The sequence below is a fragment of the Humulus lupulus genome, chromosome 5 (genome assembly GCF_963169125.1).
Source record: "Humulus lupulus chromosome 5, drHumLupu1.1, whole genome shotgun sequence".
Taxonomy (NCBI): domain Eukaryota; kingdom Viridiplantae; phylum Streptophyta; class Magnoliopsida; order Rosales; family Cannabaceae; genus Humulus; species Humulus lupulus.
In genome coordinates this window covers 225,777,475-225,849,563 of record NC_084797.1, presented here as the reverse complement: position 1 = coordinate 225,849,563, position 72,089 = coordinate 225,777,475, and the positions used below count along the sequence as shown (strand labels likewise).

At 34.6% G+C, this 72,089-nt stretch overlaps 1 protein-coding gene, 2 non-coding genes and 1 pseudogene across 5 annotated transcripts; 3 read left to right on the top strand and 1 right to left on the bottom strand.

Moving 5' to 3' along the window:
- The first annotated feature begins 19,369 nt into the window (after nt 1-19,369).
- LOC133778267 (methylsterol monooxygenase 1-1-like) lies at nt 19,370-28,437 on the top strand (annotated as a pseudogene).
- A 9,623-nt stretch (nt 28,438-38,060) lies between these two features.
- LOC133778268 (methylsterol monooxygenase 1-1-like) lies at nt 38,061-48,552 on the top strand. Of its 3 annotated transcripts, none has more exons than XM_062218144.1 (5): nt 38,061-38,490; nt 46,307-46,629; nt 47,102-47,249; nt 48,074-48,106; nt 48,223-48,552. In XM_062218144.1, exons 1-5 carry the CDS (start codon nt 38,155-38,157, stop codon nt 48,289-48,291), a joined length of 909 nt encoding a protein of 302 aa, XP_062074128.1. In that variant the 5' UTR covers nt 38,061-38,154; the 3' UTR covers nt 48,292-48,552. The 3 variants fall into 3 exon arrangements, with proteins under 3 accessions (XP_062074128.1, XP_062074129.1, XP_062074130.1); XM_062218145.1 differs by lacking the exon at nt 38,061-38,490 and adding an exon at nt 45,445-46,030; XM_062218146.1 differs by lacking the exon at nt 38,061-38,490 and adding an exon at nt 45,451-45,788.
- Nucleotides 48,553-48,790: 238 nt separating this feature from the next.
- On the top strand, nt 48,791-48,863 carry TRNAK-CUU (transfer RNA lysine (anticodon CUU)). The gene has a single exon. It is a non-coding gene; the product is annotated as a tRNA-Lys (tRNA).
- A 3,075-nt stretch (nt 48,864-51,938) lies between these two features.
- On the bottom strand, nt 51,939-52,011 carry TRNAK-CUU (transfer RNA lysine (anticodon CUU)). The gene has a single exon. It is a non-coding gene; the product is annotated as a tRNA-Lys (tRNA).
- Between the last annotated feature and the right edge of the window lie 20,078 nt (nt 52,012-72,089).

The window sequence follows — 72,089 nt, the reverse complement described above, 5'->3', positions numbered from 1 at the left end:
AGCTCGGTTTAAGCGGGCCGGAGTCAGTGGGGTAAACAGAGGGTGCAGTCTAAGTTGTCGGCCCTGATAGTCATGTAACTTGATTGTTATTAATGCTTGGTTGCATCTTTGATTTTGAATACATGCTATGTGGTTAATATGAGTGCTAAATGTTCGATCATGCTTATAAGACTATTCATCTGTTATTGTTGTTTGTGATGCATATTATGTTTTCTTGATGGGCCTTGGCTCACGGGTGCTACGTGGTGCAGGTAAAGGCAAGGGCAAACTTGATCAGCCCTGACTTGGAGGGCTCTATGAGCTGAATGTACATGACTAGCTGCTCAGCCACCACGGTTGTGAGGACGACAGGAACATGAGAGCTATAAACATCTGTTTTGCCTTAGAATGGCTGATGGTTGTCTGTATTTTGGAGATTCTGTAAACCGGCTTTTAAACATTATTCCTTATTGGGATCCTATGTGTAAAACTGTTTAATTATATAAAATATATTTGTTGAGACCAAAACCTTTTTAAACCCTAGCACATTTATGGTTAGGGACACGTTTTTAACTAAATGACTTGATTAGCAAGTCCTGCACCTTTATAAGTACACAGTGTAGCGGTCTTGGCTATCCAGGGCGTTACATAACCTTTGCCAAAATCCCCATTGAATTCTCAACTTTCCAACTCAAGAACCAAACTGAAAATCAAATGGAAACAGAGCAAGAACAAGAGATTCTATGGTTAAAAACTTACCGCAAGCTCAGAATTATACCATCTTCAATGGGGAAACACAACCCTAGCTTATCAAGACTTGACTCCCTAGCTTGGTTCCTCAAAAGGAGCTTCAAAATTCAAAGGAAAATTGAAGAGAAATGGTGATCGGTTGAGGAGAAGAAGATGCTCTGTTTTGGTTAACTTCCACAGCCTTCTAATGGCTAAATATAACTTTAGGGTGAAAATACCTAAATGCCCTCACGCCTAATTAAAACCCTTAACAACCACCAAGAGCAAAATCATCATTTCCCGCCTATTTCGTTAATCATAATTAACACCCTCCAATTCTCGTTATTATCAATCTTCTCAAATGATAATAAATCATATCCCATTATCCTTTAATTCTCGGCAATGTTCTAATCACCAAATTACCCCGAGACTCACCCCGAGCCCCGAAACTAATCCTGTTATGACCAGACCGATAACGTGCATTCACAGATCGTCTCATGCCGAATGGCTCGAAAAAATCCACATTATAATGTGGTCTTATTCAAAATTCACCAATATGCATAAAAATACACAATTATGCCCTCAACGAGAAAAATTACCAAAATGCCCTTATAATAAAATGTGGACCCATATACATGCATTTATCAGCATATAATAATATAATTCACATAAACATGCATATAATCATTTAATGGCATAATTAATCAATTATGGCCATCCCGGCCTCCTAATCAAGGTCCTAAACCTTATTAGGGATTTTGGGGCACTACAGTCTTGGACTTGATCAACATGTCGTCTATGTAGACCTCCACGTTCCTTCCCAACTGGGCCTGGAACATTTTATTGACTAGCCTCTGATAAGTGACTCCGGCGTTCTTGAGCCCAAAGGGCATGGCAATGTAACAGTACAAACCCTTGTTTGTCTAGAAGCTGGTGTATTCCTGGTTTGCTATGTGCATTGAGATTTGATTATATCCGGCGTAGGCATCCATGAAACTCAACATCTCATACCCGGATGTTGCATCTACGATCTGATCGATCCAGGGCAGAGGGAAACAGTCTTTGGGGCAAGCCTTGTTACGATCAGTAAAATCGATGCAAGTTCTCCACGTCCCGTTCGGCTTTGGCACCAACACCGAATTGGCCAGCCAAATGGGATACACGGCCTCCCAGATGAAGTTGATCGAGGATAACTTTTCAACTTCTAATTTGAGGGCTTCGGCCCTCTCTGCCCCTAAAGCTCTTTGCTTCTGCCGAACTAGAGTTGCATTCTCGTCAATATTCAGGGCGTGACATATGACGTTGCGGTCAATCCCGGTCATATCCGCATGAGACCAGGCCAGGACGTCCTGGTTTTCTTTGACTCGGGCGATAATGGCAGACCTGATTTCTGAGTTCAGGTTCTTCCCGACCTGGATTACTTTGGTCAGGTCGCTGTCACTGATGCACGCCTCCTCTATCTCTTCCACGAGTTCTAGTGCCCTATCCGCTCCTAGTTGTGGATCCAATCCATCTACGTCTCTGGCCACCCTTTGCATCGGGGGGGGGGGGGGGTAATGTTGGGAATTGTGCCCTGAAAGCATATGTAGTAGACATTGTTTTAAATAAATAAATTGAATTTGTTATGCATATATTTTATGGACTATATTATTCTGTGATAATATTAAGTAAATATCAGAAAAATTCCTAAGTTCATATATGTGATCTTAACCACGTATTGGTACGAGAGGATTGTGTTTAAGATAAATGAACTCGAATAGTTCGCAGTAAAATAAAGTTATGGAATCTTTAGATTAATTACTGCAAGTACGGTCCACTAGTATTATGAATACATGTGATCTAGATCCGGATTACTAGTGTAGTAGGACACTTTAGTGGAGGTACTTTATATGTTAGAGAATATATAGAACTGGACCAGATTTGTTTATTAATTCTTAGTTAAATACTGTTTCGAAGTATTAATTAAATATATCAACTGATGATCATATACAAATAGATCTTAATCCTGAAGTTACTATGAACTCTTGTTTATGTTATATGAGTTCTCTGATTCACTCGTTAGGGTTTGTCAGAATGATCAGGCCAGAAACTTTTGTTTTGGGAACTCATTAATGTAAATGGCTGGGGACATAGTACAAATATGGAATCTATACCTTCTCGTAAGAGATTGAATAATGGTTCTCTTAAGGGTTGAATTTTGGGACTGAAATGTTATTGAGCTCAAATTCATAATTTAGTTATGAATTAACCTTCACTAGTGAAATCAATGGTACTTAAGGAAACAAGATATAATTAAAAGGGTAAAACTGTAATTTTATTCCCGATTAATTATGAACTATTATTAGAGGGTTAATTTGTATGTAATGATTATATCAATGGATGCTTTATTTTATAAAGTACTCAGTAAATGAAATGTCTATAATCACAAGAGTGCAGTCTCATATTTATAGTGGAGTAATCATGAGATTAATAAATTAAGATTATTTAATTAAAGAGTTTAATTAATAATCTCAAATATATTGGAGCTTGGAATTATAGGTCCATAGGTCCCCACAACGACTTTATCAACACTATTCAAGGCAAGAGTTGATATAAATGGAAAAATTGTTGAAAGACATATTTAAGAAGAAATTTGTTATTCGGGTCAAATATGTAATTATGTGATAATAGTGATTAATTAATTAATTACAAATTAGTTGTAATTAACACAATTAATTAATATTCAATTATTATGTAATTTTTGAAATTATATTAAATAATTAAATTTATTTTTGAAATTATATTAAATAATTAATTAATTATAAATTTGAAATTATAATAAATTAAATATTTAATTTCAAAATTATTATTTAATTAAAATTGGTTTTAATTAATTGGTAGAATTAATTAAATATCTTCATTTGAGTGGGAGATAATAATCTGATAAGTTCAAGTTAGATTTGAATTTAAAAGATTGTTATTTATTCAAATAATTAATTATATTTGAAAATTAGTTAAAAAGATAATTAATTTAAATTTGAATTAATTATTAAGTTGTTGGATTTTATCTGATAAGGTAGTTTGAATGAATAATTAAATAATTATGGAAAAATTAAATATACCTAAAATATAGGGTGGAACATGACACACACAATCCATGGACTGTGTGTGGCATGTACTGCACATTTTTCATAGATAGAATTTTCACTTTTATTTATTTAATTAATTAATTAATAGAAAATTCAAAAGTTAGTTTTTTGATATTTTCATTAATGAGATAATTAATTAATTAAAATATAAATTGTAAATTGGTTACAGATTTATTTTTAAAATTAAAAAAATTTCTATTTAAGTTAGACTTATCGGAAAATAAGAATAGACATTATTATTCGCTCTAAAGAAAAGAACGATGCTTTTCTATCTCTCCCTGAAAAAGATAAATAACCAATCTCAGACCTATTCTCTTGATCTCATGTGTTGAGTACATCAAGTAGAATCATAAATTAACTATCATTTATTCTCTAAATGTCCACTCATTTCTTGAGGTGTAGAGAACATTGTGGAAGATCTTGGTGTGAGTACCTGGGAGCAGCTTGGATAGGAAGTTCGTTCAAATTACGAAAAGATAAACAATGACACTTGATAGGCATCAAGAGGTATGTTTTCTATTCTTTTCTTGCTTATGATCAATGTATGTATATTAATGGATCTGCATATTTAAAGGTAGTTTAAATATGTTACAAAAAAATTTGTTGTACACTGGACCAACCCACCACCATTTCGCTGTGTATTAGAAAACTTGTTCCTAACATGTGCGGGATTGGATCAACAATCTCCGCCTCAAGAGGCTCTTCGCAGACTCTATAAATTGGTCAGGCAGAGACGTGATAACACTTCCGGGCACTCTTCTGGTCTCCCCGGACAGTTCCCACCCCTCCTTTGTCGCAAGGGAATTTCATGCAGAGGTGGCAGATGGAGGTGATGGCCCCGAAATCGACCAGTGCGGGATGACCAAAAATAATGTTGTAAGAGGTGGGACAGTCCACTACTACGAACATACAAAATTTGAACAGGCTCTGGATCTCGTTCCCCAACATTACGGGCAAATGGATTTTCCCTATCGAGAGTAATGAATCCCCATTGAAACCGTAGATCTGCGTTGGGCATGAGGTCAGATCTTCCTCGGTTAAGCCAATGGCAGTGAAGGTCGGCTTTAACAGCACATTGATGGAGCTTCCGTCATCTACCAACACCCTGGACACCATTTTGTTGGAAATTTAGGCATCGATTACCAAAGGATCATGATTCGGAAAGTGGACGTTCCGGGCATCCTCTACCGTAAATGTGATGGGTAAGTTCATCAACTTTGGGCGTTGTGTCAGAGTCTGAACCAAGGCGCATACCTCGTGGTCGTGGTCGAGTTCACCGAGGTAGCGTTTCTGATCATTCCGGGACGGTCCTCCCAGATGAGACCCTCCCGATATGGTGGCCACGTGGTCATCTATCCGTGGGGGCGCACTTTCGAAAGGATAGGGGATTCTGGGCCTGGGTGTTTGCACAATTGCGGCCCCCTGAGGGGCTTGTGCTCCCAAACTTGTAGCGTATCCTCCATGGGGAGGTCGGTATGATCCAGGTGCACCCGGGGCCGTAGGTTGTCCGGGAGCTGCTGGCAGTCCCAGAACTCTCATTATCATTCTGACCCATTGGTGGAGATGCGCCAACTTGATCAGATTTTCAATTTCTTTCTTCAGTTGACAACATTCCTAGGTCGTATGACCCACGTCCTTATGATAGGCACACCGTTTATTGGTGTCCCTTGAGTTCTTTCTCCCTTTGAACATGGGGGTAGGATTCCGGTAATAGACCGTACTCCCCGTTGCCAGATATATGTTCTCCCTGGTGTCCACCAGGTTGGTATATTCTGTGTATTGAGGTTCGTAACCCTTTTTGCTCTTTTTGGAGGGTTCGGGCCAGTTCTGTCCTTTGCCTGATCTCTTCCCACGTGAGGGGTTCACGCTTGCCTCCATTCCCCTAGTAAGAGACGACTAGGCTCCACCGGGAGCGGCACTGTATCCGACCTGTGCCATACCGTATCCGGAGAATGGAGCGGATTGTGCTGGTGCATAGGTCGATGAAGTGGGACCATAGACTGTCGGGGTTGCGAAGGTCATTCCATGAGTGCCAGTTGATCCTGGAACCACCGGGGGTGTCAGTTAATGGTTTGTGGGATATTGCATCCCATATTCGTTAAAGTTCTGTGCACCCGAATGGGGGGCCGGCTGGCACCTGAAAGCTTGGATCCGAGTCTCCTCCCAGTTCATAAAGCCTTGTGCCCTCCTTATGAATTCTTCGAGTGTGGCTGCCTTGCTGCGCTGCATATCGTCCCAGAGAAGGAACCCGACTCAGATCCCAGACTGGATAGCCACCGGTACTGTCCATCGTCCACCTTGGTTTTTGAGGCCTCCTCCGTGAAGCACTGAATATAGGCCCTGAGGGCCTCCGTGGGGAGCTGCTTGATATTGGCGAGGGCACTGATCTGCATATCCATCCTCATGGAGGCCACAAACTGTTTGCAGTATGCCCAATGCAATTCGGACCAAGACTGGATTGATCCTGGCTTGAGTCTTTCCACCACTCCTCCGCGGGTCCGTCCAGAGTGATTGAGAAGCACAGGCACTTGTTGTAATCACAAACGTGACTACAGTCATCAGGCGATTGTAGCGAGACAAGTGGTCCCTGGGATCTGTGTTCCCAGTGTAAGCAGGTAGGTTCGACATTTTGAACCCTTTTGGTAGCACCACATCCAGGATGCAGCCAACTGTTCCATGACCTCCTCATTCTTGCTTCCGGACCAAGCGGTCCATGACCTTCTTTAATGCGGCCAACTGTTCCACGAACTATTTGGCCATTTTGTCGTCCAGAGGGAATATTTCGTTCCTCCTGTCTTTGAGGTCATTCATCAGATCCCCCTCTCAAGGACATATCTTTTCCTTGCGAGCCCGTTCATTTCGAGCATTGAGGTCGTTGCGCAAATCTATCTAGGAAGTATTGTCTCCCGAAATGATGGTTTCTGGATCTTCTGCATGTTGGTGTCCTCTGTGATCCTTGTTCATGGAGGCACTAGGATGTACTGGTTTTCCCATCCGGACAGTCCGGGGCTTGACACCTTGCAGGCACTTCCCTTGTGGATCGATCGGATGATCTCGTCCTGGGACGGGACACATCCGTTCTTTCCTAGGGAGTTGCCCTGGGTTAGCCTCGACTTTTGGGACGGGATGAGTTTTCCTTTGGGGGATTGCTTTTCCCACTGGGTCAGCCATCTTGTCTTTTCCTTTTTCATGAGCCGGCTTCGACGGGCCCTCTTCGGGATGTGGTCCCAGATGAGGGATTGGGCTCATGTTTTTTGGTGCACCGGTCCTAATCGGCGGGGATGGCGGTTGTGTTCCCGGAGGTGAAACGGTCAGAGGATTGGCTGCCAATCCTTGGGCAGCAATGAAGGCCTGAAGGGCCATAAGGGATTCTTGCATCCGGCGGTGGCCTCTTTCTGTTCAACTATCCTGGCCTCTTGGTCCAAAACTTGTTGTCTCAGACGGACCACTTCCGGGTCCTCCAGATCAGGATTTATCTCTTCTTCAGGGTTAGTAGGATCTTCAGCCTATTGATCCTGGTATTCCCCTTCGTTTCTTCGTCTCCCTCAAAGTAACCCTCCTCGTAGTCAGCCCCGTCCTTGAAATTCTGGGAATCGTCAGGCAAAGGCATTTGGTAGGGTGTATCCTCAAGTTGGCCCTGAGGGAGAGGTTGGTTGGGCAATGGTTCCTTATTGCTTTGCTGTTGTTGTTGGGAAGGATCAAATATGGTGTGTCTGGTGTTCACCATTATTGCAGATGTTCAAGATCCTTTCAAGCTTTCTTCTGCTCTCAATGAAAGCACCAAAATGTTTAGCGAGTTTTTCGGAAACTAGAATTACGAAAGATAAGAGAGCCAAGATAAAGGATTTAAAGATAATAACACAAGGGTTTTTATGTGGTTGGGGCATTAAAGAGTCTTAGTCCACGAGTCTATTGTATTAGAGCTTGGAGAGCTTTAGCAATGGATTTTTCTACTAATTCGAGCACAATAATTGTTTACAAGAGAAAATTATGGGATCCCTTCTACAGTGCATAACTAGTCCTATTTATTGATAGTTGGGTGAAGTGGGCTTGGGCCGGATTAACCTGGGCCTAATAGGGATCTAATCATGGTTCACTTGCTAATGGAGGCTTAATACAAAGAACTTTGCTAAATATTACACACTAATTAGGGCCCATTGGGATGGCTTGGGCATAACCACGCTTTACAACTGACATCAGTACGTAGCTTCAGACTGGTCCGCGTGAGCTTCTAAGGAGTTCCTGGGGACAGGATCCGTCAGAGTATGGCAGTACTGTTCCCCAATATCAACGTACATTATGTATGTAACCTCTTCTGCAAGTTAGTTGGATAGACCAAACTCCGTGTTTCTCAAGAATGTGTCAGTGTCAAGGAAGTTCAATCTTGCCAACTCGGATGTCAGGTCCGGTTTCATTTACTATTGTCCCAGTTCGTTTACTAGGACCCCAGTTCGTTTTTCCAGATCTCGGGTTTATTTACTGCTATTTCAGTCCATTCAGATGGCTGAGCTTCACCCTTATTCGCATCCCGCTTGATGCCATTAAATCAAATCGAGAAGATGAGCTGGGCCGAAACCTTGGTCCTGATTCCCTCGTTATGGTGGCGCCCATTGAACAGTGTTGGGAAAATAGATTAAAAAGTACTCAGTAAATGAAATGTCTATAATTACAAGAGTTCAATCTCATATTTATAGTAGAATAATCACAAGATTAATAAATTAAGATTATTTAATTAAAGAGTTTAATTAATAATCTCAAATTTATTGGAGCTTGGAATTATAGGTCCATAGGTCCCCATAGCGGTTCTATCAACACTGTTCAAGGTAAGAGTTGATATGAAGGGAAAATAGTTTAAAGACATATTTAAGAAGAAACTTGTTCTTCAGGCCAAATATGCAATTATATGATAATAGCGATTAATTAATTAATTACAAATTAGTTGTAGTTAAAAAATTAATTAATATTTAATTATTGTATAATTTTTGAAATTATACTAAATAATTAAATTAAATTTCGAAATTTAATTAAATAATTAATTAATTGTAATTCTCGAAATTATGATTAATTAAATATTTAATTTCGAAAATTTGGGTTTAATTAATTAGTAGAATTAATTAAATATCTTTATTTGAGTGGGAGAAAATAATCTGATAAGTTCAAATTGGATTTGAATTTAAAAGATTAATATTTATTCAAATTATTAATTATATTTGATAATTAATTAAATAGATAGTTAATTTGAATTCAAATTTGAATTAGCTATCAGGTTGTTAGATCTTATCTGACAAAGAAATTTGAATAAATAATTAAATAAAATTTGAAAAACCAATATCCCTAGAAATTAGGAAGCTACACGTTCACACACAGTCCAGGACTGTGTGTGGCGTGTAAGGGCTGACATTTTCAGGGATGAGATTTTCAATTTTATTTGTTTAATTAATTAATTAATGGATAATTCAAAAATTGGTTTTTGGATTTTTTCATTAATGGAATAATTAATTAATTAAAAAGTAAATTGTAAAATGGTTACAGATTTATTTTTTAAATTTTGAATATTTTCTGTTAAGTAAGACTGATCAGATTATTATTAAAAATAAGAGAAGTGAGTGTGAGACATTTCAGAATCGCTCTGTGAAAAAAAAAATAGAACGATAGTTTTTTCTCTCCCTGAAAATAAAGAACCAATTCTCAGGCCTATTCTCTTGATCTCATGAGTTGAGTACATCAAGAAGAATCACAAATAAACTATCCTTCATTCTCTAAGTGCCCACACATTTCTTGAGGTGTAGAGAACGCTTTGGAAGATCTTGGTGTGAGTACGTGGGAGCGGCTTGGATAGGAAGATCGTTCTAAATACGAAAAGATAGCAAGGACACTTGATAGGCTTCAAGAGGTATGATTTCTATTAGTATCTTGTTTATGATTAATGTATGTATATTAATGGATCCGCATATTTAAAGGTAGTTTAAATATGTTACAAAATTTTTGTTGTACACTGGGCCAACCACACCACCTTTCCGCTGCGTATTAGGAAACTCGTTCCTAACAGAAACTTCTAGAAGAATAGATTCGCCAATGATGGAAACCCAACTCTTGACTTGTACAAATCAAGGGAAAGAGTTCAACGAGTAAGAACAAGTCATTGATAAGTGAATAGTTTCAACACTAAAACTTATGATGAGTTCCATCCGAATTGGTTAGTGTTGGTTGCTACCGAGTTAGGGTTAAGCCAGGGCTTTTAATGAAGTTCAGTTTAGTGTAACAAGCATCTATAAAGGTAGCAAAGATGCTGTAAGAACTTCACCTATGTGGACTTAAAAGTGGTGCCCCCTCTCATGGGAGTTTGAGTTTCTCCCCAGAAAGTCCATGAAGAGATGAGCACATGGCCATGATAGTGCTAAGCGAGAAAGTGGGAAAACAAAAGATATGGTGGAGGTGTGTGAGGTATCAACGGTATCATCATATGGAATACTTGGTTCAAGCTTTAAGCTACTAATGGTTTCGATAATGCTTTGTGGTATTTTCACTAAGATAAAGTTCAAACCGAAAGACACTTTATTTCATGCACAAAATTGTTTAAGACTAGAGAATGTGGCTTGTATTTAACCAAGTAGGAGATTGTTATGATTGTTGACGCGGTTTTTCGCCAATAGTGAATTAAGAGAATAACTGGGATGGATTAATGCTTAATGATAAACCCTAATAAGAAAAGGACTCTCAAGAATTCTTGAAAGGAAATTCCCAAGAACACTCGTCTTTTTTACGGGTTCAGTGATTAAATCCACCTAGTCCACGAGTATATGTTATTACTGTCTTTCTCTCTGAATTTTGACAGAGTTTTAGTATTACAGAATAATTCCCCCTTCCCTCTATCCAAGATCTCAGTTTTTATAGAGAAACTCCTTGGACAGGTCTTCGGGTCATCACGTGACTTAACATCTATTTTTATCTGTATTACACTTGTTATAGATATTCCAATTTATCTTAAGGTATGGTTTGATCAGGAAACAAAACTGATCATGGATCCTCAGGGACATGCGGACATGCCCTGCCTGACCATGCACGATTATATTAAGTGTCTGGGTTTTTAGGGATTCGCGGACATGCCATATCTGGCCATGCACAATTATATAACGTGTCCGGGTTTTCAAGGATCCAGGGACACGCCAGATCTTTAGCGTGCCCCGAACTGAATATACCATGAGCTCGTGCCATTGGTGCTATGCTTGATACATATTATAAGTTCGTGCTTATCACTTTATACACCCTAGCTCGTGCCATCACCTTGGGGACCGTGCTGTCTTCGTGGAGAATACACGAATTCATTGGCCATTTTTTTGTGTGCCTTTACTTGCCAGTTGTACACGAGCTGAATAAAGGACTCGTGCTGAAATTTGGATGCACATTTGCCCCCCAAGTCCCTGCTCATGTTTTATGATGTCATATTCTGATCTACACAGTAGGGACTTTTAGACTGCCATTGCAATTACCCATGTTTGCCCACTACTCGAGTACTGGACACGTGGAACATTACAATTGGCGTCTGTTCGAGTTCCGAGGACTGCATTAATTGTCTTGTTAACTCTTTGTCACTGTTTCTACTTTCGAACCGCAACCCTCAGATTTTTCATTGGCCAAATCAGGTGGCCCACGTTGATTTATGCCATTTACGTATAAAATGGATAGACCACTCCTACATTTCATCACCTTTTATTCAAAAAAAATTCTCTGTCTTCCATCTTCTGCATCTTCAAACCTCCTTCTTTCTCAAAGAAACAAAATCCCCCAAAACTCTTTGTTGCGAGATCTTCTCAACACCAAGTCATACAACTACTCAGGAGTGAGCACTCCCATCCTTGCGGAATACACTTCCCTCACCGACGTCCACACTGTAAGTTTTATTGTTTCACCTAAACTCTTTTTTATCGACTTCTAAGTTCTTTTTACCATGTCCACTTATGCTTCTCCGTAGTCACTATTAGGGTGTTTTCGATCTCCGCACCGCTTTCCAGAGCGGGAAGTCCAGCTCGGGTCCTGTTGTAAAGAGGCCTCGATATACAAAGAAAACGCCCATGCGGCAGGAACCACATCCAAGTCCCCTGCTAAGGGGAAAGGTACGAGCTCAGGAGCTCCGACCTCCACCAAGATGGAGAAAAGGATTCCCCCTCCTCCTCCTCCTCCTCCTCAGTTTACACCTGCTCGAGATCAAGTCATACAAGCCGATCCCCCAGCTCCTGCTACCCTTGCCGCCACCATTCGTATTCCCGTGGATCCCCACGACTTGGAGAAAATCCACACTCCTTCAAGGGGACCCTTTATGAGACTGCGAACCACATGGTGGAGCATGTCTACAAAGCTAACCCAAGGGACCTCAGGACGATAGAGGAGCGCAGCCCGGAGAACGTCCTGGAGTCAGCTCTGGGGATGATCCTCACTTTAAGATCTTTTCCTTTAAGTTAGTGAAATTTTTTCTTTTCAATTTTGCCCCCCAGTATGCGCCGAACTATCCCTTTTGTACTTTGGAGACGGCCCTGGCTTAACACCGCAGCATAGCCTGAGCTCGAGCTATGAAGGATGAGCTTCAGACCGAGCTCTAGACCGTAAAAACCATCCTGACCGCAGCTCAAGAGGGCGAGCAGGCTGCCAAAGCTACCCTTGCAGTCGCGCAAAAAGGCGAGCACGATGCCAAGGCCGCCCTTGCATCATCCCAAGAAAGTGAGCATGCCACGAAGGCCGCCCTGGCCACTCTTCAGGTCAAGGTCACTGAGGCCAAGGCAAAGCTGCAAGAGGCCGATTCTGCGGTGCAAGAGGAGAAGGCGGCCTCCCTATCCTCCATGGAAGATATGTTGTACCATTGCAGGGCATTCAACCAGGATGGCAAATTTTCTTTCATGGCTCCCGAGCTGTGGGATCCCTATCTTGAGAAATTCAAGGCTCGGATTCTACAAGAGCCATCGGATACGGGGGAAGCCTATGTTGTGGGCGAGCAGGAGGTTGAGGAGGTCACCTCCTCAGAGCATCCTGGAGGAGTCTGATGCGGAGCTCTAATTTGTTGTGGTTTTTTTTTACAAGTGTTTGTAAACGATTGCCTTCGGGCCAGTTCGAGGTTTTTTTTTCCTCGAGACAATTTTATTTTTAATTCGTATATCTAATTTAATATTTTCCTTAATTATCTCATGTTTATGCTTTCTTATATTTGCACATTCGAGATTTTAGGACTCGAATATTAGATCAGGATAGATATTTTGAATTTCGCTACATTCGAACCTGATGTGTTGATTTATATCATACCTGTTAAGTGTCAGGCCTCGGACCTGGTTATATCCGGGATTTTAAATATTTCAAACTTAGTTCACGTTAGGTTTACTGATATCTCGAGCTTCTAGGAAAGCCATCGAATTTTAATTTTGTTAACTTCTAAGTTTTGGACCTGGTTGTATCCAGGGTTTTAAATGATTTAAACTTAGTTCGTGCTAGGTTTATTGACACCTCGTGTTTTTCTTGAAAGAAAAACATCGGTTAATCAATTTTACTAACTTCTAAGTTTTGGACCTGATTGTATCCAGGATAGTTTTGTACCTGTTATATCCAGGATTTTAAATGTTTCAAACTCATCCTTAATTCGCATATTCTAATTTTAATCTATCTCGGGTTATATGCCCCCAAGTAACCAGAATGTAAAGTTTCTCGGTTACTTAGACAAACATTATCACACGAACTAATATATAAATAATCTTATGAAGGGAAAAGCTTAAAACTAAACGAAAACAAAGAAATACATGACGATCCCTTCATTTCTCAGTTAAATGGCTTTTATAACTAAGCCTTACATAGATGGATGGTATCACTATTGATAATACTTCTTTAGGTGCATGGCATTCCAGGTCCGTGGGACTGTTTCTCCACTAAGTCGAGCTAATTTGAAAGTTCATTCACACATGACTTCCACAATCTGATAGGGTCCTTCCCAGTTCGGACCTAAAGCGTTATCTTTAGGGTTCTTGTTCGCCAAAAAGACCCTTCGGAGAACCAGGTCGCCCAAACCAAATCTACGTCTTCTGACCTTGGAATTAAAATAAAGAGTGATTTTCTATTGGTAATGTGCGAGCTGTAGTTGTGAATCCTCTTGTTTCTCATCAATCAGGTCGAGAGACGCATTAAGCAACTCCTCATTTCATTACTGGTTGAATGTTTGTAGCTTGTGCGTGGCTACTTTTGCTTCGACGAGAAAGACGACCTCACTCCCGAAAGTCAAGGAGAAATGAGTGTGTCCCATGGAGGTCTGGTGGGAGGTCCGATACGCCCATAGTACCTGCGGGTGCTGCTCAGGCCAGACTCCCTTGGCCTCGTCTAACATTTTCTTAAGACTCGTTTTGAGGGTCATATTCACAGCCTTGACCTGCCCATTGGCCTGCGAGTACGCAACCGAAGAGAAACTTTTAATTATGTCATGCTCTTCACAGAAATCAGTGAAGAGATCACTGTCGAACTGAGTTCCATTATCTGACACGATCTTCTTGGGAAGCCCAAATCGACACACAATACTCTTAACCACAAAGTCGAGGACTCTCTTTGAGGTGATGGTTGCCAGAGGCTCGGCCTCTACCCACTTCATGAAATAATAAATGGCCACCACCGCATAACGAACTCCTCCCTTTCTCGTAGGTAAAGCTCCTATTAAATCAATTCCCCATACTGCAAATGGCCATGGGGATGAGATCATCGTTAGCTCGACTGGCGAAGCATGTGCGACTGTGGCGAAGCGTTGGCATTTGTCGCACTTCTGAAGATGGGAGATGGAATCTTTTGTTAAAGTGGGCCAAAAATAACCCTGCCTTAATATTCTTAAGGCTAGGTTTTGCCCCCCCAGCATGATCCCCATAGGAGCCTTCATGCACCTCCTATTGAATGGTTTTAGCCTCTTCCGATAGAACACACCGTAGAAGAGGCAAGGAATGGCCACGTCGGTACAATATTCCATCCACTATTACATATCTTGGAGCTTGATAGACTATGCTTCTCGCGTCTTTTCTCTCTTCAGGTAGTTTCCCTGTTGTAAGATACTCCATCATGGGGGCCATCCAGGTCGGGCTAGTGTCAATCATCTCGACCTCCATCGATTTTCCTGCCACGCTTGGACTTTCCAAGAATTCCACCAGTACTACGTTCAAAGTCTCAGCTTCCTTGGAGGTGGCGAGCCTCGCCAAAGCGTTTACATTAGCGTTCTGCTCGCGAGGGATCTATTCGACGGTGCCACACTCAAATTCTGATAGCTCTTTCTTCACCTTGGCTAGGTAAGCTTCCATCTTGGTACCCCGCGCTTGGTATTCTCCTAACACTTGATTGAACACGAGCTGGGAATCACTATAACATTGGACGGTCCTTGCTTTCAATTCCTTTGCCAATCTAAGCCCGGCTAACAAAGCCTCGTATTCGACTTCGTCGTTTAATGCTTCGAATCTGAATCGTAGTGCGGTGTGGAATCGATGCCCTTCCGGAGAGAATTGTATGATTCCAGCTCCGGACCCGTTCTCGTTAGAAGAGCCGTCCACGAATATTCTCCACAACTCCTTCAACGGTTCTTTCAAGAGCTCCTCTTGAAATCCGGTGCATTCAGCCATGAAATCAGCAAGGGTCTGGCTTTTGATCGAGGTCCGTGATACGTACAGTATCTCGAACTGGTTGAGTTCGACTGCCCATTTTAAGAGACGTCTCGACGCTTCAGGTTTTCGCAATACATGCCTTAGAGGTTGGTCGGTCATGACGTGGACTGAATGGGATTGGAAGTATGGCCTAAGCTTCCTAGAGGCTAATATCAGGCAGAATGCCATCTTTTTCCATCAGGGGATACTGTGATTCAGCTCCGAGAAGTCTTTTGCTTATATAATACACCCGTTTTTGAACTCGGTCTTCTTCCCGAACCAACACGGCGCTGGCTGCATTTTCTGTCATAGCCAAATAAAGGAGTAGGGTCTCCCCTGCCACTGGCTTAGACAATACTGGGGGCTCGGCCAAAATACCTGGTGTTCCCAATATTTTTATGGATATCATATGAGTTTATTATACAATTTTTTTTCGTCAAGGCCTATCGAGGCAATATATCTAAATCTATCGAGGCCTATCAAGTCCTATCAAGGTTGGTGCTAAAACAAGCATAAGTCTTATTTTATCGAGGCATATCGAGGCCTGTCAAGGCAGATGCTAGAATCAACCATTTTTCTATTATCATTGAGGCCTATCGAGGTAGGGGCTAAATCAGCCATATGTCTAATATAATCGAGGCCTATCGAGGCAGATGCTAAATCATGGTTTATGTTTTATTCTATCGAGGCACCCTAAAATTGAAATATCTAATAGCATCGAGTCCTATCGAGGTCAATCAAGGCACATTCAAAAACAAACCTAACATATATTATCGAGTTCTATCGAGGTGGGTCAAAATTTAAAAAAAAAAAACTTAGATTTCTCAGTTACCCAGCCCCGATCTATCCTATGAACAAAACATCAACAAAAAACCAGACATTTCAGATTAAAAAGAAAACCCTCACATTTGCGTACTTGGGAGTTGTTTTGCTTACTTCGAAGTTGTTTGGTTACCTCTGGTGCTTCCGGTCCGATTTTCAAGTGTTGGTTCTGAAGACCTTCTCCGACAATGCTTCTCTTCTCCGATTTCGTTGGGTTGAGACAGATTCAAATGTAAGTTTTGAGAGTTTTTTTGGTTCGGGACCGAGAGTGAAAGGGAATATAAAGAGACCGAGAGAGAAGAGAGAGAGTCGGAACAAATGACAGGGGTGTTTTGGGTACTAAGGTAAACATTAGGACCAAAATTAGACTCATATAAGTGATAGGGTATTTTTTAAATACAATCTCCTTATATGCATTAAAAGTCAAATTTCCCAAATAATATAATATCTCATAAATATATTCCTTTTTAATATATATATTTTTTTATTTAAGGAAACATGGGTAAATAAACCCTTTTTTTTTTACCCTTATTTTCTCGGCTCCCACATCAATACACCATTTCTCTCTCTCTCTCAAAAACATCATTTCTCAACAAAAAAAACTCTCCATTTGTACCGCTTACATTTTTTTTGTATGATTTCAATTAAGTATACCTATATATCTATTTGTAATAAAGGAAAACAGTATGATTATTTATTTGTTATATGAAACTAAATAAAATTTATTAAATTGATATGTAAATAAAATAACTTGTATTGGAAATGTATAATGTTGTAAGATTGTATACACAGATGTTTAAGTTCAGATGAATATATTAAAATGCTAATGTTTATATGAAAACATAATAAAACAATATGAACAAGAAAAAAAAAACGTTTATTTCTTATGGGTATTCGCAATACAATAAACCGATTCATATTTCGTACTATTTAAGTTTTGTTATATGTTTTCAATTGAATACACTTTTACGTTAATTATAAATGAAGTGAATCTAAAATAACTATATTAATTCATTTATTTATTCGTACAATTTACATTGTGTTATATGCTTTCATATTAGTATATTTTTATGTTTATTTTTTAACAAAATTTCATAATAAGTTTATTTGTCACATGAAAATAAATAAAATTTATTAAATCTATTTGTTAACAAAATGTAATAAACTAAATTGTTTTGGAAATGTACGATGTTTTCCAAAATATACACAGATGTTTAGTTTAATTTTAATTAAGTTTTATTTGAGATTTTAGTTTAGTTAATTAAGTTTAGGTTTTTTAAAAAAAAAAAAAAAAAGTTTAGGTTATGGATTAAAGTATTAATTTTAATTTTTTAAAATTAAATATTATATATTTTTTAATTTAGTTTAAATTTTTAATATTAAAAAATAATTTAATTTTAAAAATTCATTAATTAGTAAAATCTTGTGGTATTTTGGTCATATTAAAATTTTTTTGTTACTAAAATCGGATTCAGGATATTATTTTGTTCTATTTTACAAAATATAACATCTTAATTGTTATTTAATAAAGGAGATAGTCTGATTGATAATTTTGCACAACACTACAGATGCCAAAATGATATTTATCCTATTAATTTCTTTCTTTATTTAAATTAAATAATAAAATACTATTTTTTTAAAAAATAATAATAAAATACTAATTATTGTTTAAAAAGTCTACAATAGAAATCAAAACATGTGGACTTGATTGTACATCATACATATATATATATATATATAGATATACATTGGTCATTGGTCGATGTACATTATGGTTATTTAGTACATTCCACTAGTTTTCGAAAAAATCTATATAATTTACGATACTGAAAAATAAGCTTCAAAATAATTTGTTTCACGCACGTATAAAACAAGCTTTAAAACAACTTATTTCTTATTTTTGGCACTGTAAATTATTTAAAATTTCCTAAAAATTTGCGGGAGATTCTAAATAACTATTTTGTATACCGTCATATAAAAAAAATTAAATTGTAATCTATCTATGTACTGAAAACACGAAAAACAGATTGTTTTGAAGCTTGTTTTATACGCACGTGAAACAAATTATTTTGAAGTCTTTTATTCGCCACCGTAAATTATTCAAAATTTCTTAAAAATTAGTGGAATGTCTACTATAATTACAGTGTACGACATCATATAAAAAAATGGTTTTAATTTCTTCACCTTTTAAAAACAGAAACGTCCAACCAGTGGGAGCAAAAACCTTGCCCCTACCAAAGAATTTTCTAATATATATATAGTGTAGAAAATATGTTTTTCTAAACTTTTATTTATTTATTTTTTCAACAGTACGGATACCGAGTCAATTTAATTTTCTCTACTCCACATTACGTATTTTATCCAAATGCGTTACCACTGTATATAATGAATATTTTATAAACTTTTATAATATTCTTACCTAGTTCATTTAATAATTAATTCATATATTCGGTATTTGTGATATTATAATGATAACATATATAGTAGAGTATCAATAATACACTAAAATTATGTAACAAAATAGTGAACCAACTGAAGTGACACTTTAATTTGAGTACCTAATTCTAGTGCACCTATTATTACTTATAAAATATTATTCTGAATGTATTCTTCCAGAAAGAAGAAAAAGATTATAAATATATATTTGAAATACCAGAAACACAACTTAAGTTATACAAATGCAGTTAGTGAATCAAACAATATAATGGTTAAAAATTAACCCATCATGCAATGATATATGATAAACAAAACAAAAAACTGAAAAATACAATTCACATTTTGAAATTAATATCAATATAAAGAAAACAATTAGTGGTGAAAAAATGCTTATGTGATTATCATGATATATATTCTCCTCTTTTTTCCTTCTTTCTTTTCTTTGTAGTTGACTTGTTGTAATGCTTCTTGATAACCCCACTTTCTCTTACCATATTCAATTTTTTTAAGATAAGTATTATTAAACTAAATTGTGGAGTTGATAGGATATGGCTGTTGAGTCAAAATGAACAGAAATGAATTATTGCATGATCACATGCGACAAATATACAAGTACGTATCAGACTAGTATTTATTGCATTTGCAGGAATGGATATGATTGGATTTTATTTCATTCCATTTCTTTCGTGCTCCGCCGCTGCTGTAATTGCACCGTACAATATGCTGCCTTACAAGACCACGGAGGAAGCAGCCGCGGAGCTCGGGCGGGAGCTGACATATGCGGAGAGTCTGTGGTTCAAGTACTCAGCTGGTAAGTCGGATTTCTTGCTGTACAACCACAACAGTATGTTCCTCATCCTCACCTTCTCCACCGTCCCCCTACTTCTCCTGGCCTTGGTCGAGGTGCTTGGTCTGGACAAGTACAAGATTCAGCCCAAGGTTCGGTTCTCGTTTTCTGACATGTTCCGTTGCTACAAGGATGTTATGATAATCTTCTTCCTCGTCGTTGCTCCTTTCCAACTCCTCTCCTACCCTTCTATTCAGGTCGGTCAGTATTTACAAAATTCTAACTTTTTCAGTAATACGTTCTTGTTCATGACAGTTAAGTTGGTTCGCTAACACATGTTACATGTAATCTAATATTGTTTATTTATTTCTGTTACTATATATATATACACATATAAGAAATTACATTCTATATGAGATTTTGAATAGATTGTGCAAAAATATATTTTTTTTTTAAAAAAAATTAATCTAGGACTATTTTTAAGAATTTTATTTTATGGATTTATTTTTCAATATTTTTTTTATAAAAGTTGGTTTATGCTTGTAATTTTATTATTATTTTTGTAGCTTATTTGTTTTTTATATTATTTTTATATAAATGTTATATATTAAATTTTTCTTTGTTTGTTTTGTAATTTTCTTTCTTTTCTTTTTAAATATGAATTGTGTTTATTATTATTTTTATTTATTGTAAACATTTTTTTTATTTTTTTAAAATTGTATGTTTCTTTTTTCAAATCATCAGTAAAGTAACTAATTACTAGATTTTTCTTTGACAGTTATGTAAAAAAAAATTTAGCTAGGTTAAATAACATGTACCAGGAGGGGTAGCCAATTACCCTGAGATGAGTAACGTTCAACCATAAAAAGGGTAAACAGTTACCATAAAATGGGTGAATGGGTTACTCATATTAAATATGAAAAGAAAACATCAATTTTGAAGGAAAAAGATGAATAACACTTCATTAAAAAATGAAGAAGAAGCAACTATGATACATACACACCAGAACGTGAAGTAACGAGTTACACCCATAAATATATATACGAAGAGAGAAAGGGTTTGTGGGAGTGGGGTTTGAGAGAGATGGAAGAATGGAATGCTAATTTTACAATAGTACCCATGTTTAGCTGATATGTTTTGATTTTAAATTTAGCTTCCATATTTAATTAGATAGTAATTGTGTTTTTCATACTTTATAATTTTCTTTAATAAATTTTCCCATATAAATTAGCAAGAGTATAATTATCATATTTTTGTACATTGTTGATATAAAAGTCATATTTTTTTTAAATTCTCATATATAAATAGTTAGGATTAATTACTGTTTGTGGTTTATTGGTCCATTTGTCTACGTTCCTCTTTTTCAATCTATTTTGATAAATTAACATAAATATCTTTTTGAAATATTAAAAAACAATACAAATTTACTTTTAGATCAACTCCAAAACAACTAATCTATCACTTAATACATACTAACTAAATTTACATTTTTAAAAATAAAAACCTCGATATATTTTAAATTTTACTAATATGAAAATTGAATATTGTGATTTTATTAATGAATTTGATTCTAACGAAATATTTTTTTTTAAATTTGTAATTTTTTATATTTATATTTACACTTGTTCTTATTTTGATTAAAACTGTAATTAATTTTTTATATTTATAAAATCAATTTTTATATATTTTTTTTGTAGGATAATTAATTATAAGCGAAAAAGAGAGAAAGAAAGACCCATACCTAGCTGTTTTAATTACCTATTATTTACCTGTTTTTACTCCCCAGATTGTATTATGTATTTGTCAATGCCAATGTTTTAATCAGACTTCAGACACATCTTTTTCTTTTCTTTTCACCATATTAATTTTGTTTTGGATCTATAATTTATAAATTTATATACATATTTTTACTATTACTTTTTTGCTTTTTTTCTTCCAATAATTAATTTTGAATTTATCATTTTTTAACAAAATGAGCACAAAAGTCTTTAGAAAAAAATATTAAAAATCTAAATTTCCTCATAAATATATATACTTTAATTATTATTATTATTATTATTATTATTATTATTAAGATAACTTCATTGCAATGGCTAAAGAAGTCAAAGTTAACAACACAAGTTCTCAGGCCATACACAGATAGGTAGTGGGATTGCAAAGATTAGAGGATTGCATTAATATTATCACTTTTTCTAGATATATTTACACCTAGGGCTAGTTTTTAGAACTTATTTACAATTTTAACGTATCATGGTTTATTTACATACATATCGGATATCAAATACCGTTTTAAAAATAAATGATTTCATTCATATCAAAATCCAAATTGCAGAGATTATTGGCTGTAATGCATAAACTTTTCTTCACCATTAATTGATTATGAATATTTCACTCATATTATATGAAAAATACTAGTTTGGCCCATTTGTTTTTCTCAAATACGCAATCGTTTATTGTGATTTGTTAAATGGTAGTTTGGATCCCGTGTTTTACAAAATGAGTCAAAATAGTATTTTATACCCAATTTTGGTAAAAAAAAAAACCAAATATAATATTTCATTCTCAGCTCCTTAACCACTTTTTTCACTTCTCTGAACTCATCGCATTACTAAAGACTCAATAATTAATCTTAAAATTAAAAATATTTTGATCAAAATCGGGTCTAGGGTACTATTTTTATCTATTTTGTAAAACACAGATTCTGAATTGTCATTTAACAAAACACAAGAGCCGATCATGTATTCGGAAAAAACATAAAGGTCAAAATAGTATTTTCCCATATTATATATTTCAGAGTTTAGTCAAATAAAAACATGTGTCAATTCATGACAAAAGAGGTGATTTAACTCATCACAACAATGACATTTTATATGTTATTTATATATAATAATTTTAAATCATTTTTATATTCTATTAATTATGCAATAATAATATATCAATATAATATGGGTAAATACTATTTTGGACTCTGTGTTTTGCAAAAGTTACCGATCAAACTCCTTATTTTGTTAAATGGCAATTTGTACCATGTGTATTACAAAATAGTACCTTATAGCCAATTTTGGTAAAAAAAAATTCAAATATAATCTTTCATTCTTAGCTCATCGACTACTTTTTTTACTTCTCTAAACTCATCACATCACTAACGACTCGAGAATTGATCTTATAATTGAAATTTTTTTTGACTAAAATTAGGTATAAAGTACTCTTTTGTTCCATTTTACAAATTGTATGATCTAAATTGTCATTTAACAAAACACAAAGGTCGATCGGTAACTTTTGCAAAATACAGGGTCTAAAATAATATTTACCCATATAATATATATTATTTATTAATTATTAATGATAATTATATACATTTTGAGAACATAATTTACACTAACTTTTTTTCCTTCTAATATTTGGTTGTTCTTTATTTTCGCAAACACAAAATTTGATTTTGGTTACTTTTAGATTTTTGTGATCCAAAAAGTAGTGAATATAAAAAAAATAATCAAACTAATGAGTCACCACTATTATCCACATATAAATTTTAAGAGGGACCAAAAAGTGTATTTTAATTTTCCATGTAAAAGTTACTTTGCAGTATACTAAATGATAACAATTCTAATAAGCTATATGGTAACTTGTTATACTTTTAGTGTATTTTTTGATATAATTCTAAAATAACTTTTAAGTTTATTTTCTACTTGGTTAGTAAAAAAATGTATATAATTCACATCTAAATATTATGGGTGACTAAAAAGTGTATTATAATTTTTCATTTATAGTAACTATGTAGTATATTAAATAGTATCATTTCCTCATAAGTTATTCATAGTAATTTGTGCATTATAGAAGTAACTTTTTATACTTTATGATAACTAATTAATTTCTAAAATAGGCTTGAAGGTAATGTAAAAGTATCTTAAATAATAAGACACTACAATATAACCTAAAAGTAAAATTACGTTTTTTAAAGTAACTAATTGGTTCACTTTTTTTAAGAAAAAAAATTATTCCGTTTCTAAAGATAATAATTTTTTCAATAAATAGGCTTGAAAGTAACCAAGATGTATCTAAACTAATTTGAAATATTATGATCTAAAAATGAAATTTATTTAATAAAAAAAATAATTAATCAGTATCTTATCGGTATCATAAGTAACCAAAATATTACTTTTGAAAACTCAAGAAAAAAGAAAATTCAGGATTATGAGATTTTTTCCATTTCAGATATGTTAATTTAGAAATCCGATATTTTTTTAAGACATGAAAAGATATTTTTGTAAATAAAATTTATTAAGGTATTTTTGTAATTATTTTATATTTTAAGTATATTTATGAAAAATTCCCTTTTTTGTATTGTATTTTATTTATATGACCAGATGATTGGGATTAGAACAGGGCTGCCATTGCCCTCTGGATGGGAGATCTGTGCTCAACTGTTGGTTTATTTTGTGGTGGAGGATTACACACACTACTGGATGCACAGATTTCTGCACACCAAATGGGGCTATGAGAAAATTCACAAAGTGCATCATGAGTACACTGCTCCAACTGTATTTGCAGCTCCCTATGCCCACTGGGCTGAGATTTTGATATTGGGCTTACCATCTTTTCTAGGGCCCGCTATTGTTCCAGGCCATATCATCACTCCTCGTTATGGATGAATCTAAGGCATGTTGAATCCATTGACACTCACAGCGGGTAACTAACACATATCCTTGTCTTTGTAGAGTTGCTTGAGATTTTGGAGACCTAATGCAAAATATGATATTTTTCTAATTATTATATATAAAATGATATTTTTCTAAATTGTGGGCCACTTTTTATTTATATAAAAATAATGATAAATAATCCAAATGTAGGTATGACTTTCCTTGGAGCCCCACCAAATATATTCCATTCTATGGAGGTGCTAAGTATCATGATTACCATCACTATGTTGGAGGACAGAGTCAGAGCAATTTTGCTTCAGTTTTCACCTACTGTGATTTTATTTATGGAACAGATAAGGTAACTATATAGCTTTCGATATTGATTAGGCAAGTAGCTAATTTAAAATATGTACAAAAAAATTTATATTACTTGCATGAATGTTTAAAAAGTAATATAACATCAATAAGTGTAGCAAGGCCTCATATTATTTTTTATTAGACTCACCATGCTTTAGTTTGACAATAATTTTGTTTTGATAAATTCACCAGGGCTTTCGTTATCAGAAGAAGATCTTCGATAAGGTAACCTATTTTAAAAATAATATTGATTGAGTAGTATGATACTACATTTCTAATTCAAGGTTGATTGCATTTAACATATCGAGAAATAACTAAGAATCATTCTTGATAGGTTAATGTATAGTAGTTTATGGTTTAATATAACTAGCCAATTGTTTAGGGGTATTTATTGGTCAGTTTAGTCGGGTTATAATATATTTTAATCAACCCAATGTAAAAATTGGATTGCAAAAATCCAACTCTAACTCGTCCAATTAAGAAAAAAAAAAGTTTAATCTGTCCAATGTTTTAGGCAGTTTGGTCAGGTTAACCCGCCCAACTAATTTTAAGTTTTTTTTTTTAAAAAAAAATGTTCAAATAATTAGATTCAACAAACTAAAAGCATAGTATACATATTCCAAACTTAGACATATTATTCTAAATTGAAATTTTAAAACATTATTCTAAATTCATTGTTAAAAATTCAAAAATAATATTTAATATCACATATAATATATGTAATAATATACGTAATATATGTATGTATAAATGAAAAAAACTATTAATCAGTTTATTCAGGTTATTTGGACGGGTTGGTATAATTCTCAATTGGACGGTTTGAATTTTTGTCAGGTTATTCGGATTTCATTTTTTGTCGGTTTTTTCGGTTTGGTTTGAGCGGTTTATTCGGGTTTATCAACGATAATAATTTTGTTATATCAATCAAATAAATATCTGTAACGCCCTGGATAGCCAAGACCGTTACACTGTGTGTTTGTGAAGTGCCAGACTTGCTAGTCAAGTCTATTAGTTGAAAGCGTGTCTACGAAACTGTAAAGGTACTAGGGTTTAAGATATTTTGGTCTCAAAAGCTACATTTTCATTAAGAAACATTGTTCACTAACACGGGATCCCAAAAATATCAGTTTAAAGGCCATTTACAAAAGTTACAAGGTTCAAATACATAAACCAGCCATACTAAGGCAAAACGAGCAGTTAGGTAATCCCTGTCCTGACTCACTCCTCGACCATGGCGATCGAACAGCTGGCTATGTACATTTCACCTCGGAGCTCTCCACCTCAGGCTTGGTCCAGCTTGCCCTTGCCTTTACCTGCACCACGTAGCACCCGTGAACCAAGGCCCAGCAAGAAAACACAACAACAACAAAGCATAAGCAATTAGCAACAAGTTAATATCTCACATCGCATTACATAATCTCAACCATGTCATCAATCGGTATAATCAGGTATTTCAAATAATAAGCATATCAATTCACGTCATTTACAGTTTACAAATGATAACTAGGGCTGGCGCCCTCGGGCTGCCCCCTCTATTATCCCGTTGTCTTTGGCTACCAGTGGCCAATCTGCGCCCTGTGCGCTAATATCATGTACGGCACTCTTAGGCCGCTTTTACATGTCCCATGGTGTAATACCATCATTGACACGATACAATTCCCGGGAGCACTTAGTCCCATCACAAACATACAACCAGGTGCAGTTTTCTTACCTTTCGCTTTCAGATGAATTAGCTACGGGCGGCACTCCTTGAGCGCGATCCGATCCTCGAGTCCTAGCTAGACACCTAGTCACAACCATAAGGAAAGACACCATTACAACCTTAAATGAGTTTCTAAGCCAAGTTCTAGTACTCGGAACATTGAACTTCACCAAATATAGTAAAAGACTCAACCCCGAGCACCTTAGGTTAAATTTCCAAGCCTAAAATCTTAAAATCCCAAAATCCCTTAAGCGTCGCGGCATAGGCCACCCATGCCGCGGCATGGCCCCCAAACAGAACCTCCAAAGGCTCAAAAACAGGTAAGGGCCGCGGCATTGCTTGGGCCATGCCACGGCCCACCCTTCTTCTTCAGCATGCAACCATTTCGAAAGGACGCGGCTCACCAAGAACCATGCCGCGACTCGACCCTTCGAACCCAGAAAAACCACCATTTTCAATCCCTAAACCTCACCTTAAGCCACCCCAAATCCAATAACTCAAAACCAATTAATAATAACAACATTAGAATGATTAAAACAACGTAATCCAACCAGAAATCCAGCCTAAGACTCACTAAAATCCCAATTCTAATTTCTGAAATTTCAAACCCACAGAACTCAAAACCAGCCATGAAAACTCTCAAATTCAACCATCAAACTTTAAATTAAACCTTACCTCAGCTGTAGAATCGATTCTCCAAGAGTCCCCTGACCTATCTTCAAAGTTTCAAGCCTCAATCCCACCTTAAATTCCAAAAACCACAGATATATAAAATTCAGCCATTTTCTTTGAATTCCTAACCTTAGAAACGAAAATTCAATACTTACCTTAGCACTAGCTCAGACCTTGATCAGTTCCTGGGCTAATCCTCCAGACTATTTCCCCAAATTTTAGCTTAATTCCAGCAATTCCCTCTCAAGTTCAGAAGTTCTTCCTTAGCCAAGAGAGAAGAGAGAGAGAAGAAAAGTTAAGGTTGGTTTACACTTTTCTATCTAGCATTTTCCTAAGTCTTCCAAGTATACCCTTAGTTTATTAAACTAATCCCAAAGCTCGGGGTGCTGGAAACGTCCCCGAGGCCAAAACGGTGAAATCCCCCAATAATCCCGCCTAGACATTCTAACCTCAAATATATCTCCAATTATTTATTTTCATCACCCGATAGTCTAAATCACTACCCGATACCTAAAATACCCCGGACTTGTCCAAAGTCAATTATAATACTCCGTTGTGACTTTTCCCGCTATCTAGCTCTAGGATCGCCTCGAGTCGCCGGTTGCAGATTTATCCACATCATAATGTGGTTCTCGCATATATCACATATCATATTACCACATAATATAATCAATTATCATATAAGCATCATTAAACATATAATAACTCATTAAATCACAATTATTCCAGTAATGCCCTCCTGACACACTAATCAAGGCCCTTAAGCCTTATTAGTGAATTTGGGTCGTTACAATATCAAAGTTTGAACACTAACACATAAGTTTTTAACATGGTATAGTCCAACAACAATGGCCTATCCCACGGTTATATTATTTTATAACGAATTCTTCATAATAACATTAAATAAAACTGCATGCATAAGTGATTAATTGATTAAATTTATCGTCATTATGTACAACACATTTATTAACATCCTCCCATGCCACAAGGACAGACCTCTCATTTGTAAGAGGTGTCTACTCACTTATTAGGTCAACTCCAACTAATTGAATTGAACTAACACAAAAATAGTATAATTTTAGCATTATATTATTTTTCCATTTCAATCACGACACTAAAAATATCTTTATTATTATATTATTTTATTAGAACTGATTGTTTCTTCATTGCATTATTATATGAGTTTAATTGTTTTATAGAATTTGTATTTAACATTAATCTTGACTTTGTTTGCATTCTAAATATTATGTTTATTTTTTTTTTTCAGTTGAATGATGAAGGTTACAAAACACAAAATAAGGGATCGTACAAGTCAAAGTCTTAAGTCAGATTAGTTGGAATTACAGAGTACAGACCCCTACTAGTAACTTTAAAAATATGCGAATAATTTGTAATATGTTACTTTTAGCAAGATAATTTGAACTATGTTATAAGCCCTGTACTTTGAAGTAAGTTTGGTGTACAAGATTTAATAAAATTACTATATCTTTATATGTAAAAGTGATATTTACGGGATAATAATTAATGTTTTCGAGTTTATGCATTTATATACCCAATTATTTTATGGTAAAAATATTCAACATTATATTTTTGTTGGACCAGTAACTACCTTTGTCGTTAACTTCTTATTGGATCACAAAGTTGACCTGGTGTCAGCGTATTATTAGTCCACTTCACAATTTTTTTTAAAATCTTATTAAATGATTTTAAAATAAAAAATTAATTAAATTTTATTTTAGTTAATATAAAATAAAAGCAAACTAATTTATTTTATTTCTTTTCTTTTCTTCTCATACATTGCTTCCTCCCTTTTCCCACTTCCTTCTTCTTCATCTTCATCTTCTCAAGTTAGAAAGTGGAACTTGAAATTATCAATGGCAGTGGCAAAGTTCCCTCTCACTGAATCCCTTGATGGGCACTCGTAGGTGGTTGGCCCAAGATACTCCCTCGATCGGGAGTTGATATTTAACCAGTGAGCAATAATGTGCTTGTCTATTTCCCGACCCGCTGGCCTCTTGTTCGACGGTCGCCCAAATAGGGCCTCTACCTCTGGTCATTCTCCACCGCGCGCTCTCGACCTCTTGGGGCCACCTGCCCCATTCCTTCTCTCAAGGCACCAACTGCTGGCTTCGCTTGCTTGAACCTGATTGGTCTTCGTAACAGCAGACAAGCAGTGGCCCAGGATTTGATCGACATTGATTGCTCTTCGTGGTGGGAATTGACTTCTCCTCCATTTTTCACTTTCTAAATCGTGATTGGATTCTGATCCTTTTATTTGAGAGGGTTTGTGTGAGCTATGTAATTCTGGGCATAGAGAGCGTATGGTGGATTCTTGGGTGTGGATCGATCTTTTGGTGGTGCACAACTAACACACATTTATAGACCGTGAATCATTGTTAATTGTAGACCCGTATCGCACTTACTGTACATAAACTCAGTGAATGATGGGTGTCTTGATGGCTGAGATTATTGATGGGACGACAACTCAGCTCGTAGCCGCGTCTTCTTACAGTGATCGGAGGATTTGATCCCCAAATCTTTCAACTGTAGTTGACCACGGTCGCCGCTAGTGATGTGCTGAGCAACAATCAGCAACCGGCGATGAGGGCCTGGATAAATGCTATGAGAGCCCATGTGTTGCCTCTTGGTTGGTGTTATTCGTGGTTTTTCCATTTTGAGAATTCATCTTGAGCATTGAGAATTTCCAGTCCCGTCGAAAGCAAGTGGATCCCACCTTAACAGTTCATTCACAGGCGGTGGAAGGGAGCCACATAGGCGTTCCATTTTAAGGTAGCGACAGTGGAGGGGGCATGCACCCTCACTTACTTCATTTTTGGTTTCAAGAGGAGCCAAGCCACCTTATCTCCTTCTTCCTCCTTCATAGGGAACCACTTAGTAACCTTTAGAGATGTATGTTGCCTCTTCAACTGAATTTCATTAAAAGGCTATGGCTTAACCCTCATGCTCAGTAGCAACCAACATTAACTCACTCTTGACGGAACTTTTAAGTTGTTAATGTTGAAACTATTCCCTTATCAATGACTTGTTCTTAACCATTGAACTCTACACTTGATGTATACAAGTTTTGAGTTGGGTTGCCATCATTGTGGAATCTATTTATCAAAGAGGTTTAGTCTCATTCCTCTATTTTTTGAACTAACCAAATCTCTCCCAAGAGGTTTGGTAAACGGGTTTGTAATATCCAATATTTTCATAATACATTTTTTATTATAAATCAGAGTTTTAATACATAAAATGTACAAGTTTACAAATTTAAGAAATAGTAATGGAAAAATAGTGTTTAAAATATGATTTTATGTTATTAATGAGATTAAATAGAGAGAAATTTGAGTAGTCAAGTATTGGACCCAAATGTCATATACTTTTAATTGGGGATTTTTTATAAAATTAGGAAATTTTTGCTAAAGGGCTTATTTGAAAAGAATTTTAATATTTCGGGCCCAAGTGTAATTTTAAATAAAAAAGGCATCAGCCTTTTAACCGAGCTCCTCTCTCTCTCTCCTCATAATTTTTTTTTCTTCTCTTCCTCTTTCTTTCTCCTCTTTGCGTGCTACTGTTGCCGACGACGCACGACTACTTTCCAGCCACCACATATAGCCACGCGCCGGACCATTGGATTCAGAGGCCTCCAAACTATCGACCACGCGAGAATCTAGAGATCACTCGCCGATTAAACACCTCAACCGGTCGATTTAAGTTCGGCCACCCCGCGACTTCAAAGTTGCAATTCGGCCACCTTGGGCATCCGTTTGCCGATCCGTCACCACCATCGTGTTCCTCGTGTCGTGGGCTTTAAAACCCAATAAATTGTTCCTACATCTACCATAGTTGGGTGGTGGGCCCACCACGAGCCACCGCGATCCACCGTAGACCGACGGTCGAAACTTAGTGTTTGAGGTTCCGAAGTTCGTTTTGAGTTTCAAAAAATCATCGTTTGACTTGTTGTGGAACCCGATCATTGTGGTATAATTTCTTTGACCTATATATTGTGATTTAATTGTGATTGATTAGAGTAATTGTTATTATGTGTACCTATAGTATATATTTATATATTCTTGATATATTGAATATTTTTTTTATAATTATACTGGCTGTTTGGGATTATATGTATTTCTGATACATGTTTTGATTTTGGGTTTGTCCATTTTATAGCCGTTGTGCTGTCCAATTTTCTAGAAAATGTTAGATATTAAATAAATTATAAAAATACATAGTTAATTGATTTTCTATTAATATGGAAATTATTATGATTAATTAATTTTATTATTATTGTTATTATTTTGTTAAGTAAATCAAGAATATATATTTATGAAAAGTGTGATTTATAGTAAATCTATTATTTAACAATTATTCTTATATATTAATATTTTGTTAATATTTGAATATTAAAATAATATCAAATATTAGTTTCTTACAGTTATTGATATTTGTAAGACGAGTGAATTTTGGAGAAAATATATTTATTATATCACTGGAATTGATATTATGACTAATTAATAATATAAATATTTATATTTATATTATTATCATCATATCAATTATTACAATTTTATTTTAAAAATATGATTTATTTTATAAAATGACTAATTGAATATATACATTCATATGCGTATTGTTATTGAAGTATTTTGTTATTAATATTGAAATAAGTTTATTTATAGACGATAGTTATTATTGTTGTTGTGATTATTATTATTATTATTGTTGTTGTTGTTGTTGTTGTTGTTGTTATTATTATCATAAGAGTACATTATCTTATGAGCAATGTTTAAAGCATGGTTTTATATGAAGAGTTATTTGCATTACGTTGATAATAATTATTATTATCATTTATATAGTTTCTGGTATTGTTAATATACAATATCAATAGTGTATATTTACGATTTTGATAGAATTTAATAAATGATGTGCATTGAATAGGATTTGTATGGATTTGATTGATTGACTCTTGGTGAGCAATTTTAAAATAAGCTAACCTAAGTAAATCTCACATTTTGTGCTTAAGTGTAAGATGCATGACTACATTGATTGTGTATATCTGATGAGTTAACTATGGGATGATGATGATGCATATGATAAGTATGTGAAGAATGGTTATATGAATATCATAATGATGTTGTGTGATGTGTAATTGATGAATTTCGTGATATGTGAAAGATGTCTTACTTGGTTAAGATTGATATGAATAATGTGCAAGTATGTGTTCTTATGTTGATGAATATGTGGATTACTTTTATGGTCATGATTTTGTTATATGTTATGATATATGAAGCATTTAAGATTTTAGGCTGGAAACCTTAGACCTGAGTCATAGTTCTACGTTAAGGTATAACAACGCCACCAACCCAAAGCTTCATGTATTATGACTAAAGATGTTTTGAGTTATATGAGAGGTGATACAATGCCTTGATTGAATACCATCAAACATGAATCATGAACATGAACATTGGCATTTCAGCATCAGCATGTATGCATGGCATGTACAATTATGTGATACATTATTATGCGATATAAGACCATGCATATGAATATAAGGAAAGTTATGAAATGCCTTGAAAAATATTATATAAAGTTAAACACTTTAATGACACAAGGTTTAAGCAAAGTGATAATAAAATGTTTAAAAATGGTGCCACTGTTTCAATGAAGCAATTAAGTAAGTGCAATGAAGAAGACATACGTCTATAAGACTCATAATGGCTGCCCACTAGTGTGGGCTAGGTCAGAGTTGACCATTCAGATATGCTTGTCATGTTCCCGTCTTTCTCCTCCATATGTGTAATAAGTATCGCAGCTATGGCAACGATGGAATGAGTGTTATGAGGAACCTAGCTATGATGATGGCTAGCCGGAGGAGAACTCGTGGGATTCTATATGATATGTGTAACAAGCCCTGCCGGCATTAGCCGAATCAAACAGTGTGCACAAGTGAAATCGGGCCCATAAAAATGTGAAAGTAAAAGAAAGAGCATAAAAGTACAGTTGAAAGTGCATGAGCAATAAATGTAATGCATAAGTATATAAGTCAGCATATTAGTATATGTGTACTTCAAACTCACGACATTCATGTGTACGTGTATGCATGAGATTTACTTACTGAGCGTTAGCTCATTATGTTATTTTCCAACATTTTTCCAGGTGTAGTTTTAGATGTTGAGCAACTTGTGGAGCACGGACTCAGTAGCAATGCAATAGTAGTTTAGGGTTTTTCATATTGCTACATTAAATTTAAAATATTCATACATGTAATAATTTCTATTAATAAGTTTATATAAAAGTTTTAATTTTTTTTGTATTTCTTAGTATCATTTTATTTAATTCATTTGGTCAAGTGTCTAACATACTCGTAAACCTTAGAATTACGAGTATGTAGCAGACGTACCCTACCTTAGGGTCGTCACAATCACACTCGATTTACATGGGTATATTTACTTAAAGAAAAATCTGATGTGCAAAGTATTATTCCTCAGTTTTTCTCTTTAATTGATACTCAATTTTCTATTTCTATTAAAGCTATTAAATGTGATAATGCAAAAGAACTTAACCTATCTTCTTTCTATGCTTCCAAAGGGATTGAACAATTTCACTCATGTGTTGATCGGCCTCAACAAAATTCTGTGGTTGAACGAAAGCATCAACACATCCTCAATGTCGCTCGGTCATTATTATTTCAATCTCATCTTTCTCTATCTTATTGGTCTTATCTCATTTATACAGCTGTTTATCTCATTAATAAAACTCCATCATTACTTTTAAAGAAAAAGACTTCATTTGAGCTTCTTTATAATAAATTGCCCTTATATGAGCATCTTAGGAATTTTGGCTACCTTGCTTATGCTTCCACTTTAGATAGGACTAGACATAAATTCTCTCCTCGATTTAAAGCTTGTGTTTTTATTGGTTACCCGCATAGAATGAAGGCCTATACTTTGCTTGATATTGATAGTCACCAGATATTTCATTCTAGAGATGTCATCTTCTATGAGCATATTTACCCTTTAAAGCATGACAAGTCTACTGTGTATAATGATTCTCTTTTCCTAACAAAAGTGTTTGATACAGGACCCCATCATCCTCAAGTGCCCTCTTCTTCCAATAACTCCCTTAAGAATCCCTCTCCTACGGTTACCACTTCAAAAAGTGGAAGGCCTATTTCTCGCCCCTCTTATCTTAAAGACTATGCTTGTAACTTTGTTATTTCTGAGTCTTCTACTACTTATCCTTTATCTAATGTTCTATCTTATGATAGGTTAAGTGATCACTTTCAGGCTGCCATTTTGTCCGCCCATATGATAGTAGAACCATCAAGTTACAAGCAAGCTTCAAACATTCCAGAGTGGCAGCAAGCGATGAATGATGAACTCCATGCGCTTGACCGAAATCACACTTGGGAAATTATCTCTCTTCCTCCTGGACAACGTTCTATAGGATACAAATGGCTCTATAAAATCAAATACCAACCAAGTGGAGCCATTGATCGCTACAAGGCCCGGTTGGTGGCCAAAGGCTACAACCAAAAGCAAGGTATTGATTACTCTGACACTTTTGCACCTGTTACAAAGTTTAACACCCTTAAATTACTTCTTGCCGTAGCTGCCATTAAAAATTGGTCTCTATACCAATTAGATATCAACAATGCCTTCTTGCATGGGGACTTAAATGAAAATGTCTATATGACAATTCAAAAAGGGTATCAACCCAATAGTCCCCTACCAAAAGATGCGGTTTGTAAATTAACCAAAAGTCTATATGGCTTAAAACAAGCCCTAGACAATGGTACTACAAACTTAGCACATATCTTCTCTCTAGTGGTTTCTGCCAATCTCATTCGGACAACACTTTATTCATTAAGAGCTCTTCTAATATCTTTATCGCTCTACTAATCTATGTTGACGATATTATTATTGCTTCAAATAATGATGTCGTTGTCTCTCACTTTAAAGGCACGTTACACTCAATTTTTCAATTAAAAGACCTTGGCCCTTTAAGGTTTTTCTTGGGCCTTGATATTGGGCGTTCTCCCAATGGTATATCTATGTCTCAACACCCATTTACCTTACAATTATTGAGTGATACAGGTTACTTGGGTGCAAAACCTTCCTCCACCCCAATGGAGCCTAATGTCAAACTCAGCAAAGATGAAGGGGATCTCTTATCTGACCCCACCATGTACAAAAGTTTAATTGGTAAACTCATCTATTTAACGATTACTCGTCCTGACATTTCTTTTGCTGTCAATAAGCTAAGTCAATTCTTAGCCACTTTCAGGACTCCTCACCTCAATGCTGTGCATCGTATCCTTCAATATCTAAAAGGCACTCCTGGCCAATGCCTCTTTTTTATGCTAAATCTCCTCCTCACATCAATGCTTATGCTGAAACTAACTTCAATTGTGAAGATCTATCTCTAAAAAAAAATTCAGATGCAGATTGGGCTTCTTGTAGTGATACCAGACGGTCTGTGTCTGGTTACTGTGTCTTCCTCGGACCATCTCTCATTTCATGGAAATCTAAGAAGCAAGCCATTGTCTCTAGATCGTCAGCTGAAGCTGAATACCGGGCTATGGCCAATGCCACATGCGAGATCACTTGGCTTCTTTCCTTGCTGAAGGACTTTGACATTCAGCACTCACATCTAGCCATTCTCTATTGTGACAACACTGCTGCTATACACATCTCGGAAAACCCGGTGTTCCATGAACGGACGAAGCATATCGAGATCGACTGTCACCTTATTCGTGAAAGAGTTCAAGACGGTTCCATCAAGCTTATTCATGTTCCCTCAAAAAATAATCTTGCTGATGTTCTAACAAAAACCTTGTTTCCAAATCAGTTCATTGAGTTAATCTCCAAGATGAATGTCAAAAATTTATACTGTTCATCTTGAGGGGGTGTATTAGGAATAATTGTTTTATAACTGATTTTGGTTAGCTGTTTCTGTTGGGTTTGTTGGTGTTATAACTTCTTGGGCCTATATAATCTGGTCTAAATGTTTTAATAAAGCAGGCTTGTTTTTGGGCCTTTGTTGTGTAATAGTCTTGATTGCAAGAGAGAACCCAGATCATGGAATCTTCTTTTACTGGAAATGTGTTGTTCTTTTATGCATTTAGTGTTCAATGTTTGAGGAAGAAGAAGAAAAAAAAAGATTGAAATGTGATTTTGATTATAAAATTTGATGATGAATTTTAGATTTAAAATGTGAAGATGAAATTTGCTATGATAAATATAGGCTTTTCTAGTTTGTTTTTTGGGATTTTGAGTTTGAATAAGAGAAAGAACAAAGAAAAGAATAAGAAAAAAGGAAGAACAAATCAAAAGTTTAATTTTAATTAAGTTTTATTTGAGATTTAGTTAAGTTAATTAAGTTTAGGATATGGATTCAAATTTTAATTTTTTTTAAATTAAATATTAAATATTGAATATTTTTTAATTTAGTTTCAGTTTCTAATATTAAAGATAAATTTAATAAAATTTTATTAATTAATAAAATCCAAGAGAATTTTGGTCATATTAAAAAAAGACTGAAATTGAGTCTGGATTATTATTTTCTTCCATTTTTCAAAACGTTGGTTCTAAATTGTTTGATCGATAATTTCCAAAATGATATTTTTACCGTATTAATTTCCATCCTCACTTAAATTATATAATAAAATACTTTATTTCAAAAAAAAAAATTAGTATTTTTTTTCTTTCAAAAAAATAATAAATACTTGTTAGTGTTTAAAAAGTCTACAATAGAAATCAAACCTGTAGAACTAGATGAAGCTGACAAGGTTGTACATCATACATACACACATTTATATGGTGTAGAAAAATGTATTTTTTAAAACAACTTAATTTTATTAAAAAGAAATTCCACAGTACGGATACTGAGTCAATTTAATTTTCTCTACTGCCACAGTACGTATTTTATCAAAATGTGTCAACACTGTATATAATATATTTAATATTTTATAAACTTATATTATATTCTTACCTATCTCATTTAATAATTATTTCATATATTTGGTACTTGTTATATCTCTTTTGTGTTTCTAATATATAATTTTTCAAAACAAATTTTTTTTTTTTATATTCATGAAAAATATGTTTTATATATATTTTTAGAATATTTAAATGTATTATTCGCAGCTTATGTAGATGTGATGCGGATTGCGGTTATTAATATAATAAACTTTAATTACATAGAATTATATATGTTAATTACCATGGAATTTGGGTTAATTTCTCAAACGATATGAGAAGAGAGATCAAGAAACAATTTAATGGAAAAAAAAAATTCAATTTCATGGTCTGACCAAAATCCATAAGAAAGAGTATTCAATGCTTTGTTTGATATATATCGTTTTTTGTTCATCGTCTTTGTAACCAAAATACGTGGCATTGGCAAGACTGTGGGTTTCAAATACTCTTACAACATAAAATAATGACAATAATTTTTTTGGTATTTATTTTCACAAATTTGTGGTGTTTAGTTGAATTAAAAAAAAATGAATAGATGATAATTTTGGTTGATATTAATCTTTTAGGATATTGATTTTTAGTTGATGTGCTTTTTATTTGATTTGTTTATTATAAAAAATTTAGAAATAATTGCTGTGTTAATTTTGTTTGGTTTTATTTTTAGTTAATGTGATTTCTTACTTGGTTTATTTATTATAGTTTTTTCATGGCAATATTTATTGTATTTATAGCAAATATTTTATATATTTTTGATAAATTTTGAATAATGTTAAAAATATAGTTTAAATAGTTTGTTATACATATGTATTTTTTTTTTTAGAATATTACTCTTTGATATTTTAAAGTGTTAGCTATAATTCATGAAATTTATTAAATTCAAAGACAATTGCACTAGTAATATATCACCTCATTATAATTCTTAGCAATTTTTTTTTTAACGCGTGTAAAATCAGTTTTTTCCAACTCTATTTTCAGTGTACTTTAAATTATTGAAAAGAAAAAATTAAAAAATTTACAGAACTTTATTATAACTGTGATAAGCACTGACATATAAAAAAATCAAAAGACCCCACGTGTCCGTGTATGGTACCGTTACTACAAACACTGCCTAAAAATTTAATAAAACTGAATTATTGCATGATGACATACGACAAATATATTACAGGTATCTATGAGACCCATATTTATTGCATTTGCATGGATCGATATCAATATCACCATTCCATTCCTCTGGTGGCTCCGGCGACTATTAACACCAGCGCCGCTGCCGTGGTAATATGATGCCGTCCAACACCGTCGACGAAGCAGCCGCCGAGCTCGGCCGGAACCTGACATATGCGGAAACTCTGTGGTTTAACTACTCAGCTGGTAAGTCGGATTTCTTCCTCTACAGCCATAACAGTATCTTACTCATCCTCATCTTCTCTACCGTCCCCTTACTTCTCCTCGCCGTCGTCGAGGTTCTCCGATCGCCGCTTGGTTTGGACAAGTACAAGATTCAGCCCAAAGTTCGGTTGTCGTTTTCTGAGATGTTCCGTTGCTACAAGGATGTTATGATAATGTTCTTCCTCGTCGTTGGTCCTCTCCAACTCCTCTCCGTCCCTTCTATTCAGGTCAGTATATATATATGTGTGTGTGTGTGTGCGCGTATGTACTTAGTCTAAATTTTTTATTTTATTGATTTTGAGCTGATTTAGATTCTGGGTTCAGATCATCTATACAAATTCTTTAATTTTAGTCGGTAGGCTTGTGTATTTGTAATTAAAATAAGCTGGTTCTTTTAGACAGTTAAGTCTGTTATATATAAAATAAAGTTAGTATTACTTGTTCATGACAATTAAGTTAGAGCAATTAAGTTAAAGCAATGCTCTAACTAACTTTTACATTATATAATACATGAGGTTCTTCATTTTTTTCTATATATTATTTAAATACTATATTTTTAAATATTTTTTATTAATTTTAAATATTTTTTTTAACTATCAATAATATCATAATATCTTTCAATATTTATAAAATCTACGGATATATCATATCACATAATTATATTATAATACCACCCATAAAAAAGTAACAATAAAAATTTATCAAAAAATGAAATATAATAATATTATAAAATATAAATAAAAGGGAAATTAACATATATACGGCAAATTGGAAAAAAATTCTAAATATATGGTATTTTAAACTAATTACAAAATTACGGAATCTATGCCTACCCAGTTATCCATATTACTCATTCCATTACATGTTGAATATCATACTCAAATTTGTATCAAATCATTACAAATATTATCCTGAACAACAACATATATATATATATATTAATATCTTTAAATTAATTTTGAATTACTTATTTGTACACTTGCAAAATAATAATCAACGTTTATACTTGATAAAATCATATTGTTGAAAGATCATAATCATAAAATTATTTTTAAAAATATAGGTTGTGTTTGGTAACACTTAAAAAAATAATTTTTTATTTAATTAATTAAAAATTTGACAATTAAACATAAAATGTGTTTGATAACTTTATTTTTATTTATTATTTTTTTGAATTTTAATCAAAATTTATTAAATTTTGAAAATAGAATTTTTTGACTTTCAAAATTTTTTTAAACCGTTTTCGACCTTTTTTTTTTTCAAATCAACACCTCGTATTGTTAAATAAAAAAATAAAAATGATCAAACGCGTTTATTATTTTTTGTTTTTAAAAACAAAAAACAAAAATAGTTACCAAACATATTTTTATTTTTTAAAAATAAAATTATATTTCTTTTTTTTTTGTTTAAAAAATTCAAAAACAAAAATTTTACCAAACACAACCATAGCAATAAACTTGTAACAAATCTTTACAAACAACATTAGGAATGATCATCCGATCTGATCCAACATTTTTAACACTAACCAATCCAATCCAATTAAATGTTGGATGTTGGAAATCATCAAATCTAATCCAATCAAATCCGTTTTGGCCTACAAATCCAATCCAATCCATTTGTAATTGGATTGGGTCGATTTATTTTTATTTTTTTATCTTTGAACCTAAATTTTGATATTAAAGAAATTAACAAGCAAAACAAAAAACATACAAAAATCTAGACACCATGTAGTAATAATACCAATTTAAATCTTTACAATTGTCACATTATAGTCCTTTAAATATTAAGTTTACAACATAAGTCCATTAAATATCATGATAGAGAAATGCTAAGATTACAAATCCAATTGTAATTGGATATCCAATTTTTTATTATTGGATTGGTTCGGGGTAATTGGACTGGTTTGGATCTTGAGCAACCCTAAACAACATGATAGAGAAATGCTAAATAAGAACTTATGTGTTACAAACCTGTAACAAGCTTTTACAGACAACGATGAATTTACATGTTACAAACCTGTAACAAGCTTTTACAGACAACGACAACTATGAATTTACATGTTACAAACCTGTAACATGCTTTTACAGACAACATAATACATAGGTTTGTAACATGCTTTTACAGACAACATAATACATATTAGCAAATTATTGTAACTATCATTTACGAAAATAATTTATTGTTAAGAAATCGTAACCAAAATTTACATAAAAATATTATATTTTTCCATATTGTACCAAAAAATTACAGGAACCATCATATTTATACTATACAACTTAAAAATATAAATTGAATATATTCATTATTTATAAAAGACTTTATTAAAAGGAAATCTACAAAAATACATTAAAAACTAAAAAAGATATGAAAATCTATTACAAATTTGTAAATATCTGTTACAATTGTAAATATTTGTTACAAATTTGTAAACATCTATTACTAAATGGTAAACAACTTTTACATTTTTGTAACTAATATTTAGAAAATTAGTTTAAAAAGAGATTAAATTGTAACTAAAAAATTTATTTTTGTAACAAAAGTTTCTAAAACTAGTTTTATAATTAGAAAATATATTTTTGTAACTAATATTTATAATAATTTATATAAATATTTATAATAACATTTTTGTGTTTATTAAAAAATTAGTAGAAAAACATGTCTTTTTGTCAACAAAAAAAATTATAGACTACTTTATAAGTAAACAAAATTCATTTTTGTAACAATATTTTTTAAAACTAGAAAGTAAGAAATTTATTTTGTAGCTAACGTTTAAAAAAATATTATATAATTTCAACTAACATAATTGTAATTTAGATTTATAAATATAATTTAAAAAATATTCAAAGAATAATGATATTGTGATTATCCAACAATATAGTTATTAATATTAATTTTAATTAACTATATATTGCAACGTATATAAATTATAATAATTTATATAAATATAAATATTTATTTTAATATTAATAAATAAATTCATTTTAAATAAAAATAAATTAATCTACTTTATTGAAAGTAGTAGCTGTAATTATTATTACTTATATTATAATATTATTTGTAGTATATAAAAAATTTGTTCAATTAACTAAAGCAACGAAAATCGGCACGGAGGGGAGGGAGACAGAATTGAGAGTGAAGAATTTACTTATATTTAAGTGACCGTATATTTGTAATTTATTTAAATATCCGTATATTTAGATTTTTTTTACCAAATGCAGTGCACTTCGTAATTTTCCCTAAATAAAATTCATTTACTAGTTATATAACTATATATATAAAAAGATAAAGAAAAAAAAAGAGAAGAGCATATATATAAATATATATTTATGTGTGTGTGATTTTATGTGTTTGTGAATAATGGAAGAAAGAATATGAAAATTTAATATTATATGTTTACATAGATAAATAGTGTGTTATAAATATAGCTATGTACTATAGATGAAAGTAATTTTTTTTTAAAGGATAAAGCATTCATTGGAGATTCACCTTAGTATAATATTTTATCTATTTAGTTATTTTAGATCACTCATTGGGAGTGCTCTTAGTTGGCTAAGAGCAGTCCCAATGTCTGATATAAAGTAGTCAAAATGTAAAAAAAATTTAGCTAAATGACTTAATATCTACTCCATCAGTTCCTCTAAATATATATGTATAATAACTTAGCACTATCGCAAAAAAATTCTATTCTAAATGTAGTTAAGCTTAAGTTAGCTATGTAAATATTTTTAATTTTTTTTGTCCTTTTTTTCCTTTCTCTCTCCCATTAGCAAAATTTTTATTATTGTTTTTAATATGTTTTTTTTACTTTAACTATTAAATAAATTTTATAAATATAATATTTAAATTATGTAAAAGAAAATATAGAGTAATTGATGTATGGTGTAATGTAAAAATGTGACGCAAAATAGAAAAAATGAGGTTTTGATGAAATATTTTGATAAATAGAATAACCATTGGAAGTGCTCGAATACATGTAATCTTGTTTTTTTATGTTACTATATATAGTTAGTATAATTTACTATATGTGGTTTATTGGTCCATTTGATGCTTAATATGTCTATTACATTTATAAAAGGCCCTTTACAATAATACTTAAGATTTTAAAAAAATATATTAAAAATACAGATTTAAAAAAAAAAAAAAAAATACGAAGGGGCATAACTGTAAATATGAAACTTTTTTTTGTAAATAAATGGGTAGATAACTGGTACCTTGTATTTTGTAAAGTATCATTTTAATACCCTATGTTTATAATAATACTTATTTGATACTATGTATTTCAAAATCGTATATATTTGGTACCTTATATTTTGAAATCGTATATATTTGGTACCATAAACTCAAATTTAATTAATAAATTTTTACCAATTTAATCAAACTACTCTCAACTATATGAATTCCAAATTCAAATTTTATTATTTAATTACATATAACTTATGACAATTTGGTCATATTGATAAAATTTTATTTATCAATTCTGAATCTAGGGTATCAAATATTTATAATTATAAAATATAGGGTACTATCAGCATTATTGAAAGAAAAAAAATATACCAAAACGATACTTTGGAAATACCAAATGAATGAGTAAATTTCATATTTAACAAATTTGTAACAATACAATGTTTTATAATAAAAATTTATAAATTTATAAGTCAAGTTTACAAGTTTGTAACCATAAGTTACAATTTTGTAAACAATATTTACAGAGGAAATAGAAAAAATGTAACAAGCAGTAATAGAACTGTTATATACTGTTATCCATATTTTTTTCATTTTTGTAAAATTCCATATTTCTCAAAATTTAAAGAAATTTATAGTGTTATGTGCAATTTTTCCTTTACAGAAGCATGGATGTATTTTGTTCTTTTTTTCAATTTAACTATTTCACTTTTTTTTACCAGTGACACACCGTTTTGGTTAATTAATTATTAATGAATGTATAATTTTGATAAATGTCCTCTTGAAATATTAAAATATAATACAAATTTATCTTTAGCACAACCTCAAAACAATTAAAACATCACTTTATACATTACTTAATTTTATATTTTTTAAAACAATTAGACGTATTATTAATTTTACAAGTATGAAAATTGAAGATTGTGATTTTATTAATGAATTTGATTCTAATGAAACAATTAAAAAGTTATAATTTAAATTATTTATATTTATATTTGTCCTTATTTTGAATTAAAAATAAAATTAAAGGTTGTGATTAATTTTTTATTGTTAAGAAAAAATTATTGAGATTGTTAAATACGTTTTAATTTTATTTAAATAATAAATTATAAAAGTGAAACTAATTAGAAAATATAACTATCTACTAATGAAAGTCAGAAAATGTGACTCCCATAAAATATGTATTGACCAAATAAAATATGTTACAAAATGTGTTGTAACATAGAATTGGACTTGGAAGTCACCAAATTTGGTAACTGATTGTTACAAGAATTGTGACACCACTAATATTCACTCTTAAATGGTAAAAAGAGTTACCACTTATTTTGATTTTGTTTTTTGTGATCTATTATATATATAGTTGTTAGGGACTTGGTTTATTAGTTATAAAATGCGTAAATGATACAAATCAAGCCTTTGGACGTTTTGATCTTTTTCAAGTGTAAAAAATGACCAAGAAAACAGTAATACTTGTGTTACATCGCTCATTGTGTGGCGATATGTCGCAGGTGAAAAACACCAAACGACATGTGGCCTTGTCTGCAACTGCTCAATGTGTTGATCAGTTTTGAATCATTTTGCTTAGTTCTTCTAACTGCTTATGTAACCTCTAAATCTTTCACGTAAGTCCATGAATGCTCAATTAATAATTGTTAACAACTAAGAGGATGGTGACTATTATTCAAAATCAAATAAAAGTGAAAATTTTATAAATAGAAATCATTTGAACACTTCTGTACCTTCCATTCTTATCCTACATGACATAAAACAGTTTTCATACACATCCGCGTTAACCAAGAATTTCAGTTTCATTTATCTTTACCAAATACTTAGAAACTAATTGGAGACTTTTTTTAATAATAATAAAAATTAAATAAAATAAATTTAAAAGTTGAGCATACATTACCAATAGATTGAATCAATGAAAAAAAAAAGATAATGGAAAATGTTAAAAAGTAATAAAATTGTAAATGCAATCATAATAAATAAAATTGTCTTATTAATAGATGATACAATCATCATGAAATAGATAAAATAAATCCAAAACTCTCATGAAATAGAGAATGGAAAAAATGTAGGGTGCCACCTCACCACTTTTAGGCCCGCCTTTATATAAGTATAAAATTTGATGAGTTTTTAATATTTTATGTTGATTTTTAAAAAATTATAATAATAAATAAATAAATATTAAATAATTGTAAGACATAATATTGAATATTGATTGCTATAAAGGGACATTTTAATAACTATGCTACACTGAGTCATAATAAATGGATATTTTTTATAAAAATTATTAAGTAATTTATATTAAATTTAATATAGGGTAAATATTTATTTGTTACTTTGTCTTTTATCGAAATAAATATTCAGTACCTATCAAAATACAAATTTAATAATACTTTTAATTAAATAATTAAATTTAAATTCAAATATAATTGAGATGGCAATTTTGCCATATTGATCAAGTTTGAGTTTAAGATACAAAAATATGTACGAATTTTAGAGAGTATAAAATGAGTATTATTGAAAATATAAAGTATCAAATTTATATTTCTATAAAACACAGGGTAACAAATATAAATGAGCATTTACCCTTTAATATATACTCCTTTGGGTTACATTAAAAGTAATTGGCTTTTTAGAAGTCTTTCATTGAAAATAATTGCTAAGGAATAATACTATTGTCCAACACCACAAACCACAAAAGTGAGACATACTCCACAAATCACAAAAGTGTGACATATCACAAAAGTGTGACATATTGTTATTGGTGCAATTTAATAATTAGTCCTATATAAGTGAGTTTAATGAGTATTATAAGTTGCTAATCAGAAGTGTCACCTCATATTATGTTGGACAACTTAAATTACAAAATATCAACACCCCTTCGTCAAAATAAACAATTCAATTGTGATAGTATACGTAATTTGGTTGAACAACAATTCTTCTGACATAAACATATAGCTATAACTAGGAGTGTATGGTGACCAGACAGTTAATGGACTAGTGTTAACGACAAAGTTACTATTGGCATCAAAATATGAAAGAATCTACCAATTACACTTATTTGCATGGATTATTTATAGATATGGTTATCATCCCAAGAAGATTTCGTTCTACCATACCATCTCTCCATAATTCATCTCTGCAACCAAAACAAATAATGCAGAACACCACCTCTTCCACCATTGCCCATTTACCCCTGGTAGCTCCGGCGACTAATACCACCGCCGCAGTCGTAGTTGCCCCACAATGCTGCCTTATAACACCATCCACGAAGCAGCCTCCTTGCTCGGCCGAAACCTCACTTATGCCGAGACCCTTTGGTTCAACTACTCTGCTCGTAAGTCCGATTTCTTCCTCTACAGCCACAACAGTATCTTTCTCATACTCATCTTCTCTACCCTCCCTCTACCTCTCGTCGTCGTCCTCGAGGTTCTTCGATCACTTGGTTTGGACAAACACAAGATTCAGCCCAAGGTTCGCTTGTCGGTTTCTGAGATGTTCGCTTGCTACAAGGATGTTATGATAACCTTCTTTTTCGTCGTTGGTCCTTTCCAACTCCTCTCCTACCCTTCTATTCAGGTCCGCTTGTACGTGTGTATTCCGCTCGATTTTGTTTGTTTATTGGTTTTGAGCTGATTTAGTTTCTGGGTTCTGATCTATTATAGATACAAACTTCTTAAAATTGTGCTCATTCCAATTTTTTCAGAGATCATGTTTTGTAAGTGTTTGTTGGATCAACTGTTAGAATTAGAAGCAATTTGCTGGGTATGAATTGATGACTATTTTCCTTTGAGACTTGCATATATGTAATTTAAAAGATGGGTTTTTCTTGTATTGTTTTCTATGTATAAACAGGTGATTGGGATTAGAACTGGGCTGCCATTGCCGTCTGGGTGGGAGATTGCTCTTCAATTGTTGGTTTATTTTGTGGTGGAGGATTACACACACTACTGGATGCATAGATTTCTGCACACCAAATGGGGTTATGAGAAAATTCACAAAGTGCATCATGAGTTCACTGCTCCAATTGTATTTGCAGCTCCCTATGCCCACTGGGCAGAGATTTTGATATTGGGCTTCCCATCTTTTCTAGGGCCGGCTATTGTTCCAGGCCATATGATCACACTCTGGTTATGGATGGTTCTGAGGCAGATTGAGGCGATTGACACTCACAGCGGGTATGCATGCTCCTTCACTTTTGTCTTTCCTTTTGCTCTAAATAAAGGTGAATTATTTTCACTATCTCATGGTCTTCATCTCCTTTTTTGTTGGTTTTGACTGAATCATGAACCTTTAGAATTCCTTTATTTTGCATGTAAAGTACTTTTGAATTCAAGGGTTCCTTGATGGAACTGAATGTTACATCAGAGCTTTGGCGTGGATAAATTTCTTAGCTGTGTCTACTGGTTATATTGCTGCTACGGTATTCTAGAAAAGTAAAAACTGTTTGGAGAGACATTTCTTCAAGTTCTCCTTTATTTTTGGAAATTAATCTCTGTCCCTTTCTTTCAAATTCATTCAACAGCAAACCAAAGCACAATAACGGTTCTTTTGCTAGGTGCTCATTTTCATATTCTTGTCTTTGCTCTGCTGTGAAGCTATGGCTACTGATTCATATGGAACTTGATGTAATAAACAATCCAAATGCAGGTATGACTTTCCATGGAGCCCCACCAAATATATTCCATTCTATGGAGGTTCTGAGTATCATGATTACCATCACTATGTTGGAAGACAGAGTCAAAGCAACTTTGCTTCAGTTTTCACCTACTGTGATTTCATTTATCGAACTGACAAGGTAAATATATAATTTTATTATTGATAATAGAGTAACTATTAATTATGATGTTAAAAAAGTTTACACCCAAGAGGGGTAACTCAGATGGCTAGACCTATTCTTTGTTCTCTCAGTTTTGATGCTCAAGTCCCCAGTGGAAAGCTACATAGTAATTGTTATAGTTTTATATATATATATATATATAGATATATATATATGGGCTTTCAACTTAGTTCCTAAAGTCCTTAATGCTAGGAATGTTTCTATTTTTGACACGTAGAAAAATTGTAACTCAAAAATATTTATATCACTGCATATTATAATTATAGTACACATTCCACTAAATTTTAGAAAATTTTAAATAATTTATGATGCTCAAAATATGTTTTAAACATACAATTGCACGCGTATTTTTTTTAAAACGCGTGTAACTAACCATTTTGTACTCTAATTTTTACTATTGTAAAGTATTTATAATTTTTAGAAAATTTGTGAGATACATATTATAACTACAATATAATATACATCACCATATAAAAAAATTAGATTATAACTTTTCTAAATACGGAAAACAAAAATGTCTCTACTAGTAAAGGCTACTATAAAATTTCCATATATATATATACAAAATTTACTTTTAAAATTGTGTCATGTGTTTTGGCCATTTTTAAAATAGTAGTAATAACAAGAATAGCTAATAAGTATTACCGCATCAATTGGTGTAGCAATAATTGTAGTGTAAGTTTGTGTGCTCTAGTGTTACTCTTTACAAGTTTCAACTTGCTATTGTGTACTGCCTCCAACTTATAGTTTGACAACAATTTTGTTTTGATCAATTTCACCAGGGCTTTCACTGTCAGAAGAAGATCCTCAAGATGGTAACCATTTTAAAAATATTGTCTGAGTTGAGTTGTTTTACAGAATTTGTATTTCGGATTAATACTGCATTGATTTGTCTTTCTGAATATTATGTTCATTTTTTGTTAATTTTCAGTTGAAAGATGAAAGTAACCAAACAAAGAATGGAGGGTGTAGCTCAAGCCAAGGTCTTAAGTCTAGTTAGTGGGGATTGCAGAACCCTGTTGGTAACGACCTGAAAAGCACTGATTTCTTTTGTTTTTTGGGCTCTAAAGTCACACAGACAATTTGTTACCACAGTTTCATTTCAATAAATGGCACTTAGTAATAAAGTGTAGCTATAAACAAACACACGAGTCATCTGTCTACCTGACTCAGTTGGGGTTGACTTTTGTTTCTTTTAGCTCTAATGATGCACAGACAGACAATTTGGTTAGAACAAATTAAAGACTATATATTAAGATGAGAGCTGAGCTTCCTAGGAGTAGGAGTGACTCTACTCTAAATGTTGAGCCATTAAAATTGCACTGAATAAATGTCTCAGAAAAAATTCGCTGCTAAAATAGAAATCAATGGAAAGTGAACATTTTTAACTCTGACTAATGTTTTGAACAACCCCATGCTTAGTAATTAGTAATAGATAATGTTAAGTGATGCCTATGAAGTATGAAACTATGATTTTATATCAAGAACTTGTATCAAAGGCCCGTCTAGCTCAGTTGGTAGAGCGCAAGGCTCTTAACCTTGTGGTCGTGGGTTCGAGCCCCACGGTGGGCGTCTTACTTACGTGTTCATTTTTTATTATAGGATCCTTGTAAGATGACTTCAGATTAGATCATATATTCATTTTTAGTTTAACAATTTTATTATACCTTAAACTTGATTATCAGTAAAAAAAAAATCTCTTCATTTCATTAATCTTCAAATTTTATTTATTTCACTTGCTTTTATTAAAAAAAATGGTGATTAGTGCTGAATGAGGGTAAGTTTGACTAAAATTATTTTCAAATTCTTATTATATATATATTAACTTGTCAAATAAATAGTAGTATTTTGGTATTAACTAAATCAAAAGAAAAGTATAAGATTGTAATTAGTGACTAAAACAAGAATGATAGCAAAGTGATTTATATTGGATTTAGTGTTTTAATAAAAATTACAGAATTGTTAATCCTATATAAATGTAATTTTTTTATTTAAAGTCATAGTTTTACTTAAGTGTTGTATATAATTATGTTGTATTATTTACAAAGTTATTTATATACTTATATATTAATATCATTTTATTAATTTATCTTTTTATGTTTTAAAAATATTATTATTCTCTTCTTCTTGGTTGCTCATGAAGCTTCTTCTCAATTATTCACCTTTTTTTTCCTATTTTCTTCACTCTCACATTTTAGGAACTATATGAATTCTTTCTTTTATTAGCTTTTTCCCTCTCATTTTCAAGAATTATTTTTTGTGGTTATTTTTAATGTTTTATGCGGGCTAGACTCACGCTTAGGATCCCACCCCAAAGAGGCCCCAAATTTTACTAAATTTTAACATACAAAAATGTCCTCAAACTTTAGAAAAATATCATCTTTTATATATGACAATTCTAAAAATAATATATTTTTTCTTGTTTGTGTTGGGCCTCAACCATCTCACGCACGGACCTACAATCCACTATTGTTTTTCTTTCAAATATTTTTTCTATTTCCTTTAATCTCTCATATTTTTTTCACTATGTAATAGTCTTTTTGTTCATTGTTTCTTTTTCTATTTTCAAACATTATTTTTAATCGGTCTCATTATTTTTTGTATTTTTGATTAATTTTTGCCATTTGTATAATTATAATTTGAAGCTTACTTATTAACTTTTTTTTTTTGAGGAAATTACATTTTACATGTGATTTTTAATAGAGTGTGAAAAAATATGGCTTTTTAAAAAAAAAAAAAAAAAAAAGTTAATCTATAGTTTTTTTTAAAGAATTTTCACTTTTATGGGTTTATTTTCCCATATTTTTATATAAATGTTGGTTTATGACATAGTTTTACTCTTAATCAAGTTTTATTAATTTGGAAGGGTATGTTTGTAATTTGAATATTGTTTTTTTAGCTTATTTGTTTTTTTATATTAAATTTTTCTTTGGTTGTTTGGCAAAAAATTTTTTGTAATATGAATTGTGTTTAAAATTATATTTGATTTATTATAAACATTTTTTTCCTTTTTTTTTTAGATTGTACGTTTCTTTTTTCAAATCATGGGTAAGATAATCAGTTACTTGATTGATCTTTGACAATTATGTAAAAAAAAATCTTAGAGCTAGGTTAAATAACATGTACCAGGAGGGGTAACCAGTTATCCTTAAGAGGGGTGACAGGTTACTCATATTAAATATGAAAAGAAACATCAAATTTTATGAAAAAAGATGAAGAACACTTCATTAAAAAGGAAGAAGAAGTAACAATGATTTTAGTAACATAGGTAACCAGTTACCATAAAGAACCCATAAATATATACGCACATCAGTACGTGAAGGTAACCAGTTGCCCTCAGAAATATACACACAAAGAACGTGAAGGTAACTAGTCACCCCCAGAAATATACACACAAAGAACAGGAAGGTAACCAATTACCACAAATCTGAAGATAGAAAAAAAAAAATCACATCCACCCCATTTCCCTTCTTTCACATCTTCTTCATATAATTTTTTTTTTCTAGATTTGAATGTTCTCATCAAGGTAACTGGTTACCCATTCATATTTTCATATTTTTATTTGTTTTCTTTCCAAATTTTGGTGTTCCTATAAGGGTTACAGTAAAAAGAAAATGTTGAAAAAATTGATTTGAATTTTTTTACATATAGTGGAAAAAACTATAAAAAAATTATAATAATAAAATATAACAAATAAAAAAATAGTAAAATAATTATGTAATGTTAAAATATGTGTGAAAAATAGGAAAAAATGGAATGAGAAAAAAATAAGTACAAAAAACGAAGACAAAAGAAGGAAAAAAACTTAGGAAAGAAAACTAAAAAAATATGAAAAAAAAAAGCCAAAAAACAAAACAAAGGAAAAGAAAACAGATGAATGAATAAAAATGAAAAAGAGAAGAAGAAGAAAAAAAATGGAAAATTAGAAAGAAAAAAGTATCAATGAAAAAATTGGTAGAAAAAAAAAGATAAAAATGGAAGAAGAAGAAAAATAAGCTCATATGTATGAAAAAGGAAAAAAAAATAGAAGTAGAAAATAATAAATATAAAAATTATGAAAAAAAAAATACTGAAAAAAATGTGAGGAGAAAAACAAAACAATATAAATGAATAAAAATGAAAAGAATAAGAATAATGGAAAAATGAAAAGAGAAAAAAAGTGAAGGAAAAAATTGGTAGAAAAAGAAAAAAATAGAAGAAAAAAAAAGTATGAATGCTGAAAAAAATAAGAATGCAAAATACAAAGAAGAAAAAGAAAAGTAGTTAATGCAAGTAGGGAGAGGAAAGAAAATGCGGAAAAGACAAAATTAAAAATAAAAGTAAGTAGAGAAGGAATAGTGTAATAATAGATAATGAATTTGGGAAAAAATAAAAAATTGTATAAGAAAGTTTGAAATAAGGTATAAAAAAAACAGTAAATTTGCAAATAAAATAAGTAAGGTGGTAAATAAAATAGAAAAAATATTACCACACATAATACCAAAATATGTAATAAATATATACTTAGATAATTTTAATGTGTGGTAGATAGTTTAGCATAGAATTATTATTTTATTAATTGTTATTATTCTCATCCAATTGAATTGAAGTGTCATCAAGAGTTATTAATTAATTTTAGAAAATGAAGCCATAAGAAAAAGCATTCGTCGCCCACCGTGGGGCTCGAACCCACGACCACAATGTTAAGAGCCTTGCGCTCTACCAACTGAGCTAGACGGGCAATTGGTACACTAAAGTCATTTTAATAATAAGTAACAATAAGAGATAGGTCTGCCTCTGTAACCATTTGGCCAAGATGTTCCAAATGCTAACCCATTTATATTATTATTTTTATTTCTACTTTCTATCTTCTCTTCACAACTTTAAATAAAAATTATGGTCACACCGCTAGTCGTTTGGACTCAATAGTGGTACCACCGCGACCAACTCTTCAAGGTAGTCATTTTGATGTGTGCAAAACATAGGTTTTTTCGTCGTCGCTGGAGAAAGTTGGGGAAAGATTGGATTGGTATAAGTTGGGGAAAGTTGGTTTTCATTGTATCTGTAATTGTACTAGTTTGGTGTTTGAAATATTTGACATTGTGTGATTTTAGTTAAAAAAAAGTATTTGATACAAGGCAATAGTGTTTGTTTCAGTTGTCAAAGTGATGGTTTCATTGTATCTGTAATGCAACAAGTCTAAAATGAATTAATGCATTTTGACAATTATGCTTGTTCTGGTTAAATTATGGTCATGTTAGTTTACGTTCATTATGCTTAATTTCACAGAAGCAAATAAATTTTTTGACTACATGGTATCATGTGGAAAATTCATATAAGATGCAAGGTCATAATTGGCACCCAATATGACAGATACAAAATATAATTGACACCAAAATTGATAGACAAATGCAAGTCATAATTCATAGACAAAAAAGTCATATCATTTTGCTAAATAAACAGGCTACACAAAATACTTGGCCAAATCACAAGGTCCACACCTTATACATTTGTACACAAAATTAGGCCAAAGATGCCTGAAAACAAAGGTCATAAATGACCCAAAACAGTCTTAACAACAAAAGATGATAGACACACCATAACTTAGATTCTAAGACGGTGTTTGTTGAGATGAGGAAAATGTTGTTGCTGGTCCCCTCTGTCTTCCTCTTCTTCTCAATGTGTTTTGTTCTTGAGATGCAGTGGCTTGCTGAGAGGGTGGTGGCTGGGATGAGGAAGTTGCAGCTATTAGTTATCTTCCACGGGGTCTTCCACTTCTCCTAGGTGTGTGTTGCTCTTGAGATGCAATGGCTTGTTGAGAGGGTGGTGGTTGAGATGATGAAGTTGTTGCTGTTGCTGCTGCATCTCTTGCATTCTTTTTGGCTCTCCTCTTCTGCATTTTCACAATATCAGGATGTGAATTTTTTAGAGGTGGTCTGCCCATTTTCTTAGCAACAACATGCTGCAATTAATAAATAAAATGAAAATTAACTAAAACATTTATAAAATCATAATTGAAAAGCAAACTAACTAAAATAACTGAAGATTGAATACCTGTGTCACTACTGGATTCTTGCATTGGATTCTTCCAAGTGACTCTTGAATAACCTAGTGTTTACAATTGCTGCAATGGTTTGGTTGACCAAACCTTCTTTTTGGTTGCATTGGTGTCATCTTCATTAGGTGCCTTTTTCCTTGTCTTCTTTGGTCTTCCAGGAAAGTTTGATTCAGTTGGGGGTAAATTGGATTCAAACAAAGATCTGGCCACTTACCAGGACTTGGCATTGGTCCAATAACTACAGCATATTGTGCTAGAAAGTCTTCTTTTTTGTATGCATCAATTATAAAATCATTAACATTCAGGTTGGAACTTCATATACAGGCCAATGCATGCCCACACAGTACCCCACTCAATTCAAAATCTCTACAAGTGCATGTCCGAGTAGCTAGGTTACATGAGAATCTCTCACTATCAAGATAAGTAACATGAAACATGTTTGCATTTGCTTTAATACATGAACAATGCCTGGTCAGTTGCTTGTTCTTCTCTATGGTATCTAAAACCCATAGGTTGCAACCACTTTGCCACACTTTCCTTTTTCTTACATAATCTAGACATCAACGAGAACTAAATTTTCTCCAACAAAGTTATGATGGGCTTGTCCCTCACATCCAATATGGCAGAGTTGAAACTCTCCCACAGATTTTTCAAGAGCATGTCACATTTAACATGCAATCTAAAGTGTAACTTGCTCCATTTAGTTGGAGCCTTCTTCATTAACCAATCATATGCATTCTCATTCACCTTCTTTATTTCAGCCACCTCCTCTTGAAATCTTCTGGTGTTGTTGTAGCACCCACATTATTTTGATATAATATAGCCAATAATCATATGATTGCATTGCATTACATATCATACAATAAGTATAATTTGAGCATATGCATATTCTTATGAGTGTTTTCATGTATAAGTATAAAAGTTGTGTATGTGATGTCTATATGTATGCTCAATATTATTAACCTTGTGGCATTTGAGTTGTCTTTTATGGGTGTTTGATGTACTCAAGATATAAGAAAGGATAAAAAATATGGACAAGGCATGAAATTAAGTGAGAAAAGTGAGATATAGAAGGCAAAAGATGTTAAGTGGTGAAAAATAGTACAATGTCGATTACTAGTATTTTGGGGTAAAATTGAGTATTAGTGGATTTACCAAATATAATTGAGGTATGATTAAGGTCTCATTGATGAAGTAAAAATGGTTTTAGAACCATTAGATCAATTCTTGATGGGAGGTATACATAATCAATGGTATTGATGCAAAGTCAAAACGAGTTTAGCATAAGTGCACTACGCTCGATCGGGTAAGCATAACTATTGGGTATGAACTCATATGGACCTAAGGTTTGGTGTGATTGTTTTACACATAAGGATAATAGGGCTAGCAGATGATTAAGTCGAAATTATTGAAGTGATAATGTTTTCATAAGTCAAAAGGTGAAATGATGAGATGAAATGTGTCAAATTTTGATACAATAAGGCCAAATCATTGAAAATAAAGAATTTTCATCAACCTTATCACTTTGCACGACCAAAAATCTGAAAAACAGAGAGAAAAGAAAACCAAAAACCATTTCTTGGCTGGTTTGAAGAGATTCTAAGGAGATCCAAGTGAAATCAAAGTCAAAGAAGTGGATTAAGCTTAATTTTGGTCTTTTTATGGTAAGTTCTTGTACTTGGAAGTTAAACCATGTTTTTGAATTTTGCTGAGAGCTTATCTATGGTGTTTTATCCTTTTTAAGATATTTCTTGGTGGTTTCCAAGTGTTTTGAGATTTAGAAAAGCTTGAAGAGATTGTTTTTGCCGAAAAGTTGCTAGGTAAGTGAAATTTTGTGTTTTATGAGGTTTTTGGGGTTCTTGGAGTACAAGAAGATTTTTGGTTATTTTATTGAGTTTATAAGAGGGTAGATATGTTTATAAATGTTTGAATAGACGTGAAGACTCATTTAATTTGGGTGATGATCTTGGAAATTAGAATTTTATCAAAATCGGTATATGATAACTTTGTGATGAATTATGTTGGTATTTGGGATATATGGTTATGGCAGGTTATTTGATGTTGATTACTGATTGATTTTGATATTTGGGGATAGCTAAAATTAAGGGGAAACTCTGTCAAAATTTCTCTAAGTGTCTAAGATAAATCTAATGTTCGATCTAGGTGGTTTAAGGCATTTTAGGCATGATTTGGATATGAAAGTTAATATGATGTTTTATGGGTATTTTTAAATGATAGTTCAATGTCTTACTACCATCATTATGATGAGAAATCCATGCCATTGTCAGGATAAGCACATCAATACCTAAGACACCACTTGTTACATGATGAAATATATTTTGGACAGAAGGTAAGTAAAGTACTTAACTGCAACACAAGAATTATATGTTATGTGAAAGTATGCATTATATGAATATTTTGTGAGTAAGTGGTATTAATATACATTGACACTTCATCATAAATTTGTAGACATGGCATAATAGTGATATGGTGAATTATTGTTGATATAAGACCATGTATGATATTATGATGATTAATTATATGATGTCTTAGCAAGTTTTATGCAACATAAAAGCAAGTTGTAATAAGAAGTTTAAGTTCAGTGACACTGTTTTGAAAAAGCAAATGAAAGTGTTAATAAGTGTAAATGGAGGCCTATAGTAGGCTTATAGTGGTAGCCCGATAATTTGGGCTAGGTTTTAGTGAACCAATTATATTGTTTGTCATGTTTCCGTTTTTATTTCTCCTCCATATGAGTTATTGTTATATGTATTGACACCACAGTGTGTGGCTGCCTTAACTCTTGTGCCCAACGGGGCAACGATGGAATAAGGTTTTTAATGTACGCTACTATGGTGATGACTAGCCGGAGAAGAACCCATGAGATTTTATATTATATGTGTAACAAGCCCTGCAGGCATTGGCCAATTCAAACATTGTGCACAATATTAAGGGGCCCAAAAATTTAAAAAGAAATTGTGTATGTCCTTTGACATTGAGTAATCATTAGCATTGCATGCATTACTTTGCTTACTGAGATTTAGGCTCACAGTTGTCTTGTGTTGCAGGTAGAGAAATAAATGAGTGAATGACATAAGGAGAACTGAAGCATGGTCCTGACCCTGATTTGTACATATGAACACATCGACCTTTTGTGGGTTATTTCAGTTTACCAATGTGATATTTGTAATAAAGTTTGAAGTTATGTTTTGAAAACAAATTTGGTTATTTAATACTTATGTATAATATTTTTGAGACACACTTTATGTTTAATGTAAATAATGTGAAATAAGTTTTCATAAAAAAAAAATGTCCAGACTTCCGCAGTAATAAATTATGATATTGTTTTAAAACGTAACACCTCAGATATGGTTTTAACTAAAATAAGTGAGGGTGTTATAGTTGTGGCTTTTCCACAAGCCCACAACTTTTGTTTTAGAAGAAGACTTGGAAAATTCTTTTTAAAGTTGGCATGTAAATGCCTCACACAAAATCTTATCTCAGAATCATCAAACAAGGAACCTAAAGCATATTTTAACCCTTTTTTTTTATCACCAATCACTGTATATCTCCTAGCATCAACAACCTCCAAATCCTCCTTCAACAATTTTAAAAACCAGTTCCATATGTTTGTATTTTCCTTCTTGCAAATATCATATGCAATTGGAAACATGCCATTATTTGCATCAATACCCACAATAGCCAGCAACATACCTTTGCAGTACCCTTTTAGGAAATAGCCATCCAAGCCAATAAGTGGTCTGCAAGCCTTGAATCCCTCCTTGCAAGATTTTAGGCAGATAAAAACTCTCTCAAACAACGTCTTGTCATTGACAATGCTACTTTTGATAATGGTTGTGCTCCCAAGATTGTGGTGTAGGAGTTGTTTGCAATAATCTTCCAAAACTCTATACTACGCATTCACAGAATTTTCCAGCATTTCTTTGGCCTTGTTCTTGGAGTTGTAGAATACACAGGAGGATGTGTTCGAGAACTTTGTTTTTGCAGCAAGGTGTTGAAGTTGTTGTAAGACATATTTGGGTTCATTCTAAAGTCTTCGATGAAATGCTTGGCCAACCAAGTAGCAGTCACTTTCTTGTTGTCAAATACAATGCCACAATTATGCACATCCACCAGTGTATTGACTATGAATGTTGTGTAGTCTTTTGTCTACACCCTTGCATACAATGTCCAGCCACAACCTTTCCCTTTACAAAATTCCCTTATCTTCATAGAATTATTGGTCACATAAGTGAACTTCTTATCAGTGCTTATGAAGTGCTCAATCAGAGCCTCCCTAAGTTGCTCCTGACTAGCAAACTCCAACCCAGGTGTAAACTTGAAATCCTTCCAGTCAGTCCTTGGATGGAACTCTTTTTTTCCTCTCTTAACCCCACCTACTTCTTCATCACTGTTCAAACTCCTCAGATCATCAGACTCGTATTCACTATCAGACCCTCCTATGTCTTCTTGGTTGCAGGTATAGGTCACTAAACTCCACCAGCTGCTAGGGTGTGCAACATTATCCCCGAAATGTCTCTCATCATCCTCATCTAGGGCATACTCTTCTTCAACAAAGTTTGGATCAGGTTGTGTCTCATCAGGCCCTTCACTTCGGCCTAACTCAGGTTATGGTTCTGTCTCAATAGTGTAACGCCCTACCACCCAGGGACCGTTACGTTGTGCATTTTAAACAGTGCTAAACTCGCTAACTGAGTCATTTGGCCATGATCGTGTAACTAAGTGTGATTAACAGTTTAGGGTTAAAAAATTTGGTCAAAGATACAACGTTTCACTAAAACGTTTACTGTATACATTGGTGTAATGCCCCAAATTTCCTAATAAGGTTTAGGACCTTGATTAGGAGGCCGGGAGGGCCATAATTGATTTATTATAGTATTTAATGATTATATGCATGTTTATGTGAATTATATTATTATATGATGGTGAATGCATGCATATGTGAGTATTTATTATTATAAGGGTATTTTGGTAATTTGGTCACTGTGGGCGTAAATGTATATTTTGGGTGCATGGTTGTGATTAATTAATATAGCCACATTATAAGGTAGATTGGTTCGAGCTATTCGACATGAGACGATCATGAGATGTAAGTGTTCGGTCTAGTCATAACGGGTTTAAGCTCGGGGCTCGGGGTGAATCTCGGGGTGATATTAATGATTATAGCGTTACCGGGGATTTTAGGGTAATGGGATATGAATTATTGGTGTTTGAGGATATTGAGATTAGCGGGAATTGGGAAGCGTTAATTAGGATTAACGGGTTAAGCTAAAAGTACCAATTTTACCCCTAGAATGGTTTTAGAGGCTTAAGATGACACAAGGGTAATTTGGTCATTTAAGGGGTGGATATATATGACCTTAGTGGTTGTTGGCTGTAGAAAGTGGTAGATTAAAACAGAACAAAATAGAGTTCTCCTCTTCTTCCCTTCCCGTACACTTTCCTCCCTTTTCTCTCCTTTGGTGTTCTTGAGTTCTAGGAGAGGTTTCAAGCTAGGAAATCAAAGGTGGCATCTAGGGGACTTGTTTCAGCATTAAAGGGGATTCAAAACTGTGTTTGAGGTAAGTTTTAGCCTTTGGTTTCAGGTGTTACTCTGTTTTCCCTTTTAGTTTTCAGTTCATGGTTTTGATGTGGGAAATGGGAATCAAAGGGAGTTTTTGTGTTGGTTTGATTGGGATTTGATGAGGGTGAGCTATGGGTTTTATTTGGGGGTTTAATTGTGTGTTTGAAGGAGGATTAGAGATGGTTTGAAGGACTGGTTTGAGAGGTAAGAACACAGGGGAAAACTGGGTTCGTGCGTGGGCGTTTTGGCTGTTCTGGTGTAATGACCCACTACTCTAGACTATTTGGACCATTAACGAAACTATACATAAAACTTACATTTTTACGAAAATACCATAATTTATTGAGTAACTTGCAAAATAAGAGTTATTTACAAACAAACAGAATACTAAGAAGGATTATGGGATCCCATTGTCTTTTAAAAACAAAACATGATTAAAAATAAAAGACATTACATAATAATGCGGAAAATACATGTAAAACCATAAAAAGAATATAAAATGAGACTACATCCTCGAATCGAATAACGCTCGGACCCTTGACTCCATTCACCATCGATACACATCCTCCAAGCATCACGAATCTTACCGCCTCTAAGCTTATTTTCCTGCACATAAACAGAAAGGAGTGAGCCTAATGCCCAGCAAGGAAAATCTAACACATAGTCATACACATAAATTTCATAATGAACGTAAAGACATATCATAACACATAATACACTTATTATAATGGCCATTATTACTTGGGGTCCCATAGACTAAACAAGCTTATGCCCATGAGATTAGTGGGGTCCTACCAGCTAAATAGGCTTATGCCCACAATCTTTTTGGGGTCTTGTTAGTCAAATAGGGCATATGCCCAAGCCTACAACATACACATCAATAACATATTCATAACATATGAAAACATAACACATAAAATAGCATAAACATAAACATATAGATTCTAGCCTATTTTCCTTACCAAAGTTATCGGGATATAATGGACTGAGTTGGGACTTTTGGAACACTCCTAAAACCATAATGAACAAGAGTGAGTTGAAAGAAGAAGAAGAAATGAAAAGGATGGTAAGACTAATCCATAAAAACATACTTACCGACTTATATGCTTAAGAACTTGGATTCCCTAACCAAAATAAGAATGAGGTTAGGGGACTGAGTAGACGGTTTTGAGAAAGGAAATAACATGAAATGAATGAAGTAGAGTTTCGGGTTTACCTCAAAGATTTGCAAGATCAATCTAACCTCCACCGAAATACTATAGAACTCCCTTCCCAAAGTGTTTGATAAGCTTATGATGTTTAAGCTTATAGTTTTTTCCCCAAACCAGGTGTTTTCACTCTCACACTCACTTAACACTAGCAGCTTCTGAACTTAGAGCAAATGGTGAATAATGGCTGGGTACTAGGTCCTATTTATAGAGTTTGGGAATGAAAGTATCTTGATTTTACTTGAATAAAAATAATGGCTTTTTAGGTGAAAATCATTTGAATAATCGTTCAGCAGAGACTGAAGACTCGTTCAAAAGATGCTGGACTTATGGAGGAGTTTGAATGGCTGAAAGGAAAAGAATTCAAAAGAGTTTGAATTCATGCTGAAGGAGGCGATATATCGCCCCCTGTAGGCGATATATCGCCTGGGCCAGTATGCCCGAGGCGACCGTGCATCGTCTCGTGTTTTCCGTATCTACGTGCTGCAATATATCACCCCCTATAGCTGCGATATATCGGCACACGCTGAATATTTAAACACGAAATTACACATTTTTAGCTAAGTTTGAATGGAGTAAACAGCCTTGACTAAGCCTTCAACGTATTCAAAGCTGCTGACTGACCCTATATCATTCAAACTTTACTCATTATTATATTTAATCCTCAAAAATCTTTAATCCTTAATCACCATTCATAACATGTGCTTAAAATCCTATTGGTTGATGTCTAAACCTTATAATATAGTAAATATAATCCTTAATATTAGTTACATTAATCAAACCTTAGGTTATACTTAGTATTCTTAAACTATAGATTAAACTTAGAAAATCTATAAGTACTACTATGAGTGTCCAAATAGTTCCCGATCTGAACCAAAAATCCATAGTAACAAAGATAACACTAAACATACTATAATACTACTAAACAATTAGCTAAGTAAAGTTCTTGGACTCTACATCTGGGCTGGGCGCCGCGGCGCAGCTATGGTGCACCGCGGCCCTTGGCGTCTGGCAGAGTGGAGCCTTTCTGTCTGAAGGCGCGCCGCGGCGCAGCAGGGGAGGGCCGCGGCCCTTAAGGCCAATTTTGCTAAAATGTGGTTTTTAGCTTGGGGATTCAAATCATAGGCCTCGGGGTTGGACCTAGTACCCGGTTGAGTAGTATTTGATGTCTTGGGGGGCTGGGATTTGGTTTGGGAACCCTCAGTGATCATTTTTATTGATGATACCTTATATTTGGTTATGACTAGGTGACCGCTAAATGTAATGCCCCAAATTCCCTAATAAGGTTTAGGACCTTGATTAGGAGGCCGGGAGGGCCATAATTGCTTTATTATGCTATTTAATGATAATATGCATGTTTAGGTGTATTAAATATGCATGTGAACCCATTTGTGATTAATTGGGTGATTTTCATATTTTGGCCATTTCGGGCATTTTTGGCATATATGTGAAATGGGCGTGGTGCTTTGTTATTATCTGGTTATGCCAGGGTTACCCAGCACAAGACGATCCTAGGAGGTAAGCTAGTGGGAAAGTCACAACGGGATTTAAGCTTGACTTGGAGTAAGTCAAGGGGTATTTAGAGCATTACCGGGTTATTGGGTAATGGGAATTAATATTTGGTGATAAATTGGGAGTTAGTAAGATCAGGGGGAAATTCTGGAAGTTTTGACTATAATGTCCCTGGGGGTGTTTTCGGGACCCCGAGCATTAGGTTTTATTGGAAGCTACTTAAGCTTGAAGTAACCTTTTAAGGAAATAAAAAGAACGTTCTGTACGTTCTCTCTTCCTAAAGTTCCCTTTTCGTTCCCGATCGCATTTTCGAAGGTATCTTGAGTTCTAGGACTCGGAATCAAGCGAGGATCGAGGCATAGCAATCCTAAGGAGAATTAGAAGCTTATTAGCCGAAGGATTTAGTTGGAAACAACTCAATCGGAGGTAATTCAAGTTTAAGTTTTAAGATTTTAAAAGTTTTTAAGCTTGAATTGGACTTTGTGAATCGTTGGGTTTTTAGGTTGTTTGAACCTTGGGAATTTTGATTTAATGATTTGGGAATGTTTAGACATGTTTTTGGGAGGTTTTAAAAGGTTAAAACAAAGGAAAAATGGCTGCCCCGAAGTTGGGCCGCGGCCCTGTTCTTGGGCGCCGCGGCCCTTGCTCGAAGAAGCAGGTGCCAGGATTTGGCCTTGCTGGGCGCCGCGGCCCTTGATGGAGGGCGCCGCGGCCCTAGCCTCAGAGAACCCTGGGGCCGCGGCCCAAGGTGCTAGGGCCGCAGCCCTTGCCTTGTTTTCACCCCGTTTGCTCGTTTTGACCCCGGAAACATGGTTTTGGGCCTCGGGATCATTCCTACTACCCGGATTAGTGAGGATTGATGTCTTGGAGGCTAAGTGTTAGTTCAAGGGTTGGTTTTAGAACTTGAACTCATTGGATCACCATTTGTGGTTGTGACTAGGTTTACACTAGAGGCTTGGATCAGGATCGTGCTTGTGGCCCATTTGTTGGTAACCTGTGCTTGGACCCAAGGTAAGAAAACTGCACCCCATATGTGACATGCTTGGTTATGTTTGATGCATGTTGGATGTTTAAATGTAAACATTGATAGCATAATGAATGCTTGGCAATCTTGCCCATTTGCATATGATTATTATTGAGGCATGCTGGTTGGTTAAATGTGATGCATGTGATGCATGAGAAACATATGATTAGGGCATGCCATGAATGATGAATATGAGATTGGTCAGAGCTTGAGTCTCTGTGTTTGTGCATGATTATAATTATGCTAGCAACTGTTTAGTAAGCATGCCGAGTGCCCTATTCTTGGATAATTGGCATATGATACATATTGATAGCATTGCTTACTTGTGCATGGCACTGACTTATTAGTCAGGTTTGGCAAATGCTAGTATCAACTGTGAAGCTGTGACTTATTAGTCAGGTTCGGCAGTGGTACTGGGCACTGGCCACTTTGTGCTGTCTCACTAGACATGACAACCCTAGTGAGTAGTGCAAGCTATGTCGATTGGATCTAATCGACCCTCTGCATTGAATGACTCCAAAAGCATTAATGCAGGACCGGCATCAAGGTCGATGAATATAAACAAGCATTTATCTAGCCGAAGGCTAGTCATCTAGAGCCATTGCAGGAAAAGGGCACCGGGCCCCTAGTGACTTGGTTGTCAGTCACTCAGTGTGGTTTACCAGAACCTCAAAGTGATATTCACTCATTTGATCAGAGCTATGAGCTCTGCATGATCATTTTGATCATCATATGCATGGCTTGGGCACTGGGGCCCCAGTGATTTGCTTGTTGGTCACTCAGTATGGTTTACCAGGACCTGTTGAAGGTTAGAGGCTTACCCAACAGCCAGCCTTCCATTTGAATTAGTGACGTGCTTGTCAGTCACTCAGCATGGTTTATCAGAACCTTTAGTGTTACGACACTCATCTGATTAGGATTGACTTGATAGTCCTCCAATCAGAAGGCCATGATTTCTTATCCTGGATACCCCAGCATCTGTTTGAATTCATTTGCATGCTGAGTAGAGCTATGAATGCTAGGCATGCCAGATATGATTTAATATCATGATATGATTGTTTATGAGCATATGAGTTTTCTTGCTGGGCTTCGGCTCACGGGTGCTTTGTGGTGCAGGTAAAGGCAAAAGGAAGCTGGACCATCCTTGAGTTGGAGAGCTTAGGTGATGACGTGTACATATGCAGCTGCTCGACCAATACTTGGGCGAGGTTTGAAAGTGGAACTAGGGCTGAACCCTGTTTTGCCGCCTAGATCGGCTTAATGTAAATAACCTTTTTGTAATAAACTCTGAAATTATATTTTTTTTGGATCCCAATGTATACATTAAACATTCTAGTGAAACGTTACATCCTAACCAAAGTTTTTAACCCCTAAATCGCTAATCATACTTAGTTACACGTTTATGGCCAAATGACTCGATTAGCGAGTTTAGCACTGTTTGCAATGTGCACTGTAGCGGTCCCTGGAGTTGGGGCGTTACACTAAAGGACTAAAGGTTGATTGTTCTCAAGGTTCGTTCTTTAAATCGTTCTAGCTCGACTTTGAAGTAAGAAAACTGCACCCTGTGTATATATGACATGCATGGCTATTATGATGCATGTTGGTTGATCACTGAGTATGACATGCGTGGTTATTATTGATGTATGTCGGTTGATTATTATGTATGACATGCATGGCTATTCTTGGTGCATATTGGATTGCTGGATATATTGCATATGGTGCATGAGAAACATGTGATTAGGACATGCTTTGTATACTGGGTATGATATTGTTCAGAGCGTGAGCCTCTGTGGTTGTGCATGGTCCTAATTGTACTGGTATCTGTTAGTAAGCATGCTAAATACCTTGTTTATGGACATTGGACATGTGATATATGTTTGGTGGCAAGGCTTACCTGTGTATGGCGCTGACTTATTAGTCAGAATCGACAATGGTGTCAGATCCGTCTGTGAAGCTGTGACTTATCAGTTAAGTTCACCACGGGCTGAGCACTGGTCGCGTTTTACCGACCCAAGGGTCAGAAGTGGCAGTGCGTTGTGAACGCCAGGCCGATTAAAGATTAGATCTAATCAAGGCCGGCATTGAATGACTCATATGGGGTATTAATGCTGGACTGATCAGAAGGTCAATGAGAACTATAAGCGCTTGCCTGGTCTAAGACCAGATGATTTCAGCCAAGGTATATGACCCCGGTGACCGTTTGTCACATGGCTAAGGGACGTTGTCCATAGTTTCGACTCTAGAGTCGTGAGGAAGGTTATGTTGGTAACTAATCACCTTGCACCTGTCCTAGTCGAGCTTATGAAAGAATCACTTATCAGTTGAGCCCTGGTGACCCTATTGTCACATGGCTAAAGGGAGCGATGCTCATTATTGTGACTTTTGGCTATTGTCACCTATCTGTATGGACCGTTGGTTCCGAATGGTTGCTATGGTTATAGTTGATATTATATCATGTTATATTGTGTTTCTTGCTGGGCTTCGGCTCACGGGTGCTACGTGGTGCAGGTAAAGGCAAGAGGAAGTTGGACCATCCTTGAGTTGGAGAGCTTAGGTGATGACGTGTACATATGCAGCTGCTCATCCGCCACGGCCGAGGTTTAAAGTGGAACTAGGGTTGAACCCCGTTTTGCCGCTTAGAACGGCTTGCTATAAATGTTTTCTGTAATAGACTCTAAAACTTTATTTTCAGGATCCCAATGTATGTATTAAACGTTCTAGTGAAACGTTACATCTTAACCGAAGTTTTTAATCCCTAAACCGCTAGTCATACTTAGTTCACGATTTTGGCCAGATGACTCGATTAGCGAGTTTAGCACTGTTTACAAGGCACACAGTAACGGTCCCTGGAGTTGGGGCGTTACAATTGGGATCCCAAAATATATTTTAAATGTTAATTACAATAAAATATTTACAACCAGCCAACCTAAGCGATAAAATAGGGTTTAACCCTAGTTCCTCTTTAAACCATCGACAGTGGTGGTCGAGCAGTCGCATATATACACGTTGTCATCTAAGCTCTTCTACTCAAGGATGGTTCAACTTTCTTTTGCCTTTACCAGCACCACATAGCACCCGTGAGCCGAGGCTCAGCAAGAAAACTCAATATACTCATGAACAAGTAATAACTTGTCACAAAACCACAACAAGCATGCCTAGCAATAATAGTCATATTCATGCATGCAAGCAAGTCCAAATAAATGATTGTGGACCTTGCTCTCCTGTATGGATGACTATCAAGTCAATCCTAAGTAAAAATCAATAATGATTCTAGTAACCATGCTGGGACTTACAGCCCAATCAGATAAGTGAATATCAATAATGATTCCGGTAATCATGCTGGGGCTTGCAGCCCAATCAGATAAGTGACTAATGAGTCACGAACTTGGGCTCCGCGCCCTAAGCCATGTGACATTATGGTCACCTGAGCCTTTTGGCTCTAGCTCTAAGTAACTAGCCTTTAGACAAGACAAGCGCTTTTATTTTCATCGAACTTGAGGTCGGTCAAGCATTTCCTGCTTATGTTGATAATGCTTATGTCGATTAGATCTAATGTTTTTGGCTTGCGTTAAACATGCTGATACCGTTCTTGACTCATAAGTCAATACCATATTACCAGTGCCCAGTACCACTGCCGAACTTCACTAATAAGTCACAGCTTCACAATCAATACTGACACCATTGTCGTTGTTGACTAATAAGTCAGTACCATTCACAAGTAAGCAATGCAACCAGACATATATCATATGTCAAATATCCAAATATAGGGCATTCAACATGCTTACTCAACAATCACTAGCATAATTATGATCATGCACATTTACTGAGACTTAAGCTCTGATCAATTCCATATTCACTATTCATGTCATGCCTTAATCACATGTGATACTATGCATTTACAATGCGATCAATGTCCATATATAGAGCACTTAACATGCCTCATCAATAACCATGCATGTCATATATTGGGTGTAGTTTTCTTACCTTTGGTCCAAGCACAAGTTACCAATAAACGAGCCACAAGCACGATCCTGTTTCCAAGCCCCTAGTGATAACCTAGTCATGACCATTATATAAAATCTCATCAAAAATGAGTAAATAAATACTTCGAGACCCAACCCAAACCTCCGGGACGTCGAATCCTACTCAATTGGGTTGTAGGATCGATCACAAGCCCTTAGAATTAAATTCCCATGATTAAAAACCAAATCTAGGAAAAAATGTCCAAGCCGGTCACAACTTGGCCTAGTGAGTCGCGACTTGCCCCAAGTTAGAGAGCCCCTTTCCTGGGCACCAGGGCAGGCCACGACTTGACCTCTCTTGGGTCACAGCGCACCCCCCAAGCATCCTCCTCCTGGCCTCTGGCTTCATCCAAATCACGACTTGCTAGAACAAGGTCGCGACTTGACCACGAAACTAGCCATATCCTTCAATTTTTCCCACTTAAATCCTTCCAAAAACCTACTCAAACATATCCAAATCCCAAAATCAAAGTTCCCAAGCATCCTAATTATCCAACACCAATAAACCCAAGCTTCAATTCATTCAAAAACTCATCAAAACATAAAATCCAATCAAAGCTTAAAAACTTAGAACTTAAAAATCAAATTACCTTTAATTAAGTCATTTCCCAACTAAATCCTCTGGCAAAAAAACTTATAATCTTCCCTAGAATCGCTATGCCTCGATCCTTGCTTGAATATGAGTGCTAAACTCAAGTTTCCTTCGAAAATGTGATCGAGTGTCAAAAAAGGAACGGAAGGGAGAGAGAACATTCTAAACATTCTTTTATTATTTTGACAGGTTACTTCAAGCTTAAGTAACCTCAAGCAAATCCTAATGCTCGAGGTCCCAAAAACGCCCCCGAGGATAAAATAGTCAAAATTCCCAGAACTTCCCCATGATCTCACTAACTCCCAATTTATCATCAAATATTTATTTCCATTACTCAATATCTCGGTAATGTGCTAAATACCCCTTGACTCACTCCAAGTCAAGTATGAATCCTATTGTGACTTTCCCTCTAGCTTGCCCCCTAAGATCGTCTTATGCTGAGTAATCCAAGCATAGCCAAATAATAATGAAGCACCACACACATACCACATATATGCCAAATATACCCAAAACGGGCTAAATTATGAAATTTTCCCAATTAAACAAAAATGTGTCCACATGCATATTTAATACACCTAAACATGCATACTATAATGATATTAAAATAATCACATAATGATACACATAAATATCACATAATCATAAAATTCCATAATTTGCCATCCTGGCCCCCTAATCAAGGCATTAAGCCTTATTAGGAAATTTGGGCCGTTACAAATAGGCCTTCCACTTTCACCAATGCCAATTGAAGTTTCTGTTTGTGACTGTACAACCCCTTGACTTTGCCTAGTTTCAGGTTCATAAAATATAACACATTGCCTATTTCCTGGTTCAAACTGGGCTTCCCCAAAACCATCCATGCGACCTATATTAATTTATTGTTGGGCCTCATTACTTGGCTGACCATTGTGGCTTGCTGGTTATTGGACTTGGGCCATGTCTTCCACACCAGCTGAGACATTTTGGGCCTGCTCTTCCTCACTATCAATATCTACCAAATCAATTATCTCTATACTCGACTCACTTTCATACTCACCCTCATAATCTTTACTCCAATTAGCAACCTCAACATCTTCATTCCAATCATCTGACATGTGCATAATGAACTCTTCAGAGCCTTCTGAGTCATCTTCACCAGTTGGCATTTGAAAGTCATTTGCCTCCAACTCCATCATCTCCTATTTGCTAATCACATAATCATCTGATTTAGCCCAAACCCTCACATCTACCTCCACTTCGGCATCATTAGGAATCTCCTCAAAACAACATCTCTTAAGTGGAGGTGGAGCTTCATCATTGACCTTATTGGTATCACCACTGCTACTTATTTGAGGCACAGAGCCTTGCAGGACAACATACACATCAATTAAATACTTTATTTGAATATGTCAAAACAAAAATAGAGTATCCAATGCAAACATTCCCATGTGGGCCATCCAAAACACCCTACTTTACAGTCCAAGCCTTTCAATTTTGCTAGATAAATTTGGCAAAAGTACAAGGTTGACAGTACAAGTACAGTGGAAAACAGATCAAAACCCATTAAACAATTCAATTAACAACAATACAAATTTAATACCCATTTACCAGTTATTCAACTAAACCTACCTAAAACTTCAACAACAAGAAAAAGCCACGAGAAACCCAATCACTTAACCTATTAATTCAAAAAAATAAAAAGTAAGCTCAAGAAACACTTACCGTAAACTGGAACTAGCTCGTTTGGTTTCCGAAACGACGACTGTAATGCCCCAAATTCCCTAATAAGGTTTAGGACCTTGATTAGGAGGCCGGGAGAGCCATAATTGATTTATTATGTTAATAAATGATTATATGCATGTTTAGGTGTATTAAATATGCATGTGAACCCATTTATGATAAATTGGGTGATTTTCATATTTTGGCCATTTCGAGCATATTCGGCATATATGTGATATGTGTGTGGTGCTTTATTATTATTTGGTTATACCAGGGTTACCCAACACGAGACGATCCTAGGAGGTAAGCTAGTGGATTAGTCACAATGGGATTTATTCTTGACTCGGAGTGAGTCAAGGGGTAATTAGAGCATTAACGGGTTATTGTGTAATGGGAATAAGTATTTGATGATAAATTGGGAGTTAGTAAGATCATGGAGAAATTCTGGAGGTTTTGACTATTTTGTCCCCGAGGGTGTTTTCGAGACCCCGAGCGTTAGGATTTTTTTAGCACTAGTTAAGCTTGAAGTAACCTTTTAAGAAATAAAAAGAACATTCAATCAATTCTCTCTCTCAAAGTTCCATTTCCTTCTCCCGGTCGCATTTTTGAAGGAAACTTGAGTTCTAGGACTCGGATTCAAGCGAGGATCGAGGCATAGCGATCCTAGGAAAGATTTGAAGCTTATTAGCTGGAGGATTTAGTTGGAAAACAACTCAATCGGAGGTAATCCAAGTTTTAAGTTTTTAAAGTTTTTAAGCTTGAATTAGACTTTGTGTTTTGATGAGTTTTTGATTGAATTGAAGCTTGGATTTTATGGGTTTTGGAACATGGGGATGTTTGAGAACTTTGATTTTTTAGTTTGGAGATGTTTGGATAGGTTTTTGGAAGGTTTTAAAAGGTTAAAAATAGGGAAAAATGGCTGGTCCGAGGTTGGGTCACGGCCCTGTTCTTGGGCGCCGCGGCCCAGGCTCGAAGAAGCAGGTGGAGAGCTTTCAAAGGGCTGGGGGCCGCGGCGCTTGGTGCTGTTTATGGCCAAATTTATGTTTTTAATGGGGGAACTCAAACCTTATGCAACGCCCCAACTCCAGGGACCGCTACAGTGCACATTGCAAACAGTGCTAAACTCGCTAATCGAGTCGTTTGGCCATAAACGTGTAACTAAGTGTGATCAGCGGTTTAGGGATTAAAAATTTCAGTTAAGATGCAACGTTTCACTAGAGCGTTTAATATATACATTGGGATCCCAAAAATATAATCTCAGAGTCTATTACAGGAAAATATTTACAACAGGCCGTTCTAAGCAGCAAAACAGGGTTTAACCCTAGTTCCTCTTTCAAACCTCGCCCAAGTATTGGCAGGGCAGCTACATATGTACACGTCATCACCTAAGCTCTCCAACTCAATGATGGTCCAACTTTCTTTTGCCTTTACCTGCACCACAAAGCACCCGTGAGCCGAAGCCCAGCAAGAAAACTCATATGCTCATAAACAGTCATATCATGATACCAAATCATATCTGGCACGCCTAGCAAACATAGCTTTGTTCAGCATGCAAATGAGTTCAAACAAGGCTGGGGTATCCAGGATAAGAAATCCCGCCCTTCTGATTGGAGGACCCTCAAGTCACACCTAATCAGATGAGTGCCGCAACACTTGAGGTTCTGGTAAACCATGCTGAGTGACTGCCAAACAAGTCACTAGGGGCTCAGATAAGAAATCATGCCCTTCTGATTGGATGACTATCAAGTCAATCCTAATCAGATGAGTGTCTCAACACTTGAGGTTCTGGTAAACCATGATGAGTGACCAACAAGCAATTCACTAGGGCCTCAGTGCCCAAAGCCATGCATATGATGATCAAAATGATCATACAGAGCTCATAGCTCTGATCAGATGAGTGAATATCACTTTGAGGTCCTGTTAAACCATACTGAGTGACCGACAAACAAGTCACTAGGGGCCCAGTGCCCATAGCCGTGTAACGACACCGTTACCTAGGCTTTCCTACAATGGCTCTTATCAAATGAGTGACTGACAAGCATGTCACTGAGGGCCGGTGCCCATAGCCATGTGACTTAACAGTCACGGGGCTCGCTAGCCTTGGCTCTAAATGACTAGCCTTTGGCTAGATAAGCGCTTGTTTATATTCATCGAACTTGGGGTCGGTCCTGCATTAATGCTCTTTGAGTCATTCAATGCAGAAGGTCGATTTGATCTAATCGACATGGCTTGTGTGGAATACGCTAAGGCCGTCCTGACTAGTGAGTCAGCCCAATGTGACCAGTGCCCAGTACCACTACCGAACTTGACTAGTGAGTCACAGCTTCACAGTTGATACTAACACCTTTGCCAATCTGGCTAATTAGTCAGTACCATGCACAAGTAAGCAATGCTATCAATGTGTATCATATGCCAATTATCCAAAAGTGGGGCATTCAGCATGCTTACCTAACAGTTGCCAGCATAATCATGATCGTGCACAAACACAGAGACTCAAGCTCTGACCAATCCCATATTCACCATTCATGGCATGCCCTAATCACATGTTTCTCGTACATCACATGCATCACATTTAACCAACCAGCATGCCTCAATAATAATAATCATATGCAACTGGGCAAAATTGCCAAGCATTCATTATGCTATCAATGTTTACATTTAAACATCCAACATGCATCAATTATAGCCATGCATGTCACACATGGGGTGCAGTTTTCTTACCTCAGATTCGAGCTAGAGTGATTTAAAGAACGACCCTTGAGAACGATCAACTTTAATCCTTTAGCGGTCACCTAGTCATAACCAAATATAGGATATCATCAATAAAAATGATCAACATAGGTTCCCAAACCAATATCTAGCCTCCAGGACATCAATCCACACTTAACCGAGTAGTAGGATCGACCCCGAGGCCTATGGGTAGCATCCCCAAGTCAAAAACCCATTTTTGGCCAAAAATGCCTCTATGGGCCGCGGCCCTCCCTAGCCATGCCGCGACTCACCTTCAGACAGAGGCAAATTCCTCCCCAGAAATACACACAGGTCGCGGCACACCATAGCCAGGCCGCGGCCCTTTACGAAAACCAGCAAACCACCAGCTTGTTTCCCCTACGTTTTTCCT

Bases quoted from the DNA above. Each gene is read 5' to 3' on its own strand.
- LOC133778268 (XM_062218144.1), top strand. From the start codon at position 38,155: ATGATGCCGTCCAACACCGTCGACGAAGCAGCCGCCGAGCTCGGCCGG. The intron at 47,250-48,073 runs GTAAATATATAA...CAATTTCACCAG, and splicing joins TCATTTATCGAACTGACAAG to GGCTTTCACTGTCAGAAGAA. The intron at 48,107-48,222 runs GTAACCATTTTA...GTTAATTTTCAG, and splicing joins AGAAGAAGATCCTCAAGATG to TTGAAAGATGAAAGTAACCA.